Source organism: Triticum aestivum, chromosome 2A (genome assembly GCF_018294505.1).
Source record: "Triticum aestivum cultivar Chinese Spring chromosome 2A, IWGSC CS RefSeq v2.1, whole genome shotgun sequence".
In the NCBI taxonomy this organism is placed as follows: Eukaryota; Viridiplantae; Streptophyta; class Magnoliopsida; order Poales; family Poaceae; genus Triticum; species Triticum aestivum.
In genome coordinates, this window is record NC_057797.1 from 754,976,037 (window position 1) to 755,036,984 (window position 60,948).

At 41.8% G+C, this 60,948-nt stretch overlaps 1 protein-coding gene and 2 pseudogenes across 1 annotated transcript in view; 2 read left to right on the forward strand and 1 right to left on the reverse strand.

Annotated features, from left to right (window-relative positions):
- The window catches only part of LOC543249 (superoxide dismutase [Mn] 3.1, mitochondrial), a 5,120-nt gene extending 301 nt beyond the window's left edge, over positions 1–4,819 (reverse strand). The window contains exons 1-6 of the mRNA XM_044603645.1: positions 4,469–4,819; positions 2,253–2,299; positions 2,013–2,138; positions 1,867–1,923; positions 892–969; positions 1–66 (exon numbers count right to left, since the gene is read on the reverse strand). The exon at positions 1–66 is cut by the window's left edge and continues 301 nt beyond it. Coding sequence (XP_044459580.1) covers positions 1–66; positions 892–969; positions 1,867–1,923; positions 2,013–2,138; positions 2,253–2,299; positions 4,469–4,763 — 669 coding nt within the window. The 5' untranslated portion in view covers positions 4,764–4,819. The remainder of the gene's footprint in view (positions 67–891; positions 970–1,866; positions 1,924–2,012; positions 2,139–2,252; positions 2,300–4,468) is intronic.
- Positions 4,820–8,705: 3,886 nt separating this feature from the next.
- Positions 8,706–12,064, forward strand: LOC123186468 (G-type lectin S-receptor-like serine/threonine-protein kinase B120; annotated as a pseudogene).
- A 20,614-nt stretch (positions 12,065–32,678) lies between these two features.
- On the forward strand, positions 32,679–52,883 carry LOC123186469 (G-type lectin S-receptor-like serine/threonine-protein kinase B120; annotated as a pseudogene).
- The last annotated feature ends 8,065 nt before the right edge of the window (positions 52,884–60,948 follow it).

Sequence of the window (60,948 nt, forward strand, 5' to 3'; positions counted from 1 at the left end):
TCCGGCATATTTCCAGTTCACCACCTTCCAGATGTTGGTCAGGTAGTCCGGCCTCACGTTCTTGTACTGCAATCACAAATAACAATATACGCTTAGCACTGGCAAAGAGATCTTTCAATTTCCATTCATCTCAATAAAAATATAAAAATAAAATCAAAACAGTTCAATTTATTAGACCGGCAGAATAATACTATAGTGGCTGCTACGCCCCCCGTGCATTAAACATTTTTGGCACATACTCCCTCCGTCCGGAAATACTTGTCATCAAAATGGATAGAAGGGGATGTATCTAGACATATTTTAGTTCTAGATACATCTCTTTTTAGTCATTTTGATGACAAGTATTTTCGGACGGAGGGAGTATGTTCAACACAATGGTTGATATGCTGAGTTGATGATTATGCTTTGATTCTTTCCCGTTCAGGCTGCATACATCTAAATCTACCACAACAGGACCATTGCAAAGTTAACCTTCATATACAACCATATTTCTTGCAACCTTTTTGACATATAACCATGGAGCACACTGATATCACTCCTGTTATACTCGTGTTTTCTTTTAACAAGAGGGACATGAGCTCTACTAGTCTTGCTTTCAGCAAGGACCTTGTAAAAATGCAGGTATACCATAGGGAATACTGTGACTCCTACGGTACTGGGAATTAGCATGTCCAAAATGGCTGGATAGTTTTCAGGCAATAGCTTTGTCACAGAAACACTATTAATGCGGGACAATGGAAAATAATAAGAGAAAAGACCAAGTGGGCCAAGTGAAATCTTATCAACTATGGTTATATGAGGCAGATTCTGAAAAAAGAAGGATGGCAACATCACCAACATTACAGCTCAATAGAGCAAATAGAATAGCCTTCGGTTAGAAAATGAGATTACCTGCAGGTAGTACGCATGCTCCCAGACATCAATTCCCAACAAAGGATACAGGTTTGACCCTTTGGTCACAAGAGGGTCCTGCAAGGTCCAATAAGTAAGTTGTATGCACATGAAAATTACCTCAAAAGTTGAAGCATGAAAAGGAAAAAAAAAAACTACTGGCAACCCCAGGCACCACACGGGGGGATTATTCGCAGTGCCATAACTCCATACACAAAGTTTCGACATGGTAATAAAAACTTCTTAAGTTGATCAAAGTAGGATGCAAAACAAACTATAAATGCCTTCGTGGAGATTGTGAGGGTTGCAATTTCACATAGCTCAGCTAAAAATAAATTGGTCTCTTCAAGACACTACGTGCAGAATTAAAGGAAAAAACAAAACGACAGGCATGTAAATGTTTATAAGTCAATGTATAAGATTTGCTTTAATGTCAACTATTAATCAAACTGAAGCTTGATACCCTTTTTATCTCATAAAGAACTCTACGGCCTTGCAGCAGGTGACTACTGAATTCCAGAACACAACCCCTGTTAGTCATATCTGTTTTTTTCTACCCTGTCTGTCACATCAACAGCCCCAGAAATTAGTTCCCATGGCATGTGTACTGCTTTTACTGAATATCCTACTACTTATGATATTTCACTAGTGACCATTTCTCCATCAATTAAACCAACAAAAGTGAGGATGACATATGAGGCCTGGGGTTACATCGCAGTGACAACTCGGTGATCTTCACAACGGTACAGAGCACTGAGAAATATCGCCCTTTCAGAAATATGGTTATCTTTAACTGCATGCTTAGTTGCTTAAGAATGGATTAATTACTGATTCTTCCAACAAGCATTGGCACTTTGGCGGCATAATCGGGAAATGGTAGAAATGAATTGAATTGTAAATTAGTGTGAAGACTGTATAAACTGTCCTTTAGGAACACTACGAATCTATGATCCAAGTAAGGATGAGAACTTTCACCTGATTAGGAGTAGTTTCAACTGAAAGCTTTTTGGCCTCTTTATCCAAAGCTAGCCACTGCATAACAAACATGTGAATATTAACAAAGCACCTTCACCAGATAAAATACTGTGTAATGCGGACGAGACAGTGCATAAAGTACATACCACCCATCCAGATCCTTGTAAAGCAGCACCCTCTGCATTCATCTTCTTTATAAGTTTCTCAATAGAACCAAAATCCTCATCAATGGCCCAGCCAAGTTTGCCATGAGGTGGCTCACCACCACCCTCCTGTAAAGCACCAAACATTTTAACTGTTTGAAATGGTGGAGGTCTTAACAGAAAAAAAAAAGAGAACGAGGGCAGGGCTGTGGTTGAGCAAAAGGGTATCGGTTAGATACTTACGCTAATAGGCTTGAGGTTCTTCCAGAAGATTGAATGGTTAACATGACCTGCAACATGGTAAAAAATCGCCTACATTAATAAATGATAGGCTTAGACGAATGTCATATTTACAATATCAAGCCAATGAATTTATTCCAGGTCGTCATTTTTGTAGAGGTTCAGCATCATATCCTTACGAATTCTCTAGTCGCACAGTTTCTTGGTATTGTTAACAATTTTAATAGTTAGGACATAATAAAATGAAGTGAGAAGCCAGGTCGAATGCATACGAGTATCGATGGAATTATTAGCAGAAGCATAAAATTATGCATCTCATTTGTCACATCTCACATGGTAGTATCCTTAATTCCTACCCCCTCCGTTCCATATTACTTGTCGCTGATTTAGTACAAAGTTGTAATACTAAATCAGCGACAAGTAATATGGAACGGAGGGAGTACTTTAATGTGCAGATATGAGCAGGGAATAGAATCCAATAACACTCTATTTTTGTGTCTCAGTAGCTAACGATGCACGCACAAAAACTATAGTTTGGCATGGTTCCATCAGAAGTAAAAAAAGGTATCGTCAAAGGTATCAATCAAACCACGAAGCGCCACAAGCACCTAATCCCCAAATATAGAAGTTCAACTAGTTTCAAATCCCTAGATTTTTTTTAATAAAATTGAAAGGAAACCTCCAGGGCAATACTCAAGGTTGAATAGGTTGTGACATGGTCGATTTTGCGAAAGAAGCAATGAAGCAATGGGCATGTCAAGCAATTCTTTCAAACTACAAAACCAAGTGGAGCAAAACACAAAATATCAGCAGACCTTGGATTCATACTTTTATAACATTGACACTTATACTGTTTGTCCGCATCAAGCACCAGTATCAGTAATTCAAAAAAAATAATTGAAGCTCAGCATGTCCTAAAATTCAGCACAGTTCACAACATCAGTGCTAGGAATATCTCAATGAACCAACCAATATACACATGAACATCCACTACAATGACCCCTTCAACAGCTGCAACTTGCAACCAAGTCACAATTATGATTATGGATGAAACACAAAAAAATGTATTACCAGACATCCCCACCTAAATTATGCATATAGCTAATGATACTAACAAGTACTTGCAATTAAGGATCCATATGGCAACGAATCCATAAAAGCCGTTGTGCCAAAAAAATCAATAAAAGCACAACCAAGTTAACACCAATAAACCAAATAATAACCCAAAACTCCTAATACGCACAGAATGCACAAGTCATGAAATTTTGCACTCAGGAGCAACCACTTCAGATATCACGAAGCAGCACTATCTATATCTAATCAAAGAAAGGCGTAAACAATGTTTCCAAATTAGTGGTTTTTTGACCAGCCAAACACGAATTAACATAAAACCAAGACTTATAAGAAAAAGCCCACCATCTAAAACCCTAGAAATGATAGGATCCTAAAAGCACCAACCAATACTACACTCGGGAGCATAACACTCTTCATCATAGATCAGTATTAATAAACAAACGCAATAACTCCACATCAACTCATAAAAAAAAATCCGACATCGGCGTCACCACCATACTAGCGATCAGAGCATCTAGACGAACCACAGGAGAAGCGCAGCAGGGGGTCTTACTGCCACCATAACTGGCGTGATGCTTCTTGGGGTGCAGGTGCATGATCTCCCAGGAGATGGACAGCTCCAGCGTGCCCTACCTTAGTCTCGGTTTCAAAATAATAATGACAGCTCGAATGACAAAACCATTTTTTGTCCAAATTTGATAGATTTCGTTCTTAGTTAACTGCCCGGAAAGGCACATGAAACCATGTGACAAGGATAACTGCTACTAAGAATTGTAGTATTCTGCTTGGTTATCGCCCAACAGAACTACAGACCACCACAAGGTTCAGATATGCTGCTGGGGAGCAGCTAGAGGAAAATCCCACAGAATCGCTGAGATAGGATGAGTTGAGCGAGGTTTCAGAAAGACAGAAATTAATTGCGAAAATAAATGACGGTACGTCACTGTTGCGGCCGAGGCCGCCACGATGTTGCCCTTATCTCTTTGATTTTTTTCGCTTTTCACTCTGCAGATACTCGTCTGGTACTCGATACCGCACTAATCCCCGCATCAATTCCTCCGGCCCTGTACTAGCAATCGATCAAAGGAGCATCCGAACGAATCTCAGGGAGCATCCAGATGAGAAGCACTGGGAAAGGGTCTTACCGCCGCCGTTGAATTTGATGGCGCTCTGGAGGTGGACGACGGCGGACGCGTCCCCCTTGCTGACGGCGGCGTCGAGCTGCTCGAGCGCCTTGTTGTAGTTGGCGACGTAGGTGGCGTGGTGCTTCTGGTGGTGCAGGCGCATGATCTCGCCGGAGACGGCCGGCTCCAGCGCACCGAAGTCGTAGGGGAGGTCGGGGAGCGTGAACGTCGCCACGCCCCTGGCGGCGGCCAGCGGCCGCGCGCCGCCGAGCGCCAGGCCTAGGGTTTTCTTCGCGGCCAATGTGCGGAGCGCCATGGCTGGTAGTGTGTTTGGTCTTTGGTGTGTGTGGAGGATTTGGGGGATGGGAAGGGCGGATCTAGATGCCGCGGCGATATGCGGTGCGGTGCGGTAGGTGCTGGCCAGACCTGGCCATATGGGCCAGCCCGGCCCGGGATGGCGCGGGCCAGCTATAAAAAAGGGTCCGGCAAGACATGGCTTTTGAGAACAAACACGACCTGGCACAGCTGTGGAAATCTAATTAGGCTCCTCTGATTTTTCTCAAAAAAAAAATTATAGGCTCCTCTGATTCAAAAGAATTCTATAAGGATTGAAATTCTTATGAGTTTTTCTTATCTTGGTCCTTTATTCATAAGATTGGATCCCATGGAACTTTTTTCATATTGAATCTTTTGTACTACATTTCATAGGAAATCTAACATCCACTCCAACCACAATTTCTTTGTTTTACCTGTGGCATCAAACACTCCTTACTGATCATACATGATTCAAGTGGGCCTGCCACTTCAATTTTATACTTTTCTTATTGTCGCGTTTTCAGAATCCCACGAATCAAAGAGGCCATTAAAATGTACCTCTTGCAAAGGACACTCTCATATACTGTAACAAGTGGTGTACTGCATGTGCCTTACTTGTCGCTATCTGGAAGTTTTGCTCTTTTTTTCGCAGGTTCGGTTTTTTTTTCAAAACATCGTCTCTCTTGAACCGTTCATATAAATCATGAACTGTTTTTTATCATTGAACTTATCGCGTTGAGATCTGGAACTACGAACCATGTTAATAGGTTTTGACAAACATTTTTTTCTCAAAACGGAAAAAAAGGAAATTCCAAAAAAAGGAAAAAATTGGAAAACGATGAAAACCAAGGCTGCGTTTGGTTGCAAAGTATTTTTGAAGTATTTCAAGAATACTACAGTATTTTAAAATACTATGGTTTTAAATACTTTGAGGTGTTTGGCTCTAGTTAAAATTGTAGTATTATAAACTGCAGTATCCACAAAACTGTAGTATTTTTGCAGTATTAAAGAAAAAGGTTGGGAGGCCTCGTCTTTGTGGTGGCCTATGACAACGATGTATACTTTGCTTGCCAAACATGCCATTGTTTCCACAATACTTTAAAAAATTGTTGTTTTCATAAACTAAAGTATTCATTGTCGTTGGTATAAAAAACTGCAGTATCAGAATACTAAGGTTTTACAAAAACATTGCTTCCAAACAGAGCCCAAAAGGATAAATGGAACCTAGAAGCACAATTGTGCTTTTTACTTTTGGGGGTAAGGGAGGACACTTCTTGCGGAAGTATAGGTTGTGCTTTTCCATTTTTGGAAAGCACGGTTGTGGTTTTTCCTTTTTTCGGGAAGCACATCAATGCTTCCCTTCTCTTTTCACGGAATTACAACTATACCTTTTTTTTCTTTTTAGGGAAGTACAGTTATTCTTCTCGCATAAGCACATGTTGTGTTTCTCATGAAAAAAAACACTGCTACCCGAAGAAAGGGAAAAAAATCTGGCAAAACCAAGAGAAAACAGAAGCAAAAGCCTCAATATAAAAAAAATCAAATAAAACCCAAAAACATGTGCAAAAATGAAATCCCGAGGGTGCACCCGTCGTGCGACACACGGTGGTGGCTCGACGCACCACTGACACGCTATGAGGCCCAAGAAAGTGACCGATGCACGAGTCCTCGAAGGGGTAACAATTCATGTTGTTTTGGTCTTTTGGTGTGCGTGCGTGTGCGTGTGCGTGTGCGTGTGAAGGATTTCGGGAATGGGAAGGGCGAATCTGAGATGCCGTGTCGATGCGGATTAGGGTAGGTAGACGATGCTTCCAGACCTGGCCATATGGACCAGAGGCCGACCCAGCTATAAAAGGATCTGGCATGGGACGGAACCTACACTTGTCTAAAATTTCTCAAAAGAAAACGACACGACATGCCACAGCTGTAGGAGATTTTTTTTGTGAGGCCTAGAATAAAACATCCCCTTTCCCCGGCAAAAATTATCTAGCAGTTGTTTTTCATGTTTGTGGTGCTTTCTATATTTGTTTCATCTGTTTTTTGTGTTTCTTCATCAGTTCTCTTAGTTTTTCTTTCACCATGTTTCTGCTTTCTTTAATACACATTCTATATTTTTTGTATAGATGCGAAACATTTTTTGATACACGTTGAACATTTCTCAAATACATGATGCACATTTTTTACAAATACATCTTTGTATAGGTGGCCAAACGGGCCAGGATAGCTGGGCCGGCCCGGTAGCACCGTCGGCACGGCACGGCCCGATTATCTTTTTTTATTTTTTATGTATCCTAATGTGGCCCAACAGGTAAAAATAGGCTAAAAAACGTCCAGTGCGCAAAATAGGTGGCAGATTAGCGGGCCTAGCGTGCCTGTGGGCCGGCCCGATTAGCATGTGGGCCGTGCCTGGGCTGCAGGCTGCAGCACGCGGGCTGGCACGGCACGGCCCGTATAATAATCATGCCTCGGCGGGCCAGGCCAGGCCAGGCACGATTAAGATGGGCCGTGCCGTGCCAGGCTGGGCCGGCCCCTTTGGCCAGCTATACATCTTTGTGAGCATTTTTTGAATGTGTGTTAGCCATTTTTCAAATAAATGTTGATTTTTTTAACACTGTATAAACTTAAAAAAACACGGACATATTTTCTGAAACACTAGATTTTTTAAAATACGACGTACATTTCTTTTGAACTACACAAACATTTTTTCAAAACTGGTGATTTTTTTAATTCCACTAATATATTTTAAAAGTTGGCGAACATTCTTTTAACACTGCATAAACAATTTTTTTAAACTGTCACAAACATGTTTTTGGAAACACGTGAACATTTTTAAAAAGTTGCGGAAAGAATTTTTAACAGTGCCTAGAAATTTTAAATATAAGTATACATATTTCAGGAAATTTCAATATGTAAGTAATAAATATATAAAGGAACAATATAAAAAATCTAAAGGATGCGACCCGGCCGAGCTACCCCGACGGAGACGGAGCTCCACCTGATGGTAACTCATTTCCTACCTGTCGCTGTACTTGTGAACGACGGCGATGCTGCTGCTGCATGCTGAAATCCCGAATATTTATGCCAGTCTTGTGTTAATTTCTCTGCATGCCGTGCAGGTCAAAGTTTCTGGATTGGCATGGCACATATTTCTTCATGAGAGACTGCGACGGTTTCCGGGCGGTGGCTGCAAGCAATTCGGCACAGCCCAGTTTGGTCGTGCTTGACGCAATCAGGCAACACAGCCACGACTTTGTCCTGTGATATTCATTTGACCATTTCTTGGCATTCAATTCCCCACGGAGACCAGCAGCAAGCAATGCTGAATAATCATCTCCCACACCTCTTGGTTTTGTGTCACTTACCTTTCCTATTATTTTATGTCCGGCGAACTGGATATAGAACGCGTGCGTGCTTATGTGACAAGCCACACATCAGGAATACCAAAACTTGGGCCCTGTTTTGGCTTTCTACCTCGTGTATTTGTTTGTGCCCTCCAAGCAAACACTCCCAATCATATCTCCTTGCTTTGCTCTTCACAAGCATGTGCAGAAAGAAGGCCTAATAGGCATTTGGGCATGACTCTTCTCCCCGTTTTGTCCTCCTGTTATTGGTTTACCTGACAACAAGCTCCGTGATAGTGGACAGGTCTGAAAAAATCCACGCAGAGACCAGCAGGAATGCTGAATAATCAAACTGCTAGTCATTATCATTTCTCTCTGACTTACTGCAACAGCTATCTACAACTAGTGGATCTATAATTATCTTGGGCAAGCCACACATGCAGAAAACATGCAGAATTGCAAACCCAGCCAAATAGAAGGCACCAAAAAATCCAACCAATGTTCCTACTTTCTAGTAGTTTTTACCTCTTGGGGAATACAATCCAAACCATCTTCGTACATACTACCCCCTTCCTTTGGTCATCGCAAGCAAAGAAGGCCTAATGGGCATGATATACGTCCCAGTTTTTATCCTCATGTTCTTGATTTGCTTCTGCAACTCCGAAGATAGCCTAACACCCACAAAACCACTCTCCCCCGGCGACAGGCTCATCTCAGACGGTGGCATCTTTGCTCTTGTCTTCTTCTCCCCGAAAAACTCAAGTGCAAACTCATACATAGGCATATGGTACAACAACATCCCGGAGCGAACATACGTGTGGGTGGCAAACCGCGACAGCCCAATCTCTAGCAGTTCCTCTGGTAAGTTTGTTTTGACCAAAAGCTCTGATCTTGTCTTGTTAGACTCCAAAGGAAGCACTCTTTGGACAACCACAAACAAAATCACCACTGAAGCCGCCGGAAGTGCTGCTATACTGCTGGACTCTGGGAACTTGGTCATCAGGTTGCCAAATGGCACTGATATATGGCAGAGTTTCCATCACCCAACCGACACCATTCTCCCGAATATGAGTTTACCGCTTGGTAACAACAACCTCTTCATGCACCTCGTCGCCTGGAGAGCCTTTGATGACCCATCTACGAGTGACTACTCTTTGGGTGGTGACTCGAGCCTCCAGATCCTCGTTTGGAATAGGACGAGGCCATACTGGCGCAGAGCTGCATTAGATGGTGTATTGGTCTCCGCCATGCATGTATCAGAGGAATTCAGGTCCCATCATGTTGCAAACAACTTTCAACAGAGGGGGCGAGTTCTACTTTACGTACACTGTCTCTGACGGCTCGCCAAGGACGCGCATGATCCTGCACTACACGGGTATGGTAAAATTCCTGGCGTGGAACAGCAACTCATTATCTTGGGAGGTTTTCTTTGAGCGGCCCGGTTCTAGCTGTGATCGCTATGCCTCATGCCGCCCGTTTGGTTATTGCGATGCCACACAGACGGTTGCAACATGCAAGTGCCTCGATGGATATGAACCTGGTGGTCTTAACTTTTCCCTAGGATGTCAGAGAAAGAAGGAGATGCATTGTGGTCAAGGAGATAGGTTCATTACCTTGCTTAACATGAAGACACCCGACAAGTTCTTGTTCATCAGGAATAGAAGCTTTGACCAATGCGCAGAAGAATGCAGCCGCAACTGCTCATGCACCGCATATGCTTACGCTAACCTGAGTAGTCTCAGTATGACTGTAGATCAGTCGAGGTGCTTAGTTTGGATGGGGGAGCTTGTTGACACGGAGAAGCGTGGTGATGGTCGTGGGGAGAATCTGTACCTCCGGATTCCCAGCTCATCTGGTATTTGCTCATTTCCCATCTTATTGCTTATACTGTGTGATAGATTGCCTATTAACTTAAGATTGTGTGTGGCTAATAAAATCATACCAATAAAGCCCAGTACAATTAAAGACATGGCAGTTACAGTTATGTTCAGTTGAAACATTCTTCCTAATAAAATTATACCACTAAGACACATGACGAGATTCACTGTTGGATGATCATAGGACTTGGACTAACATATTTTGTTCTCACATGCGTATGTTCACTACTACCAGCTGTGCTCGTCCTACCTTGCATGAAAATCAGTCATCTTTTCAGATTCTACTTCTCTATAATCCTGTCATTTGGCAGTCTTCATCTTGTTTTTCAATTTTACCATTTTCTTTCTCTTTTGCACCCTTCACCTTTCCACCTAAACCAATAGTTGGCCTGGATATACACAGTGCTTCAATCTACTTTTTGTACAGTAAGTATTTTATCTATTGTCTTTTGCAGTCAGTAAGAAGACTGGTCCGCTGAAGATTGCACTCCCTGTCATGGCAAGTCTACTGATACTTGTGTGCGTTTGTCTTGTCTGGATACGCAAGTCAAGAGGTTGAACAAGATTCGATTATGTATCCAAGTGCATGTAATGTTAATGCATTAGTGCTTATCATAACTCGTATTAACTACTGACAGGCAAGCACCAAACCAAGGGACCCATGAATTTTGCAATGATAGAACAACTGGACAACTCTGATGGACTATACGATGAGAATTCAAAAATTTTGTGGATCAGCTTCAAAGATATTGTCCCTGCTACAGATGGTTTCTCTGACTCCAATGTGCTTGGCAGAGGAGGCTTTGGCGTAGTATACAAGGTAATATAAATGTCACCTTAACGATTACAGTAGTGAAAGGCATTCTTTCATTGTTAATATGAATTATGTAACCATGTAGGGCACACTGGAAGGTGGCAAGGAAGTTGCTGTTAAAAGGCTTACCAAGTGTTCTGATCATGGAATGGGGCATTTTAGAAATGAAGTAGTTCTTATTGCAAAACTGCAGCACAGAAACTTAGTTAGACTTCTTGGTTACTGCATCCATGGAGCTGAGAAGCTTCTTAGTTACGAATACTTGCCCAACAAAAGCTTAGACTACTTCCTATTTGGTATGTCCTAATCATGTATAATGATTCTTACGGTGAGCAAATGAGCATGCCTGATTTTAAGACTTAACATATTGTCGGCATACAGATGATGCTAAAAGATTTATGCTTGATTGGCCAACAAGGTTTAGCATAATCAAAGGGGTAGCTAGAGGACTTGTGTACCTCCACCATGATTCTAGAATGACGATAATTCACAGAGATCTCAAAGCAAGCAATATCTTGTTGGATGCGGAGATGAGACCCAAAATATCAGATTTTGGCATGGCAAGGATCTTTGGTGACAACCAGCAACAAGCAAATACTAGGCATTTTGTTGGGACATAGTGAGTATTAATTCCTGCACTGGACTAAACATGCTTAAAAACTCTTTATGTGCTTCAACTAATTAATTCTTGTACACTTACTTGTGGAACTATTCAAACAACGGCTACATGTCACCCGAATATGCGATGGAAGGCATTTTTTCGGCCAAGTCCGACACATATAGCTATGGGGTCTTGCTACTGGAGATCGTAAGTGGGTTGAAGATGAGCTCACCTCAACATTTCCCAAACCTTATAGATTATGTAAGTACTACCAAATGCTTTGAATTTGGCCTGCTCATGTACTCTTATATTTTGATATAGAGGGAGTACAACATAGCGAGTGTAGGTACTAACTTATTATCGACCATGTTTCAGGCATGGAACTTACTGAAAGAAGGAAACTCGAAGGATTTCCTAGATACTGTGCTGCTGAACAGCTGCTCGCTGCATCAAGTGTCGTTGTGCATCCATATCGCATTATCGTGCGTTCAGGGCAGCCCGAGTGGCAAGCCACTCATGTCGCTAGTAGTCTCTATGCCGGAAAACGAGGCCATGCCACTCACGATGCCAAGGCAGCCTTCGTATTTCGTTGGAAGGAGACATGAAGCGGAAGAAGCGAGGGAGGGCTCTGTTAACAGCGCGGGCCTGACGACGCTAGTAGGACGCTAGATGCTCTGCCTAGCATCAGCTATGCTTCTCTGCAATGTGGTGACCTGAGTGCCCTGGAACATCAAAGGAAGCAGATTACCGTTGACTGCCAAGTGGGTTTCAGTAACCAGCTGCAGGTGGTGCTCCAACGGTCGGTTTAAAATTAGGGTCAATTCCATTTCCCCCCTAATCTTGCCCCAGTCTCAGCTTTACCCCTAAAAAAAGCATGTGCTCAACTTTGCCCCTCTTTCGTCTGGTGCCACTTCAGAAATACCCCTCCACGCCGTTTCCGTCCAGTCAAAGTGGTTTGACCGTTTTAGGGACAATTTTGGGACAAGTTTGCCCCTACTTACATGTGGGGGGCTGACCGAACAGTTATCTCTCTCGGTTTTCTTCTTCCTCTCGACGCTAAGAACAAAGTGTAGGAGGAGGCGGCTACTCAGGCGATTTCGACAGCTCGGTGCTGGAGAGCTAGGAAAGGAAGATGGCGTCCATGTTCTCGACGGCTCAGTGCTTGGCGACTTCAGCCGCGGAGGACGAGGTTAGTAAAGTCTGCATATTTGGGGATTTCAGATCTAGGGTTTGTGCGGATTTGGGATTTTTTAGCCATGTGCATCCGATTTTGTTTGTAGGTGGATGGTTGCGGCATTGTGCAGTTTAGTTCAGAGCATTTCATTCCCAATCCCATCTTCTGTGGCCTTGAGGAGCGCTCGAAGCGTAGATGCCCAGGGCATGGGCTAGTTCCGGCTCGCCGTGTAGCTTGGGGAGGAGCAAGCACTGGTAGACGTTTTTTGGGTTGTCCAGTTGATGTAAGTGCTATATTTCCCTCAATTTGATATATTTTTTGTCGAATTGATGCTAAGGTTTCAGTTTGACATTATTTTTGAACTATGCTTTTGCAGCTTCCCGATGAATGTGATTGGGTTGTATGGATTGACCCCCCTCCTACTGACTATGTTGGGCTTGCTTTTGAGGATTTACATGCTACCCTTGAACACAGTTGGATCAAAGCAAGCAATCTGGAGAGGAGGGTTGTGGATCTTACCACTAAAAACAAGAAGTTGAAGCAAAAGTTGAAGAAAAAGAATGAGCTGATGGAAACAATGTGCTTTGTCATTGTTCTTGGCATAAGCATTGTGGCTAGTCTTGTTTATGTGTGGTCAAATTAGGCTATTGAAGTGTTTGTTGATGTAGGTTATGTTGTTATGTTCTGGAGCCTTTATGTAATGGAGACTTTATATAATGGTGTGAACTATGAAATTGTAGTAGATGTTCTGGAGCCTTTATGTTATGTTCTGGAGCCTTTATGTTCTGGAGCCTTTATGAAATGTCCATTTATATAATGGTTATGTTGTTAATGTGGTTTAAATCCTGTATGAATGCACATTGGGGTACTTTTGGCTAGTGATGTTTCCATGTGGTAAATATGAGCACAAATATATATCAATCCAGGGGCAAATATGAGCACACAAATATAGCACAAGGGCAAATATGAGCACACGAGTGTAGCACATGGACAAATAGGAGCACAGAAGTGTAGCACAATGACAAATATGAGCATAGAAGTGTAGCACAGGGCAAATATGAGCACATTACATAGGAGTTCACAACAGTTTGACAACATGCAAAGCAACACACATCAGTTAACACATTACATCTAACATAGCAGTTCATCACTCTAGTTGAACAGAACCAACATTAAGCTGATCACACTAGTTTGGCCCTCTTGCTCCTAGTGTTGGCAGCAGGATTTGCAGCTTTGCTCCTTGTGCTGATAGCAGAGTTGCCGCCTTTCGCCTTCTTCTGTGGTGATCCCCACCTAGTTCCTCTCTCAGCAGCTCTTTTAGTACATTTCTTTGGACTGAGAAGCATTAAACAATCAAGATGAGTACGAAATAATGAAGTTACACAAAGAATGCATGAACATGTAGTAGAAAACATACCTGACAAGTGCTATTGGAGAGCTTGGAGCTGGTGCAGAGCTTGGAGCAGTTGGTGGAGAGCTTGGAGCTGGTGGAGAGCTTGGAGTAGTTGGTAGAGAGGTTGTAGCAGATGGTGGAGAGCTTGGAGCAATTGCAAGAGCATTTTCTGGAGCATTTTCTGCACCCCAATGCTTATCTTCTCCAAATGCAAGATCAATTGACTCTTTGCAATGGGTGCCTCTGTGACCAAGTCTGCCACATCTACTACATTTCTTTTGCCTTCTTCCAAGACCTTTTCCTTCTGCCTGTTCCCTTATCCTAGTTTTCCTTGGTCTTCCAGGTGGTCTATTTTGCACTGGTGCACACAGTTTAAACCCAGTATCAACAATGTCCCACTGCTGCTTCCCCTCCATTGCAGGCAAATTCTTTGCATAAGTAAGATTGAATCTATGCACAGAGTAAAATTCATGCACATACTGATCAATCTCACTTGCTAGACCTCTGAGTGAAGTAATGAAGTATAATGCATGAATGCAAGGTTGTCCAGTGATTTGCCATTTTCTGCAGCTACAAGTTTGTGCTTGCAGATCAACAGGATACCTCCACTCCCTCTTCTCTTTATCAATTGCAGTCACCTCTCCCTCATGAGTACTTCTCTTAACAATGCTCATATCTAAGGTCTTTCATTTTGCCATTAACTGTTTCATCACTTTGGGGACTATGATATGCCCTCCATAAGTGCCAGCAGAAATGCTTTGCCTTAGATCAAACTTCTCCATTAAGACTTGCCTAATTTTGTCTAGCAGATCTACAATGTGTAGTCCTTTCCATTTTCTGATTTTGGAATTGAAAGACTCTGCAAGGTTATTGTTCACATAATCTAACTTGTACTTCTCATTGAACAGTGCCCTGGCCCATATCTTGCTGTGATGTTCATCCAGATAATCTTTTACATCTGGCTTGCTATACAACTGCATGAGATGGTAATTGTGTTTCTTTAAGCTAAATGTTAGGGAACAGGGCCACAAGTTCTCATCAAAAAATTTCCCTTTAAACTTCTTGGTGAAGTTTGCAGCTAAGTGCCTCATGCATTCTCTATGCTCTACTCCAGGGAAAACATCATCTACAGCTGCCTCTAATCCTTTACAGGCATCAGTGTGTATGACTAGACCATCTGGGTGGCCTATCAGGTTTTCAAGTGCTCAAAGAACCATGTCCAACTCTCCAGGTTCTCTACCTCTAGCACACCATATGCAACTGGAAATATCCAGTTGTTTGCATCTACAGCACAGGCACTGACTAGTTGTCCTTTGAACCTACCATTGAGTGCAGTGGCATCTACCGCCAGATATGGCCTACAACCTTCTAAAAAACCCTTCCAGCATGCCTTAAATGACACAAACACTCTCCTAAAGCACTCTTTGGACCTGCTCTGACCATTCTTTTCAAACTGAACAGTGTGCCTATCAATGTGAACTACACTACCAGGTGATGCTTTCTCTACCTCAGCCTTGAATGTGTACAATAATTGAAAACTGTCAGTCCACTTACCATAGATGTTGTCAATGGCCATCTGCTTACCATAAAATACTCTCATGTATGGCAGCTGCAATCCATACTTCTTCTTCAAGTCAATTTGAAGTTGTGTGACCCTTATATTGGAGTTTTCTTTCACCCAGTTCTTAACTGCATCTGCAATCCATCTGCACTTTGCTGATCTCAACCTTTGTCTTCTTGTCACACTTGGGCATGTGTGAGGATTTCTGTTTACTTTGACCTGCAGTTAAATATTGTAACAAGGATTAGAATCATAAACAACATAACAATCATAAAGAACATGCACAGTTAACTGTTAGTGTACCTGAAATAGTTTGGTATTTTTCAGAAAGGATGCATGCATCCTCCACTTACACCTTTTATATGCACAATGTATTGTTAGCCTACCAGGCTCACTCTTGTCAATTTTGAATTCACTCTGAGTCTTGATTGCATAAGTGGCTAATGCATTTCTGCACTCTACAACATCAGAGAATATAGTTCCTTCTGCAAGAGAAGGATCATCTCTGTTAAAATGCACATCTGGCCTGGCCTCATCAGAACTCTCAGAATAACCCATGTCATTGTCCTCCTCTCTCTCATCTGAATATGTCTCAGCAAACTCTGGAGGGGAAATGTAATCAGCTTGTTGAGCTGCTTCCTTCCCCTTTGGCTTCTTCCCTATTACAAATCCAGGATGCATTAATTCATCCTCATCATCTGTTGGTACATCATTAGGTTGTTCCTCTTCTATGATTGGATCAGCATCTGGTTGCTTGCTACTGCTAGGACCTGGTTCATGCACAACACTAGTTTCTGAATTTCTTCTTCCACCTGAACTACCTCTGCCACCTGAATTCCTTCTTGCACCTGAACTACCTCTGCCACCTGAATTCTCTCTTGCACCTGAACTACCTCTGCCACCTGAACTCCCTCTTCCTCTTGTTTGACTGCACCTAGCTTGAGAACTGTGAGCTTGAGATCTAGTTCCTCTCCTCTTAGTCTCTCCTCTAAGCTTTTGTATCACATTAATTTCTAAATCTACTGTCTTAGTTTCAGCATTGGTTGCAAACATAATTCCCAATTCATCATCAGACTGCACTGGCACCCAATTAGTATTTCCCATGTCCCAATACCTAAATTCTACAGCATCATAGAGGCCACATGGATATTTATCTGAGATTACAGATCTAAACTTCACAAATGTTGATGTGCAATCAACTACAAGACGAAAATTAAACCCTGTGCCAGATCCTTTTGTACCAGAAGTGCCTAACACGGCGGTTTCCATCCTACAGTTGAGATAGAAAGCTCTAGCTGGATCCATCCTACGGTAAATGTTGAGAAAAATTAGAGGAAGGCAAAGACAGTGAGCATAGCAATTGTGCGAGTAACCTAATGGAGACACTTACCCAGTTGGAATAGTTGGTGTGGTCGCCGCTGTGGTCTGAGAGCTCTCAGCTCTGCCGCTGCCGGCGCCGCTTCCACGAACGGCAGCCATCCGCGAAATCCCTCGGTGAAGAGGAGCGGCGGGTCAGATCCAGCCGCCGCGCATCTCAATCCCCACGCTATCCCTCCACAGTGGCCGACGGCGAACCAAATCGTGGGCGGCTAGGGTTAGGGTTCAAGTCACCAGAGAGAAGAGAAGAGATGAGAGGAGAGGATATCTGTGAGTGAGTGACTCTGTCCGAAGGGCCCCACGTGTAAGTACCAGGGGTAAATTGTCCGAAATGTGTCTCCTACAAGGTCAAACCACTTTGACTGGACGGTAAGGGTACGGAGGGGTATTTCTGAAGTGGCACCAGACGGAAGAGGGGCAAAGTTGAGCACTTTTTTCTTTTAGGGGTAAAGATGAGGGTGGGGCAAGATTAGGGAAAAAAATGTAAATGTCCCTTAAAATTACTGGTGTGCTAGCTTTGATTCTTTGACTGTTAAACTTGTCAAATGGTGCTCAAATGCAACTGAGGCTGAACTTTCAGCTTGTTTAGAAGGACTCATCAGGTTTGGTGCTTGAGTGGCACAGGCACCCAGCCTTGCTGGAAACTGATCGCTCTGCTGATGTCCAAGCCATTCTCTTGCACGCTGAAAATCCCTTAGAAAAAGGTCAAAAGGGAGGGAAAGGAGGTTGCGCATTCGTTAGCTATCCGAATATATATCATATGAAAAATATTTCATGATGAATCTAATGGTATTGATTTGGTATTGTAAATGCTGATATTTTTTCTGTAAACTTGGTCAATGTTGACAAAGTTTGGCTTTGAAGAAAAAGCTCACATGCAACTATAATTTGGCAAGGAGGGAGTAGAGAAGAGTTGAGTAGGGCGGTCATGCATAATTCTGCTCCATCCCGCGTGTCAGAAATAGTTGTGTGAGATTGTAATAAGCTGATAACGTTGTTACCTGAGTGGTCTAAATCCCCCGTTCAGATTGAAGATATTCATGCCTTCGGCTTATGTACCATGTGCAGATTGTAGTAGATTTTATTTTTTAAAATTGCAAATTTCAGTTTTTCTGTAGGGAAAATTGCAAACTTAGCAATGCAACTGCATAATGCAGCAAATTTCAAAAAAGCAGAAAACTCAGTTGGAAGCAGAGAAGGGCATACAATGGGGCCAGATTAGAGCCCATCGAGATCTAGCGGAGCGACATGGGGGATGAGAGCTAGCCCACAAAAGTTCGAACTCACGATCTCCCTTTCTAGAACTAGCGTCGCAAACCGACGGAACCGGTGAGCTACCGTGTTAAATTTGAGATGCAAACCTTTAAGCACCATACTCTGTTGAATCTGTTTTTAGAGGACACATAAAATATTTTGTAGTATCCGTTGAACATTTTCTTAAAATGAGCTGAATATTTTGAATAATACACAATGAACTTATTTTAATATACGACGAACATTTTTGAGAAAATATGAAGATACACGCTGAACAATTTTCGGACACGTAGTGAACATTTGTGAAATTACGCTGAACAATTTACGAATACACACTGAACATTGTGTAATATACACTGAACAAAATTAAGAAACATAGTGAACATTTGTATATTCGTAGAAAAACCAAAACCAAAATAGAAAAATCCAAAATATACATACTGAACATTTTTTTTATGATTTTTATCAGTTTTTTTTCTTTCTCATTTTCCTTTTTTCACTTTTCTCTTTTTGATCCTTTGTTTCTTTATCAGTATTCACTATTTTTCATTCTTTTTGCACTTGTTTCTTTGGTTTTCCTTTTTGTTTCCTTTTTCTTTGTGTCCATTGTTTCTTTTTTGTTGTTCATTGTTTTTTCATTCTATCTTTTTCGTATGTGCCAAGAACATTTTTAATACATGTTTATCATTTTTCAAATACAATTTTGAGGTTTTTAATACATGGTCAACATTTTCTTCTATACACATTTTTAACATTTGAAATGCTTGAACAGCAATTATCACATAAATGATTATTTTTTTAATACATAATCAACATTTTTTCTATACACATTTTGATATTTTCAAATGCTTAATTAACATTATTTGAAATACAAGATTAATTTTTTAATACATGGTCAAAATTTTTTCTATACACATTTAACATATTTCAAATTCTTAATTAAAACAATTTAAATACTTCTTACCATTTTTAAAATGCTTTATTAATTTTCTTAAATACATGTATATTTTTTGGACACTTTTCTTATATATGAGAAACATTATCTTCACACACATTAAACATATTTCAAATGTTTGTTTAACAATTTTTAATACATGTCAACATTTTCTTGATACACATTTAAAAATATTCAAATGCTTGATTAACATATTTTAAATACAAATTAACATTTTTTATGGTCAACATTTTCTTTTGTGCCATTTTAAAATTTTCAAATGCTTGATTAACAATTTTCGAATACAAGTTTGACATTTTTAGTACATGGTCAACATTTTTTATATACACATTTAACATTTTTGAATGCTTGATTAGAAAATTTTAGATAGTTGTTTAATATTCTTTCAAATGCTTGATTAATATTTTTTAAATAGATGATCAACTTTTTTCACACATATTAGATACATGAGAAACATTTTCTGTATACACATTTCACATCTTTCAAATGCTTGGTTAATATTTTCCAAATGTTTTATGTGAAGTGTTTTTTATAATATTTTTATTTATAACATTTGGAAGTAAAAAAGAAAGAAAAAAAGATGTCGTGGCCTCCCGGGAACCCGGGCCGGCCCATTTACGGAGGCGCCTGACGCGAGGGCACGCTATGTCTCGCTTCGCGCACTCCCCACACATCCTGCCCCCGCTGGCCGCTGATTATGTCGCCGCGGGCGATGGCTAAGTGTGCTAATCACGCCCCCGCCGCCTTATCATCGCAGTCTTCCCAGGAGAATCAGTCCGACACTTCATCGCGTCATCGTGCCCATCCTTGGATGATTTTCCTTGCCCCCCAGCCACGCGTCGTCGCTAGCAGCGATGGGCAGCCGACATTTTCTTTCATAACTCGTAAGCCGAGTGTAGCCCAAGTAATCGCTCGCGTTGGTTGACACACACCCCCTACGCTTCTAGAGCTCCACCTGACTGTATATTCCATTTCATATGTGCTTCAGTAAGACTACTACTTGTACATGATGTCACTGCAAGCAAACAGGGAGGCAATTTTGCAAAAAAAAGAAAAAAAAAACTGGAGCTCTCGCGCTCGTCTAGGCGATCTAGTGGTGACTGAGAATGAGAGTGGGTGAGAGGGCGACGCTAGTGCCGGTGGCCCCGCTAGAGGGGGCGACGCACGTATGGATGCAGGCATCCAGAGGAGTCTCTTCAGCGTGGGGGATTGGCTCGAGTTCAAGGCAAGATCAAGGCGTATCCTATCGGTGGCGGCAGGTCGAGGGAGTTGCGTGGAGAGGTCAAAGGAGAGGGTGAGGAAGATCTTGAGAAATTTGATAGGTGAGATTTTTTGTTCTCCCGAGGAAGGGGAAGAAGCAATCAGAGAGATTTCTACTCTGTTTCCTTAGAGGTGGGATTCGAAATCAGTTTCTGAGGATGGAAAGGGGGAATCCAGGCTGCCCCTGGTTGAGTTGGAAACTGATACGTCCATTTTGTATCATGCTTTTATGTTGATATTTATTGCATTATGGGCTGTTATTACACATTATGGTACAATTGTTATGCATTTTCTCTCTTATTTTATAAGGTTTACACAAAGATGGAGAATGCCGACAGCTGGAATTCTGGACAGGAAAGGAGCAAATCTGAGAGACCTATTCTGCACAACTCCAAAAGTCCTGAAAATTTACGGAGAATTATTTTGGAATATATAAGAATTATTGGGTGAAGAAAATACTAGAGAGGACCCACCAGGTGGCTACAAGCCTGGGGGGCGCCCCTAGGGCTTGGGCCCCCCTGGCAGGTCTCAGGTGTCCATCTTCTGCTATATGAAGGGTTTTTACCTGAAAAAATCATAAGGAAGCTTTCGGGACGAAGCGCCACCGTCTCGAGGCGGAACTAGGCAGAAGCAATCTAATACTCCGGCAGAGCTATTCTGCCAGGGAAACTTCCCTCCCGGAGGGGGAAATCGAAGCCATCATCATCACCAATGACCCTCTCATCGAGAGGAGGGCAATCTCCATCAACATCTTCACAAGCATCATCTCCTCTTGAAACCCTAGTTCATCTCTTGTATTCAATCTTTGTCTCAAAACCTCAGATTGGTACGTGTGGGTTGCTAGTAGTGTTGATTACTCCTTGTAGTTGATGCTAGTTGGTTTATTCGGTGGAAGATCATATGTTTAGATCCTTAATGATATTCAATACCCCTCTGATCTTGAACATAAATATGCTTTGTAAGTAGTTATATTTCTTCCTGAGGACATGGGAGAAGTCTTGTTATAAGTAATCATGTGAATTTGGTATTCGTTTGATATTTTGATGAGATGTATGTTGTCTTTTCTCTAGTGGTGTTATGTGAATATCGACTACATGACACTTCACCATGATTTAGACCCAGAGGAAGGCATTGGAAAGTAATAAATAGATGATGGGTTGCTAGAGTGACAGAAGCTTAAATCCTAGTTTATGCGTTACCTTATAAAGGGCTGATTTGGATCCACATGTTTCATGCCATGGTTAGATTCATCTTAATTCTTCTTTCGTAGTTGCGGATGCTTGCGAGAGGGGTTAATCATAAGTGGGAGGTTTGTCCAAGTAAGGACAGCACCCAAGCACCGGTCCACCCACATATTAAATTATCAAAGTAACGATCACGAATCATATGAGCATGATGAAAACTAACTTGACAATAATTCCTATGTGTCCTTCGGAGCGCTTTACTTTATATAAGAGTCCGTCCAGACTTATCCTTTGCTACAAAAAGGATTGGGTCAGCTTGCTGCACCTTTGTTACACTTGTTACTTGTTACCCGTTACGAATTATCTTATCACAAAACTACTTGTTACCGATAATTTCAGTGCTTGCCGAAAATACCTTACCGAAAACTGCTTGTCATTTCCTTCTGCTCCTCGTTGGGTTCAACACTCTTACTTATCGAAAGGACGATAGATCTCCTATAGTTGTGGTTCATCAAGACTCTTTTCTGGCGCCGTTGCTGGGGAGTGAAGCGCCTTTGGTAATGAAACATTTATATTACGTGTTGAAATTTACTGTCACTGGTCACTATGGAAAATCATCTTTTGATGGGTTTGTTCGGGGTATCTTCACCCCGACGGGAAGATCAAAGAGTTTCCCCTCAACCTACTGAACCTACTGAAAATATTTATTATGAAATTCTTTCATGTATGATAGAGAAACTGCTAGCTAATCCTTATGCGGGAAATGGAACATTACGTCCTGATATGCATCTAATCTATGTGGATGAAATTTATGGATTATTTAAGCTTGCAGGTTTGCTCGAGGATGAAATCAAGGAGAAGGTCTTCCCTTTATCTTTGAAGGAAAAGGAATTGACATGGTATAGGCCATGCGATGATATTGGGACTTGGAATTACAACCGACTGAAATTGGAATTTCATAAGAAGTTTTATCCTATGTATCTGGTTCATCGTGATCGGATTTACACACACACACACACACACACACACACACACACACACACACACATATATATATATATATATATATTAGAAAGTTTCGCTCAAGCTTGGGGGAGGCTTAAGTCAATGTTATATTCATGCCCCAATCATGATCTCTCAAGAGAAATTATTATTCAGAACTTTTACGCTCGGCTTTCTTGTAATGATCAATCCATGCTCGATACTTCTTGTACTGGTTCTTTTATGAAAAAGACTATTGAATTCAAATGGGATCTCTTGGAAAGAATTTAACACAACTCTAAAGATTGGGAGCTCGACGAAGGTAAGGAGTCAGGTATAAACCTTAAGTTTGATTGTGTTAAATCTTTTATGGATACTGACGCTTTTCGTGAATTTAGCACTAAGTATGGACTTGACTCTGAGATAGTAGCTTCTTTCTGTGAATTATTTGCTACTCATGTTGATCTCTCTAAGGAGAAGTGGTTTAAATATCATCCTCCCATTGAAGTAAAAATAGTAGAACCCATTAAAGCTGAAGAGGAAACTATTACTTGTAATGTTGATCTTGTTATTCCTACTGCTTATATTGAGAAACCACCTTTCCTTGTTAGGATAAAGGAGCATGCTAAAACTTCAGCTGTGGTTCGTAAGAGTTATACTAGAACACCTACACCCCCTGAGCAAATTAAAGTTGAACCTAGTATTGCTATGGTTAAAGATCTCTTGGTCGATAATATTGATGGACATGTTATTTATTTCGGTGATGAAGCTGCTAGATTTGCTAAACCCGATGATAAAGATAAACATAGACCTGTTGTTGGCATGCTTGTTGTTTCTGTTAAAATAAGAGATCATTGTTACCATGGCTTATGTGATTTGGGTGCTAGTGTCAGTGCAATTCCCTTTACTTTATACCAAGAAATTGTGAATGATATTGCACCAGTTGGCATCCAGTTCATCAGAATTTAGTTGATTTATTCATTTCACATGGTAATAGTTACATGTTCATGAGCCTATATGCTAGCTTGTTTGGCATCATCAGATAATTCTACATTAGTATCAAGTAATGATTGTTTATCCAGAGTTTGCAGTGCATGAGATGTTGTTATGATGTTGTATTATTCATGGTAAATATGACACTTGCAACAAATGCATGACATTATTCTCTTGGTGTACTACAAATCTATAGCTAATGAAAAAAAAGATTGTTATACTAAAGATTGTACTCCCGACAGTGGCTTGTCTATTGGTACTCACGTGCATATACCTTGGATGCAAGTCACGAGGTAGGAAAACTCTTTATTCACCTTTTCCCCTCAATAACCAATATCGACAAATTCATTTAAAATTATCCTGTCAGGTAAACGCTGAAGGAAAGGTCAGAACACACATATGCTAAAGCACTTGAATGGTTACAAACTTGGGAACAAAGATACCGAACTTCCATCTGTTGGCTTTGAAGAAATTCTCACTGCAACAAACAACTTTTCTAATTACAACATGCTTGGAAAAGGTGGTTTCAGAAAAGTGTACAAGGTAATAAACAGTTTTGGCTTGGAGATTTCTGAAGAAGAATATTTTTGTTGTTCTCTTGTTAAACCAAAAAAAATGATGTGCGCATGTAGGGAATATTGGAAGATGGCATGTAAGTTGCTGTCAAAAGGCATATAGTATGGGTTCTGGGCAAGGGATTGAGGAGTTTAAGAATGAAGTAGTTCTGATTGCCAAATTGTAGCACCAGAACTTAGTTAGGTTTCTTGGTTACTGCATTCATGAAGATGAGAAGTTACTCATTTACGAATACTTACCTAACCGGAGTTTGGATGCCTTCCTTTTTGGTTTGTTCTGACTTCTGTACTTACGTTCAAGTCTCGCAAAATATTTGTACATTAACTAAAAGGTTTTTTATATTATGGCTGACAATATATCTCATTTTGCACGACTTTTGGAATATGCTACAAAAAACATATGCTTAATTGGCTGAGTCGGTTCATGGTCATTAAAGTGATATCCAGAGGGCTTCTTTATCTCCACCAAGATTCAAGATTAACAATAGTTCATCGAGATCTCAAAGCAGGCAACATCTTGTTGGATGCGCAAATGAGTCCTAAAATATCTGATTTTGGTATGGCAAGGATCTTTGGAGGAAAAGAGCAACAATCAAACACTAAACGGGTTATTGGGACATAGTAAGCAATCTTTGCGCCAGCTATGTGCAGTGTGGTATTTTCTTAAATCTAATTCATTTACCTTGGAATCATTTAATAGTGGTTACATGTCTCCTGAATATGCGATGGAAGGCTGCTTTTTTGTCAAGTCTGACACCTACAGCTTTGGGATTTTGCTGTTAGAGATTGTAAGCGGGTTAAGGATTAGCTCACTCCATCTCACAATGGGCTTTCCAAAACTTATAGCATATGTAAGTATTACTGAAATGTTCTAATTTTCAACGGCTTAAACACTCATGATAATTTGACCAGAAATTGATTTCACTTTTTCAGGCATGGAGCTTATGGGTTGATGGAAATGCAAGTGAATTGGTGTACCGGTCAGTTGTGGAGAGTTGTCCACTTGATGAAGTTCTATGATGTGTTCACATAGGGCTCCTGTGTGTTCAAGACCATCCAAATGCTAGGTCACCCATGTCATCCATTGTGTTCATGTTAGAGAGCAAAACAACTCTGCTTCTTGCCCCCAGGAAACCTACATATTTCACACTACGGAGCCATGAAGCTGAAGACTGGAGAAAATATATGGGAAGTTCTGAGAATAACATGAGCATCACAACACTCGAGGGACGTCAAATGTTTAGTTCCGCTATTCATTGTTTCATAAATTGGTCACAAATCTGCAGTTGGGCCGTGTTTGCATACACAAACAAGTGCACAATTGAATAAATTGTTCTCAACTCGCTGGTCATGTTTGTAAATACAGTCTCCTTGATATGTGTACTAGTTTGAGCATTCTCATCTATCAAAGTGAAGGAAGCTACCTTAACATGCATGTATCGCGAACTTTTATGTGTTTGTTTTCCCTATATAAAGTTTCTTGTTCAATGTTTCCTCTGTCGGTTGAGTCAGTTAAAGTAGTATGCTGAAAGCTTGGTTTTATGGTGGACATTTTGAATAACCCAAGAAGCATATACTCCCTCCCTTTGGATTTTTACTCGTACTCACAAATGAGTGGCGGTGAACACGTTTTTTTTGTGGACAGATGTAATATTCTTCTGTTATGTTTGAAATGTTTTCGTAGAAATTTTGAAGGATTTAAATTCATAGGGGTTTTTCCTATGAGGTCCTTAGTTTGAACGATGCAACCAAAAATATTTTTTAGGGGCAAATGTTTTAGTAGGGCGTTTTGGATCTCGGCCTCCATGGAGGCCGAATTTTTGGAAAAAATTAAATTTCAAAATTTTCGGTTTCAAAAAAATATGTGCAAGTAAACAAGGATTTGACGTGTATGTGAGTAAAATTACAGGATGAAGAATAGTAACATGCGTTAAAAAGCCCCAGACTTATTTTTTTAGCACAACCCTAATTTCAACGTATTTCGTCTTGAAAATTTTGCACTTGTGCTGCCTTCATCTATATCTATATTTTTTCAGAATTTTTTGAAATGTAAAAATATGAATTTTCATGAATTTTGAATTTTGCATTTGGAGGTCTGCATGAAGCTCGGCCTCCAAAAGAAATTTTCGCAAACGTTTCCTTTATTTAAGCTAGTAGATGTGTTTTTTAGGGCTGGCAAATGCAAGAGAGCGGATATGCTGCCCGTTTCTCTACTTTTTTAGGTGACCCCGTTTCGCTACTGAAGGCACATGAAAGAATAGTAGCTACTCAAGGCGTTGTCAAAAAATCATTATTGGTAATGTTCATGCGGGTTTAAGAGTGACAACATCGTTGCCCCACTTCAATTGCAACCTCTTTACTGAAGTTTTTGGAGTATTTCTTCGAGCAGAGATTGACGCCGTGAAGAAGGTGTTTTCAAGAGAGTTCATTGTAATTCTTAGTCATATGAGTTACTTTGTATATTCTTGGATCTTATGTTCAAATCAATGTACATGTACTTGTTATGAGTATGAATAAAATTACGGTGTTTCTCAAAAAGAAATGTAGCTTTTGGGCCCGGTGACAAACAGGAGAACGCAAGAACGCAAGCGCGGAGAGAATAACAAATGCACGACCGCACGAGACCACTTCCGCCATCTAGTTCCAGTCCTGTGGTTATCGAACTCGGAGTCGCTTTCCTCGCTGCTGTTGGTGCTCCCCATCTGCTGCCGAGGCTTCTTCTCCCCGTCATGCCACCGTCACTGATATGCGTCTCCGCTGTCTCCCCATCTTTAGGCCTCGAGCCCCGTTCAACATCGCCGGTGTTCGTTCCCACCAGAGATCTAAGGTCGAAAACCAAGTTAGTCCCCAATCCGGAGTGTTGCCGCCAGCTGCCCCGATGGAGCTCCACCCGATGGTAACTTATTTCTTACCATACCCCTTTTCGTTTTGTTGTATAGGAGTGAAGTGTGAACCCTTGTTTGTTTCTGTAGAACACCGGTTAAATCCTGCGAGATCCACCGAAGACACACCTCCACATGCCCTTTAATGATGCTAGATGCACTGTCAGGATAGGTGCTAGGCGAGAAGAGCCTTATTCCATCTTCGCCTCCTATTTCTAAACAGGACACAAACCTTAAACATGCACAAAAAGACACCTAAAATGGAACATGACCCTCCCATTCGCAAGGGCCGAAATCCACCACGCCTCCATGACCTAAGGCCACAGGAGATGAGATGGACCTGCGGCGCCGCCGGTAGGACCCTAGTCGCCCTTCAACTCGCGACAACACCGGCGAACGGGTAACACATTTTTTTTGGAAAACATTCACATATGAACATATTTAGGCGCAACTATATTGTGCAGATACTACATATTTTGACAGGACAATTTTTTCACTCAATAATCCGTGTCAAGACGATACCACCTAACATATGTATCACGTGTTCAAGAAACAAAGAAATATGTATAGCAAGATGCACATAGCTCACAAACATACTTATTTTTTAAACACATATTAAATTTTTTTAGGGGTCTTACACTTTTTTCAGAAGTCCATATTATTTCCTTTTTTTGAGGATCCATATTATTTCCTTAAATGGTCTAAAAGGTGTGTAGCTTTTAGGCCCATGAAAAGATGAAGAAAAAAAATTTAGTTTTTTTAGAATTAGAAAAATAGTAGTTACGGCTGGGGTAGAGAACCGGGGCGGGCCGAAAGCCCTGCGTTGAAGTAGCACGCGAGCAGAGGGGAAAAAACATCACGAGGCGAGTGAATTACAATAAACATCGACACTTCAGGCTAGGTTTGCAGGAACCACACATATACGAAATTGTGCCAAAAAGCACTAATTTTTTTAATATTTTTTTGCAAAAACATTAGTTGCTCGTTTGGACCGTTTTAAGTGCGATTATGACGGGGGGCGCATCCGTCGACGTGGCATCATTGTTCACACGGCAACACCGTTAGACGGCGTTACACGCCGCTGGCGCACCGGTTCGAGCCGGACCGCTTAGTCTTCGAGCCGTTCCCTTCCCGGTCCGCTCCTCTCCCTCTCTTTTCCTCCCCGCACTCTCTCCTCTCAGTCATAGCGACAGCTGGCGGTGCAGGCGGCGACTGTGGCGGGTCTGCCGGTGTTGGAGACGATGGTCCATCGATGGGAGATATATGCGGGAGCTCAAACCCTAGCTGGCCGTCGGATATGAGCAGCCCCAGCCACAGCCCCCAGCACTGTCTCGAATATGTGGCGGCAAGATCTTGGGCCAAGGAAGTAAAGGAGAATCCGACGGAGAGCCACCGGATTGCCTCGTCATTCGGCGGCGTCTAGTGAGTTTCCTCTTCCCTCTTCCCTCTTCCTATAGACTGATTCTAGGTTTAGGGTTAGGTTTTTTGGCATTGTTAATTGGTGCTCTCTTAATTGTGATTTAGTTGTGGTTGATTTGTAGTTAACAGAGTAGCTAGTTGACAAAGTAGTTAACAGAGTAGCTAGTTGATGATGTAGTCAGCAGAGTAGTTAGCAGGGTATTGTACTTGGAGAGATCAGTTTGCATTGGTTTGATAGTGAAGTTGACTAGTTTTCAGAACCTGACATTGGTTTTCAGAAGGTGTTTGTGGTTTTCAGAATGTACTGTACTGTATTGTAGCAATCATAGTGTTGATTACTCTGTTTTAGTGCTCTGTTCTAGGAATTATGCATTTTTTACAGTACATTGGTGCTCTGTTTTAGTGCTATGTTAATTAAGCTATTTTAATTATTTGAGTGTAGTTTGAACGATGATGTTTGGGAAGTTAGAATGCACTTTCATGACAGAGACAACTTGGAGAGATCAGTTTGCATTTCAGACATAACATATTATAATTTGGTTGCCCTAATAGAGTCAGAGGGATATGGGCTTAATGATTTCATGTATTTTGTGAGGGATCCTGGTGTGGGGATTACAGGAATGGATGAAATTTGTTATGATGATAAGGTGGATGAAATGCTTGACCATATTGCTAACAATGATCAGAATGTAGTGAACTTTACAATGGTTAGGGGCACTGATTCAAGACCTGCAGATTTGAACTCAGGCTATCTGGTTGAGGAGCAGGTTCCTTTGAGCCATATAGGAGAGAACCCTGTGTATGTAGTAAATTCCTTCTGGTGTTCTCTTAAGATCACCACCAAAAAGTATAATACAGAGTCAGCCAGAGCCATTGCAGTTCTACACCACACAGCAGAGCACAAACCATGATCTGGATACAGATGCTGCCATGGATCAATGCAATGCATCAGATCAGGATGAACTGGAGACATTAATGGAGTTGAAGAGGAGAACAAAGATTGCCATATTTAGGAAACATAAGGTTGGAGCTGAGCATGTAAATAAGGTTAAGCAGAAGCTACCAATTCTTCTAACTGAAAATGATTCAGATCTGGATGCAGATGAGGACTATCTTCAGAGGCTTAATGAGATGAGGAAGCAAAGAGAGGATCCACTCATTCATTTTGATTGAGACACTGATGTGGATGAAGTGTATGAGGAAGATGAGGAAGGGCAGCATGTGGAGGTGGAGCAAGAGGAGTAGGTGCACCAAGAGGAGCAGGTGGAGCAAGATGAGCAGGTGGAGCAGCAAGAGGTGCCTACAAAGAAGAAGAAAGCTAGAAAAGGGCCAACAGCGAGGTCACATTCTAGCTTGGAGCAGAGATTTGACGATGTTTGGGCACCATCATCAGATGAGGAGGCAGATCTTGATGTTTTGAAGCAGGAATATGATGATGGAGCTGAGGAAGTACAATTTGTTCTGCCCAATGAAAGGAAGAGCAGATCATAACTAATAAGTACCATATTACATGATAGTGCTTAATGCTAAATAGGTACATTACATAACCATAATTCAGATATTACTAGATCATTCATCTAATAGTAGTCATTATATAACCATAATTATAGTACTCATCATCCCATAACCATGCTGGTAGTACTAATAAGCAACATATTACATTATACTGCTCATTCATCTAAGATGGCCTTGATCCCATTCAGCTTCAGCTTGGTCTGCTCCACAACCTTCTCAAGCTCATTAATGTGGGCCCGCAACTTAATATTCTCTTCAGCAAGCTTCAACTTCATGTTCCTAATGACATTGGCTTGAGCAATTGTCAGGTTCTTGAGCATGTCATACTTCTCCTGCAGCTTGTTCTCATCAGGTTTGTTCTGCATCTGACCTCTCTCCATCCGAGCCCTCTGATCCTGGGCATCCAAGAGGCCGTTGACATCTTCAACCAAACTCTCATAACTTGTCTGCAACTTGATCTTCTGTTGTGTCAGATTGTGAACAACAAATGAGCTTTCCAGATTGTCCTCAATCTTGCTCCTCCCGCACTCTTCATACTTATCCCACAACTTGGTCAATGCATTCTCCAGTGTAGCTAGCCAAAATGGATCAACCCATTCAACTAGCCCACATTTTCTTCCCTCCTGTAATATTAGTGTTAAATAGGTATCAAGTAACACAATGCTATAAATTAACAAATGGTGTAAAGTGCTCACTAATCCACATGCTACAAAGTAACAAACAAGTATAAAGTAACATAATGAGTTAAAAAACAGGTATGAGCTAGCTATATGACACAATGAGTTAAACAATTACAATGTAGTGCTCACTAATCCACATGCTATAAAGTAACAAGTCTCAATCAGTGCTCCCAACCCTATGCACATACTGGCATGTAAACAATGACCTCACTAACCCACCACTATCATAGAAAATACATAACTAATTAACAACCTAACTAACATGCCAGATCTGTTGACAACACTCTGCACATGCTCACATATAAACAATGACCTCACTGAGCAACTAGCACACCAGATTTGCTAACTATAAAATCAGTACTAAATAATGACCAGATTAGCATCAATTTGGCACATACCTTCACAACACAAGCAAGGAACCTCCTGCTAGTATGGATGCCCTAGAAAGCAACACACCTCTCTGCTGGCAGGGAGTGTTCATTGCACAAAACATCAGGTTCAGTGCCCTCGAAATCGGAGTCATCCATGGTCTCAGGGATGTGGAGGTGCAAAGGAAAGGCAACAAAATTTCAGATCAAGCTCAACAGAAAAATCCCCAATTTGCAACCCTGGCCATAGCTTGAGCTCGAGCAACTCACCTTGATGATGCCCTTGTCTGAAGCTGAGTCGGCATACTGGTGAGAGTTCTCGCTGCTGTCGTCATCAGACCAAGACACCATGGCGACGCGGCGGCGACGGCGGTCGGAGATGTGGGAGGGGGTGGCGGCGGCGAACGAGCGGGAGCAAAGAGAGGGAGAAGGACAAGAGAGAGTGAAGGCTGGGGGGTGGGCTTGCACCGCTTCGGGGGTGTTTGACCCGCCCGGCTCGAACCGGTGCGCCAGCGGCATGTAACGCCGTCTAACGGCGTTGCCGTGTGAACATTGCTGCCACATCGACGGATGAGGGCCCCCCTGTCATAAACGCACTTAAAATGGTCCAAACGAGCAACCAGTGTTTTTTTGCAAAATATTATGAAAAAATTAGTGCTTTTTGGCACAATTTCGTATATGTGTGGTTCCTACAAACCTAGCCTGAAGTGTTGATGTTTTTTACAATTCACTCTCACGAGGCCGAGTAGGCCGCCGCTGCTGAGTGCTGACCGCCACTAGCATGCGTCTCCTCCCGCCCCTCATCTTCTGCTGCCCTCCTCTCCCGGGGATCCGGCCGTAGCATGCTACAGGCACCTCATCTTGTCACTGCGTTCACCCTCCCCAGCTCCCCACTTTCCCTACCAGGCTGCCACCTCCAGCTATGACGCCCCGTGCCGCGTTCAACATCCCCGGCATTCGCCGCACCAGAGACCTGCGGTCAAAACTCGAAAGCCAAGTCAGTTCCCAACCCGGCGCATCACCGCGAGCTACCCCGACGGAGCTCCACCTGATGGTAACTTATTTCTTGGCGTACTTTTTTGTGAGAATTTCTTAGCATACTTGCTGTTAACCCTTGCCTCTCGCCCCGGCAGTGCTCGCCAATTTCAGTTTTGTTGTAGACTTGTAGTTGTGAACCCTTGCTTGTTGATTGTGGCTGTACTTGTGAACCCTTGCTTAACGGCAAGGGTGCTGGATGGTGAAATTTGAATATCTCTGGCAGTAGATTTGACTGGTTGCCGTGCAAGCCAAGTCCTCGGATCCACATGGCGCAGATTTTCTTCGTGACGACAGTGACCGACGCCCGGCGATGGCTACAAATCGGGACATGCGGCAGCTGGGTTTCTCTGCACTTGATTCAGTCAGGCAACACTGCCCCGGATGTAGCTTGTGAGATATTTCTAGTTTCCTGATTTCAATACGCCACGGAGAGCTCGCGGTCTTGTGTCACTTGCCTTTCCCCTATCAATCTAGGCTGGACTTTGTGTGGACAACCGGATACAAAACTGGTGCCAATGTGACAAGCCACATCAGGAATACCAAAACTCTGAGACAGTACTTCAGCTCCTACCTCACACATTTGATCCATCCAAGCAAACAGTCTAAGGCATGTTCATAGTAGTTCATACTATATCTCCTTACTTTCCTCTTCACAAGCATGTGCAGAAGGCCCAATGGGCATGACTCTGCTCCCTGTTTTCGCCCTCCTATTACTGATTTGTTTCTACAACTCCGATGATCGCCTAACACCTGAAAAGCCACTCTCCGTTAGCAACAGGCTCGTCTCAAATGGTGGCATCTTTGCTCTTGGCTTCTTCTCCCTGCAAAACTCAACTGCAAACTCATATGTCGGCATATGGTACCACAACATCCCCGAGCGAACATATGTCTGGGTCGCAAACCACGACAACCCTATCACTGGCAGCTCCTCTGGTAAGTTTGTTCTGACCAACAGCTATGATCTTGTCTTGTTAGACTCCAAAGGAAGCACTCTTTGGACAACCACGAACAACATCACCACTGAAGCCCCCGGAGCTGCTGCCATGCCGCTGGACTCTGGGAACTTGGTCATCAGGTTGCCGAATGGCACAGATATATGGCAGAGCTTCCATCACCCAACCGACACCATTCTCCCGAATATGAGTTTACAGCTAAGCAACAACAACAACCTCTCCACGCACCTGGTTGCCTGGAAGGGCCCTGATGACCCATCAACGAGTGACTACTCCTTGTGTGGTGACTCGAGCCTCCAGATCCTCATTTGGAATAGGACGAGGCCATACTAGCACAGGGTTGCGCTGGACGGCGTATTGGTCTTCGCCATGTATCAGAGCAAATCAGGTCCCATAATGTCCCAAACAATTGTCAACAGAGATGGTGAGTTCTACTTGACGTACACAGTCTCTAATGGCTCAGCGAGCATGCGCATGGTGCTGCACCACACGAGCATGGTGAAATTCCTGGCGTGGAATAGCAACTCATTATCTTGGGAGGTTTTCTTTGAGCGCCCTGGTTATAGCTGTGATCGCTATGCCTCATGCGGCCCATTTGGCTACTGTGATGCCACAGAGGCGGTTGCGACGTGCAAGTGCCTTGCTGGATTTGAACCTGTTGGTCTTGACTTTTCCCTAGGATACCAGAGAAATAAGGAGATGCATTGTGGCCAAGGAGATAGTTTCATTACCTTGCTTAACATGAAGACGCCCGACAAGTTCTTGTACATCAGGAATAGAAGCTTTGACCAATGCGCAGAAGAATGCAGCTGCAACTGCTCATGCACCGCATATTCTTATGCTAACGTGAGTAATCTCGGTGTGACTGTAGACCAGTCGAGGTGCTTAGTTTGGATGGGAGAGCTTGTTGACATAGAGAAGCGTGGTGATGGTCTTGGGGAGAATTTGTACCTGTGGATTCCCAGCTCGTCTGGTATTTGCTCATGTTGCCCACCTTGTTGCTTATACTCTGTGTTGGATTGGCTACTAAGTACTAACATAAGATTATGTATGTGGCTTATAAAAGTATACCACTAAGTTTACTAAGGTGGCTACTATACATTTAAAGTATGTGGTAGTTACAGTTATTTTCAGTTCAGACTTTCTTCCGGATTTCTGTCCTCCTGTTACAGTGTGAGGTCACATAACGAAATTTACCGTTGGATGAAGATCATAGGACTTAGAATAATATATTTTGTTCTTGCATATATTATCAGTCAAACTAATACCTGGTCTGTCCACTACTACCAGCTATGTTCTTCCTACCTTGCATCAAAAGCAGTCATGTTTTTCATATTCTACTTCTCTATAATCCTATCATTCGGCATCGCCTCTGGCACATGGGGGAAACCTAACCGCGCTGATGTCACAACCTTCTTCTTGTAGACGTTGTTGGGCCTCCAAGTGCAGAGGTTTGTAGGACAATAGCAAATTTCCCTCAAGTGGATGACCTAAGGTTTATCAATCCGTAGGAGGCGTAGGATGAAGATGGTCTCTCTCAAGCACTAGTTCGGCGAAGAGATGGTGATACAAGTGGTATATGGATAGTAGATATGGGTATTTGTAATCTGAAATTATAAAAACAACAAGGTAACTAATGATAAAAGTGAGCGTAAACGGTATTGCAATGCTAGGAAACAAGGCCTAGGGTTCATACTTTCACTAGTGTAAGTCCTCTCAACAATACTAACATAATTGGATCATAAAACTATCCCTCAACATGCAACAAAGAGTCACTCCAAAGTCACTAATAGCGGAGAACGAACGAAGAGATTATGGTAGGGTACGAAACCACCTCAAAGTTATTCTTTCCAATCAATCCGTTGGGCTATTCCTATAAGTGTCACAAACAGCCCTAGAGTTCGTACTAGAATAACACCTTAAGACATAAATCAACCAAAACCCTAATGTCAACTAGATACTCCAATGTCACCTAAAGTATCCGTGGGTATGATTATACAATATGCGTCACACAATCTCAGATTCATCTATTCAACCAACACAAAGGACCTCAAAGAGTGCCCCAAAGTTCTACCGGAGAATCACGACGAAAACGTGTGCCAACCCCTATGCATAGGTTCATGGGCGGAACCCGCAAGTTGGTCACCAAAACATACATCAAGTGAATCATGTGATATCCCATTGTCACAAATATCCACGGCAAGACATACATCAAATGTTCTCAAATCTTTAAATACTCAATCCGATAAGATAACTTCAAAGGAGAAACTCAATTCATTACAAGAGAGTAGAGGGGGGAGAAAACATCATAGGATCCAACTATAATAGCAAAGCTCGCGACATCAAGATCGTATCACCTCAAGAACAGGAGAGAGAGAGATCAAACACATAGCTACTGGTACATACCCTCAGCCCCGAGGGAGAACTACTCCCTCCTCGTCATGGAGAGCACCGGGATGATGAAGATGGCCACCGGAGAGGGATTGCCCCCTCCAACAGGGCGCCGAAACGGGTCTAGATAGGTTTTTGGTGGCTATGGAGGCTTCTGGCAGCGGAACTCCAGATCTATTGTCTGTTCTGGAAGTTTTAGGGTACGACGATATATATGGGTGCAGGAAGTACGTCGGAGGAGCCACGGGGGCCCCACGAGGCAGGGGGCGCGCCCCAGGGGAGTGGGCGCGCCCCCACCCTCGTGGGCAGCCCGTGTCTCCCCTGACGTGCACTCCAAGTTCCCTGGGTTGCTTTCCTTCCAAAAATAACTTCTCCAGTTGATTTCGTTCCGTTTCGACTCCGTTTGATATTCCTTTTCTTCGAAACACTGAAATAGGCATAAAACAGCAAATCTGGGCTGGGCCTTCGGTTAATAGGTTAGTCCCAAAAATAATATAAAAGTGGAAAATAAAGCCCAATATTGCCTAAAACAGTAGATAATGTAGCATGGAGCAATCAAAAATTATAGATACGTTGGAGACGTATCAAGCATCCCCAAGCTTAATTCCTGCTCGTCCTCGAGTAGGTAAATGATAAAAAGATAATTTTTGAGGTGGAATGCTAGTTGGCATAATTTCAATGTAATTCTTCTTACTTGTGATATGAATATTCAGATCCGAAAGATTCAAGACTAAAGTTCATATTGACATAAAAATAATAATACTTCAAGCATACTAACTAAGCAATTATGTCTCTTCAAAATAACATGGCCAAAGAAAGTTATCCCTACAAAATCATATAGTCTGGCTATGCTCCATCTTCACCACACAACATATTTAAATCATGCAAAACCCCGATGACAAGCGAAGCAATTGTTTCATACTTTTGATGTTCTCAAACTTTTTCAATCTTCACGCAATACATGAGCGTGAGCCATGGACATAGCACTATAGGTGGAATAGAATGGTGGTTGTGGAGAAGACAAAAAGGAGAAGATAGTCTCACATCAACTAGGTGTATCAACGGGCTATGTAGATGCCCATCAATAGATATCAATGTGAGTGAGTAGGGATTGCCATGCAACGGATGCGCTAGAGCTATAAATGTATGAAAGCTCAACAAAAGAAACTAGTGGGTGTGCATCCAACTCGCTTGCTCATGAAGACCTAGGGCATTTTGAGGAAGCCCATCATTGGAATATACAAGCCAAGTTCTATAATGAAAGATTCCCACTAGTATATGAAAGTGACAACATAGGAGACTCTCTATCATGAAGATCATGGTGCTACTTTGAAGCACAAGTGTGGTAAAAGGATAGTAGCATTGCCCCTTCTCTCTTTTTCTCTCATTTTTTTATTTTTTTATTTGGCCCTTCTTTTTTTATGGCCTCTTTTTTTTATTTGGGCTTCTTTGGCCTCTCTTTTTTAATTTATTTATTTTCGTCCGGAGTCTCATCCCGACTTGTGGGGGAATCATAGTCTCCATCATCCTTTCCTCACTGGGACAATGCTCTAATAATGATGATCATTACACTTTTATTTACTTACAACTCAAGAATTACAACTCGATACTTAGAACAAGATATGACTCTATATGAATGCCTCCGGCGGTGTACCGAGATGTGCAATGACTCATGAGTGACATGTATGAAAGAATTATGGACGGTGGCTTTGCCACAAATACGATGTCAACTACATGATCATGCAAAGCAATATGACAATGATGAAGCGTGTCCTAATAAACGGAACTGTGGAAAGTTGCATGGCAATATATCTCGGAATGGCTATGGAAATGCCATAATAGGTAGGTATGGTGGCTGTTTTGAGGAAGGTATATGGTGGGTGTATGGTACCGGCGAAAGTTGCGCGGTACTAGAGAGGCTAGCAAAGGTGGAAGGGTGAGAGTGCGTATAATCCATGGAATCAAAATTACTCATAAATAACTCACATACTTATTGCAAAAATCTAGAAGTTATCAAAGCAAAGTATTACGCGCATGCTCCTAGGGGGATAGATTGGTAGGAAAAAACCATCGCTCGTCCCCGACCGCCACTCATAAGGAAGACAATCAATAAATAAATCATGCTCCGACTTCATCGCATAACGGTTCACCATACGTGCATGCTACGGGAATCACAAACTTCAACACAAGTATTTCTCAAATTCACAACTATTCAACTAGCATGACTCTAATATCACCATCTCCATATCTCAAAACAATCATCAAGTATCAAACTTCTCTTAGTATTCAACACACTCATAAGAGAATTTTATTATTCTTGAATACCTAGCACATTAGGATTTTCAGCAAATTACCATGCTATTTAAGACTCTCAAAATAATCTAAGTGAGGCATGAGAGTTCATCTATTTCTTCAAAATAAAACTACGACCATGCTCTAAAAGATATAAGTGAAGCACTAGAGCAAATGACAAACTACTCCGAAAGATATAAGTGAAGATCAATGAGTAGTCGAATAATTATGCAACTATGTGAAGACTCTCTAACATTTAATAATTTCAGATCTTGGTACTCTATTCAAACAGCAAACAAAGCAAAATAAAATGACATCTAAGAATAGCAAACATCATGTGAAGAAGAAAAAACTTAGGATCAACCGATACTAACCGATAATTGTTGAAGAAGAAAGGTGGGATGCCAACCGGGGCATCCCCAAGCTTAGATGCTTGAGACTTCTTATTCCATAGTCCATCGAATCCTTACCCAAAACTTGAAAACTTCACAACACAAAATTTAACAGAAAACTCGTAAGCTCCGTTAGTATAAGAAAATAAATCACCACTTCAAGGTACTGTAATGAACTCATTATTTATTTATATTGGTGTTAAACCTACTGTATTCCAACTTCTCCATGGTTTATAAACTATTTTACTAGCCATAGATTCATTAGAATAAGCAAACAACACACGAAAAACAGAATCTGTCAAAAACAGAACAGTCTGTAGTAATCTGAATCAAGCGTATACTTCTGGAACTCATAAAATTCTCAAATAAATTTCTAGACCTGAGGAATTTATATATTAATCATCTTCAAAAAGAATTAGCTAAATATCACTCTCCAAATAAAAATGGCAGCAATTCTCGTGAGCGCTAAAGTTTCTGTTTTTTACAGCATGATCGCAAAGACTTTCCCCAAGTCTTCCCAAAGGTTCTACTTGGCACAAACACTAATTAAAAGCATAAAACCACATCTAAACAGAGGCTAGATGAATTATTTATTACTAAACAGGAACAAAAAGCAAGTAATAAAAATAAAGTTGGGTTGCCTCCCAACAAGCGCAATCGTTTAACGCCCCTAGCTAGGCATGATGAATTCAATGATGCTCACATAAAGGATAAGAATTGAAACATAAAGAGAGCATCATGAAGAATATTACTAGCACATTTAAGTCTAACATGCTTCCTATGCATAGGGATTTTGTGAGCAAAAATCTTGTGGGAACAAGAATCAACTTTCATAGGAAGGTAAAACAAGCATAACTTCAAAATTTTAAGCACATAGAGAGGAAACTTGATATTATTGCAATTCCTACAAGCATATATTCCTCCCTCATAATAATTTTCAGTAGCATCATGAATGAATTCAACAATATAACCAGCACCTAAAGCATTCTTTTCATGATCTACAAGCATTGAAACTTCATTACTCTCCACATAAGCAAAATTCTTCTTATTCAGAATAGTGGGGGCATCACAAGAGACTCGAATACTATAAATTGTCTCCACATTAAAAGAGTAATGTTTAGAGAAGGGGTAATCATAATCATGACAAGTTTTATAAATATAATCACTACTTTTTATAGCATAAGTATCATCACAATAATCATCATAGGTAGGAGGCATGCTATTATCATTATAAATTTGCGTATCAAAACTTGGGAGACTAAAAATATCATCTTCATTAAGCGTAGAATCCCCAATCTTAGGAAAAACATTAATTGCAGCAAATATATTCTCAAATATGTCATCCTCATCAAACATAGCTTCCCCAAGCTTGGGCCTTTTCATACCATAAGCATAATCACTCTCATCATTAATAGTATAGATAGCACCGATAGTATAGAAATTATTACATTCTTCCAAGCAAGTACCAAAAAGATTTTCAAGATCATAAGAAGTATCATTATCTTCCCAATCATAATCATCACAACAAGCAATAGGCATAACGAGATCATCATCAAGTGTATCATCTTCATTTTCATGAGGCACATCAATAATAGGAGCAACTTTATTTGGAAGAGATATCTTTTTACCTCTCTTCCTTTTTCTTTTCTTCTTCTTTGCCACATCATGTGTGGGTTCAATCCTCTTTTTGGAGCTCCTTATTAATAAGATTGGTTGGATAGAAAGCTCCTCCTCGTTACCTGATTCATCATAAGAAATAATAGCAGGATATTGGGAAGTCTCTTCCCTTTCATTAGTATTCTCTTCATCCTCTATTTGTTTTCTTTTTTATGTAGTTGGCAATATAAGGATTTTCAATACAATTCACCGCAAATACATATAAATTTCCTCTAGATCAAAATCAAGAACTCTATCAAGATTAAACTTTGGAATACCCTCAGTTATACATTTCATTTCTTCATAACCCAAAAGAAGGCTAAGCTCTTTATGATGCTCAAGGGTAATAAAATTATCACAATGTTTGGACATGACTTGATCATGAAACAAATAGCATTGGAGCTTTAAATGACCATGTTCATTGCAAAGTTCACAAGGGGCACGAAAAATATTGAATCTTTCAGCACATTCTTCTAGCTCTTCTTGCAACAATTTAGTTTCTAAGTACTTATGCTTCTTGCAGTATCTATCTTCTCTATTTGGTGTGTACTTACAAACCCAATGCACTCCACAAAAATTGACATGTTTATAGGAGACATTTTCATCATAACTAGTGCAATCATCATTAGAGTCATGGATATTCAAAGAATTCGTACTAACAATGTTGCAATCATGCTCATCATTCAAATATTTAGTGCCAAACATTTTAAAGATCTCTTCTTATAGCACTTGAGCACAATTATCCTTTCCATCATACTCACGAAAGATATTAAAAAGGTGAAGCGTATGAGACAAACTCAATTCCAGTTTTTATAGTTTTCTTTTATAAACTAAACTAGCGATAAAACAAGAAACTAAAAGACTCGATTGGAAGATCTAAAGATATACCTTCAAGCGCTAACCTCCCCGGCAACGGCGCCAGAAAAGAGCTTGATGTCTACTACACAACCTTCTTCTTGTAGACGTTGTTAGGCCTCCAAGTGCAGAGGTTTGTAGGACAGTAGCAAATTTCCCTCAAGTGGATGACCTAAGGTTTATCAATCCGTAGGAGGCGTAGGATGAAGATGGTCTCTCTCAAGCAACCCTGCAACCAAATAACAAAGAGTCCCTTGTGTCCCCAACACACCCAATACAATGGTAGATTGTATAGATGCACTAGTTCGGCGAAGAGATGGTGATACAAGTGGTATATGGATAGTAGATATGGGTATTTGTAATCTGAAATTATAAAAACAGCAAGGTAACTAATGATAAAAGTGAGCGTAAACGGTATTGCAATGCTAGGAAACAAGGCCTAGGGTTCATACTTTCACTAGTGTAAGTCCTCTCAACAATACTAACATAATTGGATCATAAAACTATCCCTCAACATGCAATAAAGAGTCACTCCAAAGTCACTAATAGCGGAGAACGAACGAAGAGATTATGGTAGGGTATGAAACCACCTCAAAGTTATTCTTTCCAATCAATCCGTTGGGCTATTCCTATAAGTGTCACAAACAGCCCTAGAGTTCATACTAGAATAACACCTTAAGACACAAATCAACCAAAACCCTAATGTCACCTAGATACTCCAATGTCACCTCAAGTATCCGTGGGTATGATTATACGATATGCATCACACAATCTCAGATTCATCTATTCAACCAACACAAAGGACCTCAAAGAGTGCCCCAAAGTTCTACCAGAGAATCATGACGAAAACGTGTGCCAACCCCTATGCATAGGTTCATGGGCGGAACCCGCAAGTTGGTCACCAAAACATACATCAAGTGAATCACGTGATATCCCATTGTCACCACAGATATCCACGGCAAGACATACATCAAGTGTTCTCAAATCTTTAAAGACTCAATCCAATAAGATAACTTCAAAGGGGAAACTCAATTCATTACAAGAGAGTAGAGGGGGGAGAAAACATCATAGGATCCAACTATAATAGCAAAGCTCGCGATACATCAAGATCGTATCACCTCAAGAACACGAGAGAGAGAGATCAAACACATAGCTACTGGTACATACCCTCAGCCCCGAGGGAGAACTACTCCCTCCTCATCATGGAGAGCACCGGGATGATGAAGATGGCCACCGGAGAGGGATTGCCCCCTCCGGCAGGGTGCCGGAACGGGTCTAGATTGGTTTTTGGTGGCTACGGAGGCTTCTGACGGCTGAACTCCCAATCTATTGTCTGTTCTGGAAGTTTTAGGGTACGACGATATATATGGGTGTAGGAAGTACGTCGGAGTAGCCACGGGGGCCCCACGAGGTAGGGGGCGCACCCTAGGGGCTGGGCGCCCCCCCACCCTCGTGGGCAGCCCGTATCTCCCCTGACGTGCACTCCAAGTTCCCTGGGTTGCTTTCCTTCCAAAAATAACTTCTCCAGTTGATTTCGTTCCGTTTCGACTCCGTTTGATATTCCTTTTCTTCGAAACACTGAAATAGGCATAAAACAACAAATCTGGGCTGGGCATCCGGTTAATAGGTTAGTCCCAAATATAATATAAAAGTGGAAAATAAAGCCCAATATTGCCTAAAATAGTAGATAATATAGCATGGAGCAATCAAAAATTATAGATACATTGGAGACGTATCACGCGCCGCCAGCCGCCCCTTCCCGCTCCTCCGCCGCTTCCCCGCTGCCGGAGGGGACACCGACGAAGCCCACGTGGTCCCCAGGGAAGGTGGCAGTGGTGCGTCGTCGTCGTTCTCGCACAGATCTCACGGCGGCCGATGGCGCACGGCGGTGTTCCGGCGCCTGCTGCCCGTGGGGCGGCGTCCCTCACGGCGGCGGGGCTGGCCCTGAACGGCGCTTGGTGGTGGCCACGTGGCGGCGTGGAGGTGGGCCGGATGTGGGCTTCCGGTCCGCGTCCTCCTCTTGGCAGCGCTTGCCGTTGCCCTCGGGCATGAGGCGTGGTCCGGGACGGGCCGAGCGCTGGTGGTGCTGGCCAGGACGCACGCTGGCAGCACCCTACTTTATCTCGCGTCGTCTTGCTGGCCAATGGTGGTGGTCATCTTCTTCACCAGAGGCTTGGTGATCGGATCTCGAGATCCATCATCTAGTCCCGGCTGCGAGTTGGGGAGACATGGTTTCTGATGAAAACCGAGCCGCTGGCAGGCGATGGCGGCATTCTAAGCCGTTACCTTGATGGAGGCATCATCGTGTAACTACTGTTGACCAACTCGTGCTGCTCTATGGAACACCCTAGGATCTGTTGTTCTAGACCGGACGATGGCGGCACTGCGGTGTCATTTCTCTCTTGGGAGCATCGTTTCTGGAGCAGTGCTGGAAGTCAGAGGCAGGAGGTGGAGCGGCTTCGTCTTGAACGTAGCTTCGGTGGAGATGTTAAGTCATGCCTGACTGACAGGTGCTACGATTTGTCATGCCTGGTCGGCAGGTGCTACGCTTAACAGTTCTTCCAAAGACTTCAAGCTGTGTCGCTTGTTGGTACTTGGCAGCATGGTGTTGAGGTGTATCAGTGGCAACCACGACGTGCACAACTGTTTGCGCGCAGGGAGGAGGTGCCGTTGGGCGCCGTGGTGGCGTCGACGATAGCTACACCGAGCAAGGTTGATGCATTAGTATAGATCTGAAGATGGAGCGGTGGCAGTTGGCGGCGGCGGCCTCTGAGAGCGCGCCGGACCGGCGAGACCCATGCCCGGCAGGCGTCCTGGATGGGTCCTCATGTCTTAGATGTTAGGTTTGGCTGCGATGTCTGTTTGGTATTAGGCCAGGCTATCTGCACCCCTTCATCAACTGGATAGGTGTAGCTACAATTTGTTGCTTAGATGGCGGCTTTAATCTTACTGTGGTATTACTTTGTAAGGTCTTGTGAGAATAATTAATAAAGTGGCCATATGCATCGCCCAGATGCAGAGGCCGGGGTCATCCTCCTTTTCTAAAAAAATCATTTGGCATCGCCTTCATAAGTGTTTGTTAATTTTATTAATGTTACCATTTCACCTGTAAACATTCACATGCTCGTGAGCCTTTATCCGCGTGTTTGGTGGCAGCAGGCAATTTTGCACTAGATACAACTTGCCTCCCAACACTTATTTTTTGTTGTAGATTACTCCATGTTTTGTGAGAAGATACAATATATATTTTATTTTTTTAACGATATATATATGTTTTTGCTCTGTCTCTTTTGTTCCCCTTTCTCTTCAATCTACCCTTGTAAAGTGTAGTATCTGTTGTCTTTGCAGTCATTAAGAAGACTGGTGCACTGAAGATTGCACTCCCAGTCATGGCAAGTCTACTGATACTTGTGTGCATTTGTCTTGTCTGGATACGCAAGTCGAGAGGTTGAACAAGATTCGATTATATATCCAAGTTAATGCCATCTTAATGCATTAGTGATTAAGATACTTGTATTAATTCCTGGCAGGCAAGGACCAAACCAAGGCACCCATGATTTATGTAGTGCCAGAACAACTGGGCAGTTCTGATGTACTATACGATCATAATTCAGAATTTCTGTGGATTAGCTTCAATGAAATCATCCCTGCTATAGATGGTTTCTCTGACTCCAATGTGCTAGGAAAAGGAGGCTTTGGCATAGTATATAAGGGAACATGAATTTCACTTGGACGATTATAGTATTGAAAGGCATTCTTTCATTATTAATCTGACTTATGCAACCACGTAGGGCACACTGGAAGGTGGCAAGGAAGTTGCTGTTAAAAGGCTTACTAAGTGTTCTGATAATGGAATGGGGCATTTTAGAAATGAAGTAGTTCTTATTGCAAAACTGCAGCACAGAAACTTAGTTAGACTTCTTGGTTACTGCATCCATGGAGCTGAGAACCTTCTTATTTACGAATACTTGCCCAACAAAAGCTTAGACTACTTCCTATTTGGTATGTCCTAATCATGTATAATGATTCTTACGGTGAGCAAATGAGCATGCCTGATTTTAAGACTTAACATATTGTCGGCATACAGATGATGCTAAAAGATTTATGCTTGATTGGCCAACAAGGTTTAGCATAATCAAAGGGGTAGCTAGAGGACTTGTGTACCTCCACCATGATTCTAGAATGACGATAATTCACAGAGATCTCAAAGCAAGCAATATCTTGTTGGATGCGGAGATGAGACCCAAAATATCAGATTTTGGCATGGCAAGGATCTTTGGTGACAACCAGCAACAAGAAAATACTAGGCATTTTGTTGGGACATAGTGAGTATTAATTCCTGCACTGGACTAAACATGCTTAAAAACTCTTTATGTGCTTCAACTAATTAATTCTTGTACACTTACTTGTGGAACTATTCAAACAACGGCTACATGTCACCCGAATATGCGATGGAAGGCATTTTTCGGCCAAGTCCGACACATATAGCTATGGGGTCTTGCTACTGGAGATCGTAAGTGGGTTGAAGATGAGCTCACCTCAACATTTCCCAAACCTTATAGATTATGTAAGTACTACCAAATGCTTTGAATTTGGCCTGCTCATGTACTCTTATATTTTGATATAGAGGGAGTACAACATAGCGAGTGTAGGTACTAACTTATTATCGACCATGTTTCAGGCATGGAACTTACTGAAAGAAGGAAACTCGAAGGATTTCCTAGATACTGTGCTGCTGAACAGCTGCTCGCTGCATCAAGTGTCGTTGTGCATTCATATCGCATTATCGTGCGTTCAGGGCAGCCCGAGTGGCAAGCCACTCATGTCGCTAGTAGTCTCTATGCCGGAAAACGAGGCCATGCCACTCACGATGCCAAGGCAGCCTTCGTATTTCGTTGGAAGGAGACATGAAGCGGAAGAAGCGAGGGAGGGCTCTGTTAACAGCGCGGGCCTGACGACGCTAGTAGGACGCTAGATGCTCTGCCTAGCATCAGCTATGCTTCTCTGCAATGTGGTGACCTGAGTGCCCTGGAACATCAAAGGAAGCAGATTACCGTTGACTGCCAAGTGGGTTTCAGTAACCAGCTGCAGGTGGTGCTCCAACGGTCGGTTTAAAATTAGGGTCAATTCCATTTTCCCCCCTAATCTTGCCCCAGTCTCAGCTTTACCCCTAAAAAAAGCATGTGCTCAACTTTGCCCCTCTTTCGTCTGGTGCCACTTCAGAAATACCCCTCCACGCCGTTTCCGTCCAGTCAAAGTGGTTTGACCGTTTTAGGGACAATTTTGGGACAAGTTTGCCCCTACTTACATGTGGGGGGCTGACCGAACAGTTATCTCTCTCGGTTTTCTTCTTCCTCTCGACGCTAAGAACAAAGTGTAGGAGGAGGCGGCTGCTCAGGCGATTTCGACAGCTCGGTGCTGGAGAGCTAGGAAAGGAAGATGGCATCCATGTTCTCGACGGCTCAGTGCTTGGCGACTTCAGCCGCGGAGGACGAGGTTAGTAAAGTCTGCATATTTGGGGATTTCAGATCTAGGGTTTGTGCGGATTTGGGATTTTTTAGCCATGTGCATCCGATTTTGTTTGTAGGTGGATGGTTGCGGCATTGTGCAGTTTAGTTCAGAGCATTTCATTCCCAATCCCATCTTCTGTGGCCTTGAGGAGCGCTCGAAGCATAGATGCTCAGGGCATGGGCTAGTTCCGGCTCGCCGTGTAGCTTGGGGAGGAGCAAGCACTTGTAGACATTTTTGGGGTTGTCCAGTTGATGTAAGTGCTATATTTCCCTCAATTTGATATATTTTTTGTCGAATTGATGCTAAGGTTTCAGTTTGACATTATTTTTGAACTATGCTTTTGCAGCTTCCCGATGAATGTGATTGGGTTGTATGGATTGACCCCCCTCCTACTGACTATGTTGGGCTTGCTTTTGAGGATTTACATGCTACCCTTGAACACAGTTGGATCAAAGCAAGCAATCTGGAGAGGAGGGTTGTGGATCTTACCACTAAAAACAAGAAGTTGAAGCAAAAGTTGAAGAAAAAGAATGAGCTGATGGAAACAATGTGCTTTGTCATTGTTCTTGGCATAAGCATTGTGGCTAGTCTTGTTTCTGTGTGGTCAAATTAGGCTATTGAAGTGTTTGTTGATGTAGGTTATGTTGTTATGTTTTGGAGCCTTTATGTAATGGAGCCTTTATATAATGGTGTGAACTATGAAATTGTAGTAGATGTTTTGGAGCCTTTATGTTATGTTCTGGAGCCTTTATGTTCTGGAGCCTTTATGAAATGTCCATTTATATAATGGTTATGTTGTTAATGTGGTTTAAATCCTGTATGAATGCACATTGGGGTACTTTTGGCTAGTGATGTTTCCATGTGGTAAATATGAGCACAAATATATATCAATCCAGGGGCAAATATGAGCACACAAATATAGCACAAGGGCAAATATGAGCACACGAGTGTAGCACATGGACAAATAGGAGCACAGAAGTGTAGCACAGTGACAAATATGAGCATAGAAGTGTAGCACAGGGCAAATATGAGCACATTACACAGGAGTTCACAACAGTTTGACAACATGCAAAGCAACACACATCAGTTAACACATTACATCTAACATAGCAGTTCATCACTCTAGTTGAACAGAACCAACATTAAGCTGATCACACTAGTTTGGCCCTCTTGCTCCTAGTGTTGGCAGCAGGATTTGCAACTTTGCTCCTTGTGCTGACAGCAGAGTTGCCGCCTTTCGCCTTCTTCTATGGTGATCCCCACCTAGTTCGTCTCTCAGCAGCTCTTTTAGTACATTTCTTTGGACTGAGAAGCATTAAACAATCAAGATGAGTACGAAATAATGAAGTTACACAAAGAATCCATGAACATGTAGTAGAAAACATACCTGACAAGTGCTATTGGAGAGCTTGGAGCTGGGGCAGAGCTTGGAGCAGTTGGTGGAGAGCTTGGAGCTGGTGGAGAGCTTGGAGTAGTTGGTAGAGAGGTTGTAGCAGATGGTGGAGAGCTTGGAGCAATTGCAAGAGCATTTTCTGGAGCATTTTCTGCACCCCAATGCTCATCTTCTCCAAATGCAAGATCAATTGACTCTTTGCAATGGGTGCCTATGTGACCAAGTCTGCCACATCTACTGCATTTCTTTTGCCTTCCTCCAAGACCTTTTCCTTCTGCCTGTTCCCTTATCCTAGTTTTCCTTGGTCTTCCAGGTGGTCTATTTTGCACTAGTGCACACAGTTTAAACCCAGTATCAACAATGTCCCACTGCTGCTTCCCCTCCATTGCAGGCAAATTCTCTGCATAAGTAAGATTGAATCTATGCACGGAGTAAAATTCATGCACATACTGATCAATCTCACTTGCTGGACCTCTGAGTGAAGTAATGAAGTATAATGCATGAATGCATGGTTGTCCAGTGATTTGCCATTTTCTGCAGCTACAAGTTTGTGCTTGCAGATCAACAGGATACCTCCACTCCCTCTTCTCTTTATCAATTGCAGTCACCTCTGCCTCATGAGTACTTCTCTTAACAATGCTCATATCTAAGGTCTTTGATTTTGCCATTAACTGTTTCATCACTTTGGGGACTATGATATGCCCTCCATAAGTGCCAGCAGAAATGCTTTGCCTTAGATCAAATTTCTCCATTAAGACTTGCCTAATTTTGTCTAGCAGGTCTACAATGTGTAGTCCTTTCCAATTTCTGATTTTGGAATTGAAAGACTCTGCAAGGTTATTGTTCACATAATCTAACTTGCACTTCTCATTGAACAGTGCCCTGGCCCATATCTTGCTGTGATGTTCATCCAGATAATCTTTTACATCTGGCTTGCTATACAACTGCCTGATATGGTAATTGTGTTTCTTTAAGCTAAATGTTAGGGAACAGGGCCACAAGTTCTCATCAAAAAATTTCCCTTTAAACTTCTTGGTGAAGTTTGCAGCTAAGTGCCTCATGCATTCTCTATGCTCTACTCCAAGGAATACATCATCTACAGCTGCCTCTAATCCTTTACATGCATCAGTGTGTATGACTAGACCATCTGGGTGGCCTATCAGGTTTTTCAAGTGCTCAAAGAACCATGTCCAACTCTCCAGGTTCTCTACCTCTAGCACACCATATGCAACTGGAAATATCCAGTTGTTTGCATCTACAGCACAGGCACTGACTAGTTGTCCTTTGAACCTACCATTGAGTGCAGTGGCATCTACCGCCAGATATGGCCTACAACCTTCTAAAAAACCCTTCCAGCATGCCTTAAATGACACAAACACTCTCCTAAAGCACTCTTTGGACCTGCTCTGACCATTCTTTTCAAACTGAACAGTGTGCCTATCAATGTGAACTACACTACCAGGTGATGCTTTCTCTACCTCAGCCTTGAATGTGTACAATAATTGAAAACTGTCAGTCCACTTACCATAGATGTTGTCAATGGCCATCTGCTTACCATAAAATACTCTCATGTATGGCAGCTGCAATCCATACTTCTTCTTCAAGTCAATTTGAAGTTGTGTGACCCTTATATTGGAGTTTTCTTTCACCCAGTTCTTAACTGCATCTGCAATCCATCTGCACTTTGCTGATCTCAACCTTTGTCTTCTTGTCACACTTGGGCATGTGTGAGGATTTCTGTTTACTTTGACCTGCAGTTAAACATTGTAACAAGGATCAGAATCATAAACAACATATCAATCATAAGGAACATGCACAGTTAACTGTTAGTGTACCTGAAATAGTTTGGTATTTTTCAGAAAGGATGCATGCATCCTCCACTTACACCTTTTATATGCACAATGTATTGTTAGCCTACCAAGCTCACTCTTGTCAATTTTGAATTCACTCTGAGTCTTGATTGCATAAGTGGCTAATGCATTTCTGCACTCTACAACATTAGAGAATATAGTTCCTTCTACAAGAGAAGGATCATCTCTGTTAAAATGCACATCTGGCCTGGCCTCATCAGAACTCTCAGAATAACCCATGTCATTGTCCTCCTCTCTCTCATCTGAATATGTCTCAGCAAACTCTGGAGGGGAAATGTAATCATCTTGTTGAGCTGCTTCCTTCCCCTTTGGCTTCTTCCCTATTACAAATCCAGGATGCATTAATTCATCATCATCATCTGTTGGTACATCATCAGGTTGTTCCTCTTCTATGATTGGATCAGCATCTGGTTGCTTGCTACTGCTAGGACCTGGTTCATGCACAACACTAGTTTCTGAATTTCTTCTTCCACCTGAACTACCTCTGCCACCTGAATTCCTTCTTGCACCTGAACTACCTCTGCCACCTGAATTCTCTCTTGCACCTGAACTACCTCTGCCACCTGAACTCCCTCTTCCTCTTGTTTGACTGCACCTAGCTTGAGAACTGTGAGCTTGAGATCTAGTTCCTCTCCTCTCAGTCTCTCCTCTAAGCCTTTGTATCACATTAATTTCTAAATCTACTGTCTTAGTTTCAGCATTGGTTGCAAACATAATTCCCAATTCATCATCAGACTGCACTGGCACCCAATTAGTATTTCCCATGTCCCAATACCTAAATTCTACAGCATCATAGAGGCCCCATGGATATTTATCTGAGATTGCAGATCTAAACTTCACAAATGTTGATGTGCAATCAACTACAAGACGAAAATTAAACCCTGTGCCAGATCCTTTTGTACCAGAAGTGCCTAACACGACGGTTTCCATCCTACAGTTGAGATAGAAAGCTCTAGCTGGATCCATCCTACGGTAAATGTTGAGAAAAATTAGAGGAAGGCAAAGACAGTGAGCATGGCAATTGTGCGAGTAACCTAATGGAGACACTTACCCCGTTGGAACAGTTGGTGTGGTCGCCGCTGTGGTCTGAGAGCTCTCAGCTCTACCGCTGCCGGCGCCACTTCCACGAACGACAGCTATCCGCGAAATCCCTCGGTGAAGAGGAGCGGCGGGTCAGATCCAGCCGCCGCGCATCTCAATCCCCATGCTATCCCTCCACGGCGGCCGACGGCGAACCAAATCGTGGGCGGGCTAGGGTTAGGGTTCAAGTCTCCAGAGAGAAGAGAAGAGATGAGAGGAGAGGATATCTGTGAGTGAGTGACTCTGTCCGAAGGGCCCCACATGTAAGTACTAGGGGTAAATTGTCCAAAATGTGTCTCCTGCTACAGATGGTTTCTCTGACTCCAATGTGCTTGGCAGAGGAGGCTTTGGCGTAGTATACAAGGTAATATAAATGTCACCTTAACGATTACAGTAGTGAAAGGCATTCTTTCATTGTTAATATGAATTATGTAACCATGTAGGGCACACTGGAAGGTGGCAAGGAAGTTGCTGTTAAAAGGCTTATCAAGTGTTCTGATCAAGGAATGGAGCATTTTAGAAACGAAGTAGTTCTTATTGCAAAACTGTAGCACAGAAACTTAGTTAGACTTCTTGGTTATTGCATCCATGGAGCTGAGAAGGTTCTTATTTACGTATACTTACCCAACAAAAGCTTAGACTACTCCCTATTTGGTATGTCCTAATCATGTATAATGATTCTTGCGTTGAGCAAAGGAGCATTCCAGATTTTGAGACTAATATGGCTTCACATGATTTATTTCCGGCATGCAGATGATGCTAAAAGATTTATGCTTGATTGGCCAACAAGGTTTAGCATAATCAAAGGGATAGCTAGAGGACTTGTGTACCTCCACCATGATTCGAGAATGACGATAATTCACAGAGATCTCAAAGCAAGCAACATCTTGTTGGATGTGGAGATGAGACCCAAAATATCAGATTTTGGCATGGCAAGGATCTTTGGTGACAACCAGCAACAAGCAGATACTAGACATGTTATTGGAACTTAGTGAGTAGTAACTCCTGCACTAGACTAACCATGTTTAAATAAAGGGATAATTATATTTATGCCCCTAGTTGTGTCCCACTCGTCTGTTTTACCCGTAATTTCCAAAAGTCACTGGTTCTATCCAAGTCACTTTGCTCCTCTTATGCTTTTGCCCTTTGACCGTCTGACTGCCAGTTTGAAAAATTCATAACTAATTCATACTGAATCAAAAAAATGCAAATAAGATACCAAAATGTTCAAAAAAACATCACCTAGATGTCAGTGTCATTTGGATTCATGAAAAAAAGTGTTGGAAAGTGCACGTCCGAGTTTTAGCTCTTTTGATACCACCATGAATAGTAAAATCTAAAAAAATTCAAAAAAAACATGGTGGCAAAGAACGACAAATGTTCTAAGTGCTTGCCAAGTTTCATCAGGGAACGACATTAGTGGAAGTCGTGGCAAACAAATAATCTATTTTGGAGAGTTGATTGTTTTTTCTCCTGGGGCACCCATGAATGTCATTCCCTGATGAAACTTGGCGAGCACTTAAAACATTTCTCATTCTTTGCCACCAATTTTTTTTTGAATTTTTTGAATTTTTTAGATTTTACTATTCATGGTGGTAGCATACGAGCTAAAACTCGGATGGGCACTTTCAAACACTTTTTTCATGAATGCAAATGACACTGACATATAGGTGATGTTTTTCCGAACATTTTGGTATCTTATTTGCATTTTCTGATTTAGTATGAATTAGTTATGAAGTTTTCAAACTGACAGTCAAACGGCCAAAGGGCAAAATCATAAGAGGAGCGAAGTGACTTGGACAGAAGCGGTGACTTTTGGAGATTAGGGGTAAAACAGCCGAGTGGGACACAACTAGGGGCATAAATCTAATTATCCCTTAAATAAACTATTTATGTGCTTCAACTAATTATATTTTTTGTACTTCCTTCCGAAACTGTTCGAACAACGGTTACATGTTGCCCGAATATGCGATGGAAGGCATTTTCTCTGTCAAGTCCGACACATACAGCTATGGGGCCTTGCTACTGGAGATTGTAAGTGGGTTGAAGGTCAACTCACCTCCCCATCTTATGAGGGACTTCCCAAACCTCGTAGATTACGTAAGTGCTAGCAAACCAAATGCTTCAAATTTGGCCAACTCAATTATAGTACAACAAATATATTCACTGATCATCCTCGACCATGTTTCAGGCATGGAACTTACTGGAAGAAGGAAAATCAGGGGAGTTCATGGACACGGTGCTTCTAAAGAGTTGTTCACTTCATCAAGTGTCGTTGTGCACCCACATAGCATTATTGTGTGTTCAGGATAGCTCGGGTGCCAGGCCACTCATGTCGCTAGTCGTGTCTATGCTGGACAACGAGGCCATGCCAGTCATGACTCCAAAGCAACCTCTGTATTTCATTGGAAGGAGACATGAAGCAGAAGAAGCGACGAAGGACTCCGTTAACAGCGCGGGCCTGACAATGCTAGTAGGACGATAGATGCCTAGCATCAGCTATGCTTCTCTGCAATTTGGTGACCTGGGTGCCCTGGAACATTGAAGGGAAGCAGATTATGATCTTCTGGCAAGCGGGTTTCAGTGACCTGCTGCAGGTGGAGAGGCCTCTTTCACTTTGGTTTAAAGTTAGTGTTGATTCTAGCTTTGATCCATTGACTTCTAAATATGGTGTTGATGCTATAAATTTGGGACAGCACCGGTGGCTCTGTTCTTGCTGCTTGGAATCAACTGCAGGGGTGCTCAAAATGTTTGGTGGTGTTTGTTGTCTCCGATCAAGGTGTTCTCCTTGAGCACGGGAGTTTGTGGTTGTTGCGTGTTGGGGACGGTTGATGAGTCGACCGTGTGGTCGTAGAGTTTCACGATTTGTGAGTAGCCCGCATGTGGCTTGTTTGCATCGGTTTTTGTCTGGTTTTCCATTAATTAACTAGGAAATTCTCTTCTTTATTAATCCATGAGGCAAATCTTTGTCTCCGTTTCAAAAAAACAAAAAATGCAGCTGAAGCTGAACTGTCAGCTTGTTTAGGACTTGTAATAGGATAGGTGTTTAGTTTCCTATCTTCTTTTTTGCCTGCCGGTTGTGGCTATCCTGTTCCTTTATATTTTTGCTCTATGTGAGCTTTTTTTCCTTTTGAGACCTGAAGACTTTGTTGAACCTTTTGCTTATTAATAATATGGCCATATGCATTGTTCTGATGCAGAGGCCGGAGGATAACCTCCTTTTCTAAAAAGAAAACAAGAACCAAACCTTGGTTGAAACTCATTGCTCTGCTGCTGCTAATGTCCAACCTATTATCTTGCAGGCTGAAGATCGCTCAAGTTACATGTGGATTTGTAAAGAAAATAAAGCAATCATGGCCGTTTTGCCTGACATAAAAGTTAAGAAGGCCAGAAGGTTTGGAAATATGACTGTAAGAAATACAAATATGTTTCCACTGGATAAATATAACAGTCACATTGTAAATATAACTATTTTGGGATTTGTTTTATATCTGTGATGATGAGCAATCAGTCACAGGTTGATGAAGCTAGGGATGACTCTTTGCTGAGGTCGTCTTTCAGAAGAGGTTTTGAGCCTAACCTAATGTGTAGATGGTGAGTTGTTACTTGTGGTTCGGTTCAAGCTTTAATCAAGTCTATCATGGGATTTGAATGTTTAATGCATCAGGCTCTCGCTATATTAGCTTTTTAAATCATACTCTGTTAGGAGGAAAAAAGTGCATGAAAATAGTAACTGAGTGTGCACAAAAACTCTTACAACCACGAGAAATAATAAGTGTGAATTCATAAGGAGCAAAACACATATAGACAATTGTTCGGATGCGATTTAGGTTCTTTGCCATTTAGTTACTTGGGCATACCGGTTCACCCTCGCAAGCTTTCTAATAAAGAGTGGAAATGCATCGAAGATCGAATTGAAAAGAAGCTTAGCTGTTGGAAGGGCAAGTTAATATCGTACGACGGTAGGCTAGTGCTTATTAACTCAGTACTTACTAGTATGCCTATGTTCCTGCTATCCTTATTTGAGGTACCCAAGGGGGTATGGAAGAGACTAGATTTCTTTCGATCTCGATTCTTCTGGCAGTCAGATGAGGCCAAGAAGAAATATCGCCTAGCACGATGGGATATAATATGCCGGCCCAAGGATCAGGGAGGGCTAGGTATTGAGAACCTGGAAATTAAGAATAAATGCCTTATGAGTAAATGGCTTTATAGGTTATGATGCGGAGCATCCTTCCATCATCCCCATGGACTCTACACCAACACATCAAGCCCCACATGGACCTGTGACAAGAGCGAGAGCACCTGCTTTGGAAACCGAGGTGAACTCCTTCCTACTTGAGTTGCATACGGATACGAATGGGACTTGGTTGCTACCTCACCAAAATATGCTATGTCTCATTAGGTACAAAGAGGAGCACCCCCATGAAGCTCAGGAGCACCACCAAGGAGAAGGAGGACCACCCCAAGGCCACGCGAACCAAGACGGTGTGCAATAGCAGCAACACTGGAAGTCCCAGGTGACCCCGTGCGCACGGGCCTCCGAAACCCCATGCCCACGGATTGCCCATGAAGTTGGCGCTGGAGCACCCCGTGCGCACAGGCGTGTACCGTGCCCAAGGGACCCCCGTGCGCACGGGCCCAACTTACCCCGTGCGTATGGGCCTCCTAGGATGGCCGGTTGAGATTGCCCTTCGCCCTCCTCTTCATCTCTTTCGACCCCAAGGCTATATAAGTCGTACCTAGAACCATGTTTAGGGTTAGCAAAGTATACAAGAGAGATTAGAGAGCTTTGCTCCTTGTACCCACTCCTCTAGGAGATCAAGACCTCCTAGGAGAAGATCCCTAGTGGATATGAAGCCCCCATCTTGGGAAGGATCCCCATCAGGATCATCAAGACCTCTCTCCTCTTAGGATTGGGATGAACTAGTATCTTGTATCTTTGCTTTGTTGTTCTTGAATCATTATGACCTCTTGTATGTTCTTGGATCTAGCATATGTGTGATTGGATCTAGTCAATTTGAGTGTTTTCCCTCTCTTGTGTTCTTCATGTTCTTCGTGTTCTTGGGGATTCCCCCTCCAATTTATGAAAGATCTCCACTTAGGGTTCCACCCTATAACAGGTTATCTGTAGATACTGACGGTATGTGGGCTCAGATATTACACAACAAATATCTGCAATCGAAAACTCTTGCCCAAGTCATCGTGAGGCCGAATGATTCGCCGTTTTGGAAGGGGCTTATGAGAACGAAAGACTTGTTCTTTCGTAGGACCAAATTTATTATTGGCAATGAGATGATAATGTCTACTACACAACCTTCTTATTGTAGATGTTGTTGGGCCTCCAAGTGCAGAGGTTTGTAGGATAGTAGAAAATTTCCCTCAAGTGGATGACCTAAGGTTTATTAATCTGTAGGAGGCGTAGGATGAAGATGGTCTCTCTCAAGCAACCCTGCAACCAAATAACAAAGAGTCTCTTGTGTCCCCAACACACCCAATACAATGGTAAATTGTATAGGTGCACTAGTTCGGCGAAGAGATGGTGACACAAGTGCAATATGGATGGTAGATAAATGTATTTGTAATCTGAAATTATAAAAACAGCAAGGTAACTAATGATAAAAGTGAGCGTAAACGGTATTGCAATGATGGTAAACAAGGCCTAGGGTTCATACTTTCACTAGTGCAAGTCCTCTCAACAATAATAGCATAATTGGATCACATAACTATCCCTCAACATGCAACAAAGAGTCACTCCAAAGTCACTAATAGAGGAGAACAAACGAAGAGATTATGGTAGGGTACAAAACCACCTCAAAGTTATTCTTTCCAATCAATTCGCTGGGCTATTCCTATAAGTGTCACAAACAGCCCTAGAGTTCATACTAGAATAACACCTTAAGACACAAATCAACCAAAACCCTAATGTCACCTAGATACTCCAATGTCACCTCAAGTATCCGTGGGTATGATTATACGATATGCGTCACACAATCTCAGATTCATCTATTCAACCAACACAAAGGACATCAAAGAGTGCCCCAAAGTTCTACCGGAGAATCACGACAAAAACATGTGCCAACCCCTATGCATAGGTTCATGGGCGGAACCCGCAAGTTGATCACCAAAACATACATCAAGTGAATCACGTGGTAACCCATTGTCACCACAGATACGCACGGCAAGACATACATCAAGTGTTCTCAAATCTTTAAAGACTCAGACCGATAAGATAACTTCAAAGGGGAAACTCAATTCATTACAAGAGAGTAGAGGGGGAGGAGAAACATAAGATCCAACTATAATAGCAAAGCTCGCGATACATCAAGATCGTGCCGAATCAAGAATACGAGAGAGAGAGATCAAACACATAGCTACTGGTACATACCCTCAGCCCCGAGGGAGAACTACTGCCTCCTCATCATGGAGAGCACCGGGATGATGAAGATGGCCACAGGAGAGAGATTGCCCCCTCCGTCAGGGTGCCGGAACGGGTCTAGATTGGCTTTCGGTGGCTACGGAGGCTTCTAGCGGCGGAACTCCCGATCTATCGTCTCTTCGAAAGTTTTAGGGTATATGGAGATATATAGGCGGAAGAAGTACGTCAGGGGGGCCACGAGGGGCCCACGAGGGCGGAGGGCGCGCCTAGGGGGGTGGGCGTACCCCCTGCCTCGTGGCCTCCTCGTAAGTCCCCTGGCGTGCACTCCATGTCTTCTGGGCTTCTTTCCTTCCAAAAATGAGTTCCGTGAAGTTTCAGGTCAATTGGACTCCTTTTGATTTTCCTTTTCTTCAAAACCCTAAAACAAGGTAAAAACAGAAACTGGCACTGGGCTCTGGGTTAATAGGTTAGTCCCAAAAATGATATAAAAGTGTATAATAAAGCCCATAAACATCCAAAACAGTAGATAATATAGCATGGAGCAATCAAAAATTATAGATACGTTGGAGACATATCAGCATCCCCAAGCTTAATTCCTACTCGTCCTCGAGTAGGTAAATGATAAAAACAGAATTTTTGATGTGGAGTGCTACTTAGCATAATTTTAATGTAATTCTTCTTAATTGTGGTATGAATATTCAGATCCAAAAGATTCAAGACAAAAGTTCATATTGACATAAAAATTATAATACTTCAAGCATACTAACTAAGCAATTATGTCTTCTCAAAATAACATGGCCCAAGAAAGTTCATCCCTACAAAATCATATGGTTTGGTCATGCTCCATTTTCATCACACAAGAATGCTGTCATCATGCACAACCCCGATGACAAGCCAAGCAATTGTTTCATACTTTAGTAATATCAAACCTATAAACTTTCATGCAATACATGAGCGCGAGCCATGGATATAGCACTATGGGTGGAATAGAATAATGGGGGGTTATGTGGAGAAGATAAAAAAATAGAAAGTCTCACATCAACGAGGCTAATCAATGGGCTATGGAGATGCCCACCGATTGATGTTAATGCAAGGAGTAGGGATTGTCATGCAACAGATGCACTAGAGCCATAAATGTACGAAAGCTCAACAAAAGAAACTAGTGGGTGTACATCCAACTTGCTTGCTCGCGAAGACCTAGGGCACTTGAGGAGGCCCATTGTTGGAATATACAAGCCAAGTTCTATAATGAAAAATTCCCACTAGTATATGAAAGTGATAACATGAGAGACTCTCTACTATGAAGATCATGGTGCTACTTTGAAGCACAAGTATGGTAAAAGGATAGTAACATTGTCCCTTCTCTCTTTTTCTCTCATTTTTTGGGACTTCTCTTTTTTATGGCCTTTCTCTTTTTTTGGGCCTTCTCTTTTTTATGGCCTTTCTCTTTTTTATTCCTCACTTGGGACAATGCTCTAAGAATGATGATCATCACACTTCTATTTATTTACAACTCAATGATTACAACTCGATACTAGAACAAAGATGACTCTATATGAATGCCTCCGGCGGTGTATCAGGATTGCGATGAATCAAGTGTGACATGTATGAAAAATTATGGACGGTGGCTTTTCCACAAATACGTTGTCAACTACATGATCATGCTAAGGAATATGACAATGATGAATGTGTCATGATGAGCGAAATGATGGAAAGTTGCATGGCAATATATCTCGGAATGGCTATGGAAATGCCATAATAGGTAGGTATGGTGGCTGTTTTGAGGAAGATATAATGAGGTTTATGTGTGAAAGAGCGTATCATATCACGGGGTTTGGATGCACCGGCGAAGTTTGCGCCAACTCTCAATGTGAGAAAGGGCAATGCACGGTACCAAAGAGGCTAGCAAGGATGGAAGGGTGAGAGTGCGTATAATCTATGGACTCAACCTTAGTCATAAAGAACTCACATACTTATTGCAAAAATCTACAGGTCATCAAAAACCTCGGCACTACGCGCATGCTCCTAGGGGGATATATTGGTAGGAAAAGACCATCGCTCGTCCCCGACTGCCACTCATAAGGAGGACAATCAAATTACACCTCATGTTTCAAATTTGTTACACAACGTTTACCATACGTGCATGCTACGGGACTTGCAAACTTCAACACAAGCATTTCTCAGATTCACAACTACTCAACTAGCACGACTTTGATATTATTACCTCCATATCTCAAAACAATCATCAAGCATCAAACTTCTCTTAGTATTCAATACTCTATATGAAAGTTTTTACTAATCTTGTATACCTAGCATATTAGGATTTTAGGAAAATTACCATGCTATTTAAGACTCTCAAAATGATTTAAATGAAGCATGAGAGTTCATCTATTTCTTCAAAATAAAACTACCACCATGCTCTAAAAAATATAAGTGAAGCACTAGAGCAAACGACAAACTACTCCGAAAGATATAAGTGAAGATCAATGAGTGGTCAAATAATTATGCAACTATGTAAAGACTCTCTAACATTTAATAATTTCAGATCTTGGTATTTTATTCAAACATCAAGAAAAACTAAATAAAATAAAATGACGCTCCAAGCAAAACACATATCATGTGGCGAATAAAAATATAGCTCCAAGTAAAGTTACCGATGAACGAAGACGAAAGAGGGGATGCCTTCCGGGGAATCCCCAAGCTTAGGCTTTTAGTTGTCCTTGAATATTACCTTGGGGTGCCTTGGGCATCCCCAAGCTTAGGCTCTTGCCACTCCTTATTCCATAGTCCATCGAATCTTACCCAAAACTTGAAAACTTCACAACACAAAACTTAACAGAAAACTCGTAAGCACCGTTAGCGAAAGAAAACAAAAGACCACTTCAAGTTACTGTAATGAACTCATTCTTTATTTATATTGGTGTTAAACCTACTGTATTCCAACTTGTCTACGGTTTATAAACTATTTTACTAGCCATAGATTCATCAAAATAAGCAAACAACACACGGAAAACAGAATCTGTCAAAAACAGAACAGTCTGTAGTAATCTGTAACTAATGCAAACTTCTGGAACCCCCAAAATTCTAAAATAAATTTCTGGACGTGAGTAATTTATCTATTAATCATCTGCAAAAATAATTAACTAAATAGCACTCTCCAATAAAAAATGGCAGCAATTCCCGTGAGTGCTAAAGTTTCTGTTTTTGACAGCATGATCAACAAGACTTTCCCCAAGTCTTCCCAAAGGATCTACTTGGAACAAACACTAATTAAAAGCATAAAACCACATCTAAACAGAGGCTATATGAATTATTTATTACTAAACAGGAACAAAAAGTAAAGAACAAGAATAGGATTGGGTTGCCTCCCAACAAGCGCTATCGTTTAACGCCCCTAGCTAGGCATGATGATTTCAATGATGCTCACAAAAAGGATAAGAATTGTAACATAAAGAGAGCATCATGACAAATATGACTAGCACATTTAAGCCTAACCCTCTTCCTATGCATAGGGATTTTGTGAGCAAACAACTTGTGGGAACAAGAATCAACTTGCATAGGAAGGTAAAACAAGCATAACTTCAAAACTTTAAGCACATAGAGAGGAAACTTAATATTTTTGCAATTCCTACAAGCATAAATTCCTCCCTCATAATAATTTTCAGTAGCATCATGAATGAATTCAACAATATAACCAGTACCTAAAGAATTTTTTTCATGATCTACAAGCAAAGAAATTTTATTACTCTCCACATAAGCAAAATTCTTCTCATTCGGGATAGTGGGAGTATCATAAGAGACTTGGATACTATAAATTGTTTCCGCATTAAAAGAGTAATTTTCAGAAAAGGGGTAACCATAATCATGACAGGTTTTATAAATATAATCCTCACTACTTTTTATAGCGTATGTATCATCACAATAATTATCATAAGTAGGAGGCATGTTATTATCATTATAAATTTGCATATCAAAACTTGGGATACTAAAAATATCATCTTCATTATACGTAGCATACCCAAGCTTGGGACAAACATTAATTGCAGCGAATATATTCTCAAATATGTCATCCTCATCAAACATAGCTTCCCCAAGCTTGGGCCTTTTCATATCATAAGCATAATCACTCTCATCGTTAATAGTATGGATAGCACCAATAGTATAGCAATTA